Consider the following 71,084-nt stretch of genomic DNA (forward strand, 5'->3'; position numbering starts at 1 on the left):
AGCACCAAGAGCTGGAGGCGAGGGCTCGCAAACTCAAGCCTGGTGGTTATGAGATCACAGAATCACTACTCTGATCAGTCCGAGGTGTTTTGAGCCTTGTCCTCAATTTGCCTAGGTGTCTTGCAGTGCGGCAGGAACATTATGGTGTCCCCCCTCCCCTGGGGCTCATGAAAGTGAGATCTGGATTAAGCAAACAGACAGACAAGTCGCCCAGAGCGTGAAACCAGAGCCTGGAAGGGCAAGGTTCTGAGCTGTGCCTTCCGCCGGCCTGACACCAGGCTATGCAGAAGGGGACATGGATTAATCCGGGTCCTCAATTATCTCAATTGCCTCTCTGACGTCTCCGCTTGGCACTCCCTCTCCCTCGGCTCCCTGCCAGGAGGATATTATGTTCCAAGAGAAAATGCTTTTCATTTTTTCTACAATTTCCGTTTAAAAAGTTCCAAATGTTCAGCCGCATGATGTGAAACCAAACTTCAAGAAACTCCTATGGGGATTTTGCCGGTGGAGAAAACGTGGGGTCTGACCCACATTGACCCCCGAGGCGGTGAGGATCCAGCTTCAAGTCAAGTCTTTCTTCTCCGTGTCCTCCCTAGCCACTCCCAAGGAGGCAGCACCAGGCCTCCTTCTCCAGGATGGGAAGCTGTCAGTGGGGCAGAGCCTGCCTGGGCTCCCTCCTCAGGGAACTGTCCTGTGCAGATTGACCAGGGACATGCATGGAAGCGAGAGCCAGGTGACATGGGTTTTGGTTCAATTCCGTCAGCTCTGCGGACCTGGTATATGTGAGACCCGATAACTGGGCAGTGTCAGTTCTCTCAGCTTCATGATTGACTTAGCCAGATTCCTAAGATTCCTAGCAGAAAGCTGCTCCTTCCAGTTTGCATATGGTTAAACTACGGCCCAGAGAGTTGAGCATGAGCTGCCCTGGCCACAGAAAGGCAGGTGTATAGCTGGACCCCTCAGTGTAAGGGATCCTGACCCCTCTATACATCCAGCTGAGAAACACCAACTTTCTGCAGATAAATGCTCCTTCTGAGCTAGCAGGAAGGAGGCAGAGGGTCAGACTGGGTCCTCCTGCCAACTGCCTCCATCCTCAGGATGAGGGCTCCCTGCCCCCTGCCTGGTGCAGCCTACAGGTCTAGCCCCTGGCACGGGAATGGGCTCAAAGCACAGCCACATGCCTACCTCAAATTGCTTGTGTGGGAATTGCTAGTGGTCTAAGATGTTCAAAGCAAGGGCTGGAGAGATGGCTCAGGGGCTAAGACGGCTCTGCTGGAGCATCCAGGTTCAATTGCAAGCACCAACATGGTGGCCTACAACCATCTAAAAACTTGAGACCCAGGTGACCCAGCACCTTCTTCTGGTCTTCTTGGATCTCTTGAGGCAGGAGGATTTCAAATTTAAGGGCAGTCTGGGCTATATATCAAGATCCTGTCACAAAAGAAAAAAAAAATTGAGGGCTTCAGAGCAGCTGTGAATCTTGTGAGCTACTGTAATCACCTGCTAGGCAAGATGTGCATGACTGTTGGGGGGATAGCCAGCCCCTTTCTGATTGGGCTTGATGCTCCACAGGAGAGAATTCAGGGCTGGTCATATAAACCTGGTCAGAGTTCCATGACTAGGGATGTCATAGGCCCCCTGATGTCAAGCTGCCCATAGATCAGCACTGTGCTCTGCCTTCACCAGAAGCATCTTTCTGCAGTGAGCAGTGCTTAGCGCAGAAACCCACTACTAGCCAAAATGCTGGGGAGAAATGGTGGTGGGCTTGGCTCTAAACAGGACCAGCTCTGAGAACCTTGTGGACGAGGGAGTAGAAAGAGCCAGCGTGGGAGCCAGAGGATGGGTGACGAGCAGCAAAAGATGCCTTCTGGACCCTGGGTACCACAGTACTCGCTGCGTTGAAGTGCAGCAGTTCCTGCACAGACCTGTTGGTCTTGGGTGGACCTCTCCTCATTCCATCACCAGTAAGGAAGGGTCCTGTGGAAGCCATTGCTGCCTGAGAGACTATTGGCAACTTATGGCTGTCAGAGACGGCATCACTCTCCTCATTGGTGGAGCTACTTGTACGTCACACTTGTCCCAGTCAACAGTGTCTCACCTATGCCAGGCAAGTGACTCTAATTAAACCCAGAGGATCATAGTGGTGATTTGTATAGGCTTGGCCCAGGGAGTGGCACCTCGTGGAGGTGCGGCCTTGTTGGAGTAGGTGTGGCCTTGTTGGAGGAAGTGTGTTACTGTGGGAGTGGGCTTTAATGCCCTCTCGTCTTCTAGCTGCCTTCAGAACAAGATGTGGAACTCTCAGCTCCTCCAGCCTCAGGACTGCCTGGATGCTGCTGTGCTCCCGCCTTGACGATAATGGACTGAACCCCTGAAACTGTAAGCCAGTCCCAATTAAATGTTGTTCTTATAAGAGTTGCCTTGATTATAATGTCTGCTCACAGAAGTAAAACCCTAACTAAGACAGTCACATACAAGAAGGTGACATGGCAGTGGGGGAGGGGGACTCTCTTGGGAAAAGGATTCCACTTAGAGAAGAAGCTGTGAAAATTCATTATATAAATGTATCAAATAATTGCAAAGGTATTTGATTGGGGGGTTCTGGGAGAGCTCTGTGGTGAGGTACTAGCCTAACACAAAAGGCCTTGGCTTTCACCTCAAGCACTACCAACAGAAAGGAGAAAGAAAAACAAGCAGGACCAAGCATCCTGTGGTGGTGTAGGTTAGACCAGGCTCAAAGCCCACAGAGAACAGCTTGTCTTCCAGCAAAGAGGCTGGTCAGGATCACCACCCTGCTAGAGCCCCACCCAGGGGAGGTGCTGGCTGCTGCTCAGTCTGAGGAGTGAATGATGTCATCAGGTTACATCACCTACTACAACCAGGTGGGACTGGGATGGGGATGTAGCTCAGTCAGTCAGGTGTTTGCCCAGCAGCTCCATCTGCAGCAGAAAAGCAGGGGTAGGACTGTATGTGCTGGAATGTGATGGATCCAGGCATGTAGCTTGAATGGCCGCGGCACAGATTACTAGCTGGACTTGTGCACATCTTTGCCTGAAATTATGCTGCAGTATTTGTTCCCAGGGCCCCTATGAGACTTGTCTGGATTCTCTGGGGCCCCCAGAGCAGGTGTGCCACCCCACTGCCTCTCATCAGGCTGAAGTCTGGGCTCCAGTGACTCTGTTCATCAAGGGTCAGGTTCCTGTTCAGCAGAGCATGTGGGCTAGAGTCAGGTTTGCCCCAAATGCGGCTATAATTCAGAGCAGGCCTGAGGGCTGGACTCACTGCAGAGCCCCAAGCAGTCTTGAGGCCTGCATCAAATACGCATGCCCCCGGCACTGGGCCCTGGCAGACAAAAGAAATTCCAGACTCTGGGTGGGTTTCAAAGCTTCTAACCACCCATCCCACCCACTGCTACCATATGAACAGGAGCTGCCACCCCACGGAGAAGCACGCCTTCCTGAGCACTCCTTCCTGAACAGAGCTCGCTGCCTCACAGAACTATCATGTCGGCTGTCACCTCCAAACCTCCTAAAATTCAGGTAAAAAATGACTCTCCCGAGCAGTGCCCAGCACCTGCTCAGGAACACATCCACCAGGACATTTGTTAATGGCCCCAAGGTGTGATATCCCTGTCCCTTAGAGAACCACAGCCTGGCTTCTGCCATTGTCTCATTCTGTGTGGGGATGAACCCAGGTAACACCGAATCAGTCTCAACTCCTGAGTAACTTCCTAGCATTCAGAGAGGTTGATGAACTGTCCCCTCTAGGGGGTGATAGGTCAGATCCAACTCTGACCTCATTCTCATCCCCTACCCCCAAGCCGTTGTCACCCCACAGGACCTTTGAGCTGGAGAGCCACCTCAGAAGGTGAACAGGTGTTCCTACTATACCTGTGAGGAGACAGCTCAGAAAGGGCCAGTGGCTGGCCCAGGTGCTTGGAACAGGTGGGTAGCTAGCTGCTCTCAGCAGGCTGAAGCCTTGGGACTACCTGCTCTGTTCAGAAAGTGTCAGATCTCTGTTCAGCAGAGCGTGCTGGCTGGAGCCAGGCCTATGTCATATGTGACTGAAATTCAGAGCAGGCCTGAGTGCTGGACTCTTGCTAGAGAGTTCCAGGCTGAAGTTCCTGTTTGGAACTGAAGAATAAATGGACTCACATTCTGTAAAGGCAGACAGGATGCTCCTGCTATAGCAGATGTCTAATCACCCCAACTGCCAACAGCCAGGAACCTCTGCCCTCGAACTTGTTATTTCTGGTATCCAGCTTCATGTGCATTCAAGGTGGGGCAGCCACAAGCAATAGGAATTTCAGGGCTCTTCTACCTGGAGGCAACCTTTGACCTGGGATGGACAGGCCTAGCTGTGAAGCCAGGAAAGAACAGTTCCCAGAGCTCTAAGAGACAAAGCCGAGTGACCCACAGCCACTGACGGCCGCTCACTGACCCTTCTGCCTACAACACTCCTTACCTCCCTCTGCTTCCTGTGTGGACTTCCTGAGAAGGCTGCCCCTTCATCTCAGCATCAGCGGCTGAGACCTGAAGCCACGAGAGGACCTACCCAACTCCCCCCTGCATCCGGAAGCCCTTACGTCTGTCTGCCTTATGCACGCTAGAAAACACTCTGAGCTCTTCTTCATTTATTCAAGGTGAAAAGAACTTTACCCAAAACAGTTTGAATATGCTGGGATTGTTCAGTGGACTATAGCTGGTTCTGGGTCATCTCTTGAAGGTGGCATTTAAAAAGACAAAACCACAGCAATAGTCCTTGGCGTGAGTGTCTGTGACCCCTAAAGTTAATCCCAGGGCACACTCGAATCTGGCTTCCAACTCTTTTGATCCCTGGAAGCGGAGAGAGAGGTGACCTGGAATGGTGTCTTCTGGACTACGTGGCAGCAACGACCAAAAGTATTGGGGATCAGGCCACACCCAGGGTCAGAGACAGACCCAAGGTCCAGGGACCTGAGGCTTTCACACCTGAGACGTGGTTTTCACAGGCCTCAGTTTCCTTCTAGGCATATGGCAACAGCTATAGCACAAGGTCAGTCACGAGGTCTGCCACCTCAAATGTGCTCAGCAGACAGAAGGTATGGACCCACCAGCTCCGCTGCCACAGCAAATGAGGTCTGAGAGAAGATCGGCAATAAGCCAGAACAAGTCATTTGCTGCCACCTGACCGAGGACCACAGCACAAACTGTCCACAGCACACAGTAAACGTGGACATCTGTTAGTCACAAACTCCATTTTAATAAGCACCTACTATGTGCAGGGCACTGTGCCCACTAGGGGTCCCACATCACCCAGCTGCCTGTTCTCAGCTGACACCTCCCCTGGAGCACCTGCCAGAAAGGATTAAGAAGTTGCCTCAGGAAGCCCCAGCTTAGTTCTGGAATGTTCCCCCAGCCGAGAAGGAGAGGCCAAAGAAGGAGAGAAGGACCAATTATGTGCTGCTGCTGTGCCAAGATGAAAGGCGCTTTCTGGGGCTGCCCTCTGTCCTGTTTGGGCTGTCAACAGCAATTTGACGAGGAAAGCTGCTGCCCTGACCTGCTTTTTAGGACTTCAGGATGTCCTCAGCCAGGAGGTGACCAACCAGCATCTTCTTCAGGATAGTCCCCAGTTGAACCTCACCCCTAAAACTAGGAGTGCTGATTGGAACAAAATTCAGGGCCGTCTCCCACTAATGGCGTCTGAGCTCGGATTGATGGCGAGTTAGCGTGGCTCTAATCTGCTGCTGGCCGTGGCCATCCTCGCTGAATGGTTGATTGTTACTAAATTCTAATTGGTTCTGGGTCACTCCCTTCCAAACAGCCGCTGCGTCCTGTTCATTTTTTCAATTAAATCTTAACAATTCACATCTGACAAAACTCAAAAATCTTGTCAAAAATGGTTCTGATTTGTGTGGTAAAAAGCACACAGGCAAGCTGTGCCGGAGCGCAGCAGGCCAGCAAAGAGGGCTGTAGCCGGCCGGCTACGGGAACCCAGAGTCGTTCCTTAGCTGGTTAAGGCACCTTGACTGTGAGTTTGCACACAAGTGCTTTTTCCTGAGCTGTGACTGTTCAAACCTTTTCACCTTTCATCTCTGATTGAAAGTTGCATTTTACCATATATAGGTATACATACATACATACATACATACATACATACATACATACACACACACACACAAATATATGTGAGCTAATATGGAAACAAAAACAAACAAAAGCAAAGGCAAAGGCCTGGGGAGTGGCTCAGGGGTGTGGGTACCCGAGCCTGAGGTTGTGGTCATGAGAATAAAGCTACAAAGACTTCTTCCTCTCTGCCTTCCTCAAGTCTTGCAGTTCAGTGTTCATTGCCCACCCCCATCCCAGCCAGGGATTCCCTCTGTCCCCACAGCCCCGCCCCTTAGTCAGAGCCACCCTTGGACGTCCCCATGCTAACAAGCAGGGGTCATCCCACAGACCATGGTGCATGCTTGTTAGGGTACCCATGGCATCCCGGTCAGCACTACTGTGGCTGCATGAATGGCTGAGCCACGAGACTGTGGGTCAGGTTGTGTGTGCACTAAGTGCCTGGCCAAGGTTTGGAGATGGAGGTTTGGACCAACTCTGCTCGCCGTGTCCTGGGGGCTCTCCCAGAAGCTTTGGGCATGAGTTGCCTCCTCCTTCTCTGTCTCTACATCTATGGCTTGCACCTTGCACCCAATACAGCCCCCCCCCCGTGATTGCCTTTGTGTGTACAAAGCCCTTCCCCAGCCCTCACCCTGCCTCTCGGGGGACAGGGAAACTGTGGGCAGGCATCCCCTGACAGGAAGCCACTACCCCCCACCCCACCTCCTACCTCCACCCCCACCCTGCACAGCACACGGTTCCCTTCCCTACACAGCAGCATGCTACTCCGCTGTTTTCATCAGTGGTCACTGCCAGGTGCCTGCAAACACTGTGGTGCCAGCCTTGTGCCCAGCATGTGCAAAGGTAGTAGAGGGGCCCAAGGATCCAGAGACAATTGGGTTCTTATCTCAAATATGCTGGCAGTTCACGGGCACAGTGAGACTCCCCAAAGCATCTGAGTCACATCAAGGCTCGGAGAAGTCCTGCAATTAAAAAGGACAGAAAGCACCCTCGTGTCCTGAGAAGCTCTGACCAGTGTCTCTGGTCACATCAGGAGGAGCAAGTCCTTCTGGATCTGAGGCTTGGGAAACCCTCTAAGGCAGTAGACATCTGTGAACAGTTTCTGCATCCAGCCCACTCCTTGGGACCCACTGAGCCCTGTGCCTTCCGCTCTACTGTCCAGGGAGACCTACAGGAGCTAGCCACAGAGCCAGCCAGCTGCACAGTCCCCTTGTTCTCAGTAGGCCTCACTGATCAGGGACAAGGCAAGGGACACAAGTGGCAATCAGAATCCTGAGGTGTGATAACCTCTGAACTTCCATCCTTGCCTGGATCTTTCTAGAATATGCTACACCCTGTACACAGCTGGTAATCCATAAATGCTTTCTGAACCCAAGAAGAAAGAACAAGTATTTTGAAGACAGAGGCACCAGAGGAATAGCCTCAAGTGGGGCTCCCAGAGGACCTGAGGTGACTTATAAAGTAACCCCTGGGATTCAGCCTGAACTGTGGTTGGAGGAGCCCATGGTGTGGATGGGCCCCTCACAATCATCATTCAGAAGCAGCCTCGCCAGTGGGAACCAGCTCTGACTCACCCCATGTGGATGCACAGAGAGAGCCCCCAGCAGTTCCAAAGCCACGCCAATGCCTGGGCTCTCTGCTGAAGCTCACCGACACAGGCCCAGGCCCAACTCAACCCAGCAAGGAAGCTCAGCATTGCCATCTGTGAGATGCAGTGTGACCCCAAGGTGCACTTCCTCAAACGAGATGGAGAGTCAGGAGCACTGAAAGGTTTAACAGTGGTGGCTGTCAGGGGCTATGTCCCCAGATCAGCATAAAGTCACAACCCTTAGCATCTCAGCTTGTTTTGAAACAGTCTTTACAGAGGTGGCCAAGAGCCAGGTGGTGGTGGTGGCGCATGCCTGTAATCCCAGCACTCTGGGAGGCAGAGGCAGGCAGATTTCTGTGTTCGAGGCCAGCCTGGTCTACAGAGTGAGTTCCAGGACAGCCAGGACTATACAGAGAAACTCTGTCTCAAAAATACCAAATCCAAAAAACCAAAAAAAATCTTGGAATCTTAGCACGAGGGAAGCAGAGGCAGGGGGAATGCTGTGAGTGTGAGATCAGCCTAGGCTACACTGTACTACCTTATCTCAACAAAACAAAACAAAAACTACAATAACCCAGAAGTGACTAAGGGACAAGGGAGCCCACGCTGGGCAGGCCCTCTGACAGACCCGGACTCTTCAGGAAGGGGACAGGAAGACAGAACACCTGAGGAAGCAAGGGAAACAGGGCCAGCTTCATTCCAAAAATCTGTCTGCAACTGTTTCAATCCCAGTCACTCCAAGACACTTAGCAGATGTCACCTTGTCCCCTGGGACTCCCACTCCAGGAAGCTACTCATTGTACATTGCTGACCTGCCCCTAGGAGATTTTCTTGGAGTCCCCAACTTCTAACTTCTGTGGGGCTCTGGCTTTCCTGGGCTAGGACAGGAAGATGTGGGAGACCCCGACAAGGGGACCCTGGGCATGACAGTTCCTTTTTGTGAGCTGCAGGGTGTGGCATGCAGCTGCTCATCACAGCCTGGCTCTCAGCTGCTTGTCATCAGATGAGGCACCCTGCCCCTGTTTCCTCCCCCTACGGGCCAATGGGAGAGATAGATGGGAGGCCACTTTGTGTTCCCCAACTCTTGTAGAGCCCTGGTCTTGCTGGGCCTCCTTAATCCAGAGTCCACCCTCCCTCCTTCTGAAGTCCCACATCAGGTCTGGACACAGTGAGGGTCTGCTCAATGACCACATAGATACAGAGTTGCTTGCTCGAGGATAGAAGCCCCACTATGAGAGACAGGGCTCCTTGGGGCTCTGTTTGCTAGTTCTGGCTTCACTGGGAGCCACACTCAACAATGCACCCCAAGACCTCACATCTCAGCCCACAAGAAGGTCACTCGGCTTGCCGGCACCTGTGTGGAGCCTCCATGCACCTTTTCCTGGGCACACCTGCTCTGCCGTATCCCTCTTATGAATCACATAAGCTTCTGGTCAGGGTTTTCTTAGACCTTGGCCTAATCTTCAGGGCCCTACTGAGCCCACCACTTTTGGGCAGAGGACCAACACTGCTCTTTCTCTATCTGAAGCCCTAGGATGAATCCACACTCCTGAAAAGTTGACCCAAGCTGCCCTCCCTCAGGCTGGTGGCTGTGCTCTACAGCCAGCCCAGCCTTCAAACTCTAAGGCCCCGCCCATGATCACCTCTACCAGGCTCACATTCCCTGAACCTGAGCTTGGTGCTCTCCCTGGCCGGGACCTTCCTAAGATCCCATCTAGGTGATCCCACCGTCTTCCGTCCACTGTTGGCACACTCCTGTCACTCACTGGATGCCTGTCTCCGTCCTCATGCAGACTTACTTGGGCTCCTGGATCTCCATCTCTCCTGCCAGGCTGGGCTCTGAGCCAGCGGCTGAAGTGGAAAGTGCCCACAGGTCACAGGCACCTCAGAAGGCTGGCCACACCAGAAGTCCAGGTTCCAGGGCCTCTTTGGTAGGAAGAACTCTCCTAACTCCCAATTCGGAGCCCAGTGCAAGCCCCAAGGTCTCAGATGAACAAACTGAGGCTTTTATCAGCTGGTCCAGCAATGAAGGAGGCAGTATTACCATTACGGAGCAGAATGCAGCTCTGGAGTCTGTCCCCAGCTCACCCCTGCCTGTGAGAAGGACAGGGCTGGATCTGAAGGGGCATAGGCCCTAGTAGAGAAACACCGAGAACTCTGAAGGCTGGGCTCCTTCCCTGCCCAGGCTCCTCCCCCAGCCCTATTCCCTGAGAGGGGGAGACTGGCTCCAGCGGGTCACACCACACCCATTATCTATGGTCCACTGGGCTTGGGGTCCTGTAGCATCAGCCTTGCTCTTTTGGTTACAGCTGTCTACACAGCAGCCAGCTGCCCTGGATCCCTAGACTTCACCCACAGACCCTGCAGACCCTGCAGACCAAGGCCTGCAGCATCAGTGTGGCTTTGATGGGTCCTTTCTGTAGCTGTGGAACAGGGCTCAGCACTGGGACTCTGGTTCCTGGTTGGAGAGGATCTGGTGCCCTCTGGGAACCAGTCCCAGGATGCACAAATCACAGGCAGAGTGACCCAGGTCTTCCGAAGCTCTTTGAAGGTTGCCTGGATCTCTGGTGAGGACTCAGGAGAGAAAGGGAGCCCTAGGGCCCTGGCTCGTTGTGGGGACTGCAGTGGCCTGGGCTATCTCAGAGTCCCTAAGTCTGAAGTGAGCTAAGAGGGCTGAGTGTCATCCTCTAGGCTGGGACCCTGCAGCTGCTTAGCAACGGGCATCTCTCAGATGCTGGGCAGAACACCTGTGTGTGTTGTAGAGCTACGCATGTGCAGGCACATGGTCTTTTGTGAGCACACACATGTACATGCACATGATCTTCTGCTGGTCTTCTGGATGTGCATGTGCATGTGCACACAGCCCTTTGTGGGCACACACATATAGATCCACGCAGTCCCCAGTGGATATATGTGTGCTCACACAGAGAGGGTTTTTGCTTACTCCCTGAGGTTGGGCAGTAGTAAGGTATCTGGGAGCTGGGGGAGGGGTGATCCTCAAAAATGCACCACAGGGAGCCTATGGGGACAGAGGGGGCCCATGGTAGCTCCTCCCTGGCACTCCAGTGAAGGCTCATCACAGTCAGGGAGCCCCCCTGAGCTCATCTGCCTGGTTCCTTCTTCAAGCTCTGGAGGAGCTGTGGACAGATACAGCGGGGCAGCACAGTGTGTGTCAGGCAGCTGTGAGTTAACTGATGGAGTGAGGAGCTCTAAAGGAAGTTAGCAGATGGACTACCCAGCAGTGTGTGTGTGTGTGTGTGTGTGTGTGTGTGTGTGTGTGTGTAGGGACTTCAGGGAAGTCTGCCCTCCTGACCAAGTGCCACAGAGCAACTGTGATGACAGGCTGGGTCCTTCCAGTGTCTGCTCTGTTCTGTGGTGAAGAGACACTTGCTGGGCTACCCACTTTCAATGCCTCCGCTATATCAGTCACATGACATGGGAGAAGCCACCCATCCACCCACACTCAAGGAGCCTTGAGTGACCAACACGCTTGCTCACGCACATGCACACATACCCTTCAGAAGCTCTTAAGTCTGGGTACAGCAGTGACCTGGGATCTTTGTGGAGGGTGACAAGCTTGGGTCCCACAGAACACTGGAATGGATGCACACTGGCTGCAGGAGGTAGCCAGCATGTGTCTGTGTCTGTATGTGGGGGGGTGGGGTGGTTGAGGGCAGGGCCTGAATACCTGCAGTGGTTGGTGCTGTACACGGATGTAGGTGGGCTATGGCCCTCAAGTGTCTAGATGTTGCTGGGAAGAGGTTTTTTTGAAATGTGGCAAACGTTTAAATGAGACACTGGGTAAAACCAAATGGCTCCCACAGTATAGTGGGCTTCTTACCAGTTCTCCCAAGCCAAAATGGAGATTATCTGAGGGGAAGGGATTCTCCTAGTGATTGCAGAATGGCACTTCTGTCTAGGTTTCTAGTCCAATCATGAGATTTATACATTCAGGACAGCATCAACCCTTGTTTGAATTTCTAGCATGTCTATCTGCCCATGAAGTTTCTCACTTGCCCATTTGTCTGTCCAGTGCATCCCAGAGTTCTACTTTCCTCAGAGAATCCTGACTGGCACTTAGCGGCAGACACAGAGCGTTTGGTAATCAGAGTTCCCCCACCAAGCACTTTCATCCACACCCGTCAGCAGGACGTGTGCATTCTACACTTTATGTCCTGAGGAAAAACAAGCTCAGTAACCACTGCCACCCCTACCTCCTCCCCTGCCCCGGGCTTGGACACCTCCTCCTGTGGAGACACCAGGTGAAGGATTCCTAGGGCTCACAGGCTGGGTACAGTCTCGGATCACAAGTCAAGATCTTTGCTTATCCCTTAAGGCTGTGAGCTAAGAGTGCAGTGTTTTAGCCACTGACAGGCCATCCCTGCTGCCCTAGTTTGGGGGGGGGGGAGGGTGGACATGAGAACTGGGAAAGAAGCTTCCAAGAGACAGCTTGCCTGTAGTTTGAGGGTTTCTGGAGTGGGGATGCAATTGGGGTTGGAGGTTTTCTGGAGCAGGATGCAGTTGGGACCCGAAACAGCCCCAGTATGTTCCAACTTCACTAGTCCACCTGGATGGAGGGAACCTCTGGCTGCTGACACTCTGTGTGAGAGCTTAGGGAGAGATAAATAAGGAACCCAGAAAAGTAACCCTTCAGGATCACAGCCAGCCATGAAGTACAAGCATTGTGTGTGTGTGTGGGGGGGGGGATTATATGGCTGGGTTCCAAGTAAAAATGATGGACTGGTGACAGATTTCTTAAAAACCATAAAAACAAACAAACAAACACCCTGAAATGACAAAAGAGCATTGAGGGGGAGGGAGGCTCGGGTGAGCGGAGGTAGAACCTGCTTGCCTGGTATGCAGGGACCCTGGGATTACTGCCCAGCCAGCCCGGTAAGAAAGCAGAAGAGAAGAGGCAGATGGGAAGCAGCGAGGGCCCAGGTACCTTAGGGTTGTAGGAGGAAGCCAAGATGCAAGTTAAGTTCCCGGAAGTACTGGATCTTGACGGTAGTCTTTTTCTGCTCTTTGTGCAAGTGGAGAACATTTAACATCCTATGCATTACAATTCTACATGGAGGACACATTAGTAGCTTTGATAAAACTGAATGGGCCGGGTGGAGCAATGGGGAGCGGTGGGGACATGCTGGGTTTTTATTTGTGTCCCGCCTGGAAAGTTCAAATCCCCAGCCTGGGCGGCTCTCAGTTTAAACCTTCACCGAATAGCAGTGAAAACGATTTTTTTTTTCTTCAAGGATTTGGCAAGAGGTTCCACAACCTGCAAGTGGATTCCATGGCCCAGAGAACTTCTGGGCTTGTAAGGCTCTGGCGGGGTCTATAAGGGCAGCGTTTAGGAGGCATTTAGGAGTCGAGTGAGGCTAGGAGAGCCAGGAGCTGGAAAGCAGCTTGAGCTACAAGGGAGATCTTATCTCAAAAATAATAATAACAATGGGCCGTAATGAGGAGACTCAACTGTCTGGGGCGAGTCGTCTTGAAGGCCTGAAGAGAGCTTTTCGTGGGCATGCTTGGTCACACCTTTAATTTTTCTACTCTGACAATACATTTCCCATTTGCAAGCAAACGAACGAACGGCTCAGTGAAAGCTCAGGCTTGAAGCCTTGGATTCCATCGCCAGTTCAGCAAAAACTAAAAATATATTAAAAACAAAACAAAACTCAGCCAGGGTTGGTGGTGGGAAACCTTCGATCTCAACAGTAGGAGATGGATCTCTCAGTTCGAAGTCAGACTGTCTACACAGAGAAAACAACAACAACAACCAACAACAACAAATTTAAAGAAAGAAAAAACTCGGTTATCAGTGGGTAGCTGGATTTGGAAAGCCCCTGTGTGTGTGTGTGTGTGTGTGTGTGTGTGTGTGTGTCTTTAATTTTCTATAACGAACACGGCTTCTCTGCGCAGCTAGAGAAGACTGGTTCCTGCTCGCCCAGCCCCAGCAGAAGGCCAGAAGCATGGGTTCCGGGTCCCACCACAGGGCCCCAGCGGTCTCTGTGCTTCGGAGCTGCCTCCCTCGCTCGGCTCCGGTTTGAGGGTCTGACTCCTGACATCTCTGAAGCCCTAGTCTAAGGTGAGCGCCAGGTTCCCCGTGGACCACCGGCTACGTCCCGCCGCCCTGCAGGCCTCGCCGGCTCCGGAGCGCGTCGCCTCCCGCGGACTGCGGGTCCCAGGGGCGAGGTCCTCGGCGCGGCGGAGGGTGGAGGGCCGAGGGGCGGCTCTTAAGGAAAAGAAGTTGAATCATCAGAGAAACCATTAGGCTAATGTGATGTGCTGTAAGGCGCGGGATCAATGCGGCCAGGCCGCTGTGGGGGGCACAGGCGGCCGAGCTTGCGAGGCTTCTGCCCATTTGGGGAAAATGGATTTTAGAAATTTCAGAAAGAAAACTCAATCCCAATCTAGAGAAACCTTGATGTAAAGGTGCTGTGGTTGCCAAGCTTCCAGAGCGACTCAGAGAGAACTCCATGTTGTAGAGACAGTGACCTCGGTGGGGTGAAGCCAAGACTGAGGTTCTAAAGAAACAGATGAAAGAGAGCTCAGACACTGGATAAGGGATGGGAGAGCTACTGGGGAAGTGCCGGTGGCTCCTCAGCTGGGGATTTTGGAGCCTTAAATTCCCGGAGCCCTCAGACACTGGCTTCTAAAGAGTCCATGTTAGGGCAGAGAGAATTGGATGCAGAGACACCCAAAACTGTGCAGAGCCCACTCTGAGCACAAGACCCGAGGCTTAGGGGCACGATGCTCTCCCAACTAATCCTATGTTGCTGTGAGGGGCACCGAGCTCCCCGGTAACAGCAGAGCTTGGCCCTGGATCAGAGCGTGGGGACTCGGCTCCACCAGGTCCCATGATATTAAGGTGGGTGACTAGAGTCCCCAGAAGAGAATGAGCTTCTTCAAGACTTGAACAGCTTCCCCATTCTGTCCTCTCTGTCCCCCAAAGCCCTTCCCTCTTACTGGCCCAAAGTATTTATTCCCTTCTAGAGAAATGAGGGGGCGTGGCCTGTGACCCGTCTTGGGGCCACAATGGACTTATACATACAATGATCAGGTAAGATTGGGCCTGAAGGTGGCTGGGGAGGCGGGATGCTCAGAGGCAAGCTCCCCCCCTCCCCGCCTAGGGGCGTTCTACCCCGCCGCCCCTAGGAGGTAAAGGGGATAGGGAAAATGTTTAAGGTCTTTTCTCCACAACCAATTTCGGTCAGCCCCAAGGGCACGTAGCACCATTCCGCCTGCTTGCTTCTCATTGTTTGCCGGCCTGCACAGCCTGGAGGTCTGAGGGAGCCCTGCTAAGCTCCGGGTGAGTCCTAGCCACTGTCTCCAAGCCTTTAAAAAGAAAACGGAATGAATTCCAGCGTAGGTCCTCAGACCTACTCCCTGGTGTGGAAAATTCTCTAGAAGGAGTTGGGGGATCTTGAGAGGCACTGGGCTCTCCCACTTCTGGCCGCCTCATATGCCCAGTTGAAAAGAAATCCTAACATTGCCCAGTCTCCCCAGATCACCGGATGCATGAGCCTTGGAGTCAGGCTGGAACAGATTAGTTTTCCTGCACACACTAAGATAGCGCCCGTCTGTTGTGGGGACTCGGTGCGACTGTGAGGCTCAGCTCGCAGTCCTAAGAAGGGAGCATCTCCACCAGTAAGAAGCCCGTGTCCCATCCCAGCCACCGAGATCCAGGAAAGATCCAGAGTGTAGTGAGCTTTCCCCTGTGCCCTGTGTGCTGGGGGTGGTCTGTGTCCAGGGGCCAAGCTGGGCTCGTCCCACCAGGTGGGTCCACCCTCTGTCCTAGGCCATTGCAGGGCCTCGACTCCACCCGTACCCGCGTTCATTTAGCGCCCCCACCTCCCGATGCCTTCCGGACCCTGGCGTCCCCACCTCCATCCCTTGCCCTCAGCTGGGAAAGGGACCTTCACTAAGTGAGGCCGGGCACCTAGCCCGCGGGACACGCAGGGTGAGGGGGGTGGGAGACGAGAGGTGAGGGCGCGTAGACCGCAGCAGACTGCGAGACGCCAGGTGAGCGGCCTAGGCGGGATCGGAGGGGCGCCGCTGGCCGGGCGGGGCTGGACCCGGCGCTAGGGTGGGGCGGGGCCGGGAGCCACTGTGTCCCTTGAGACTGCCTGGAGCGCCTAAACCTAGCAGGGCCCGGGGGTGGGGGCGACGTCTCTTCCCCGGCTCCGCCGTACACTCCTCCTCCCCCCCCCCACACACACACACTCCATGTCTCTCACTCCTACCTGATGGCCTGGTGGCACCAGGAAAGGTGCTGACGCGGTCGGCTGGGTCGAAGCGCGCGGGAGTCCGGGACCTGTAAGGGGAGGCACGACCAAGAAAGCCAAGCAGTCCGTTCGCAGGAAAGGAGTCACGTCCCGCACGGCTGGATGCGTGCGAAGGATCGCAGCTACTGGGGAGAGTCGAGCAGAGAAAAACCTCGCCATGTCCCCCGGCGAGCCAAGAGAACGAGCAGGCGGAGGACGGGGAAGGGATACCTTCCCGGGCGAGCGCAGAACCGTGGCTAGCAGGCTCCCGGGCCCGCAGAGGTGGTGCCCCTGCAATTCCGGATTGTGCAGAGCCCGCGGGTGCTTGGTCTGTTTAGCCATCTAGGCCCCCGGGCTTCGCAGCGGTCCGGATGCGCGTGTGTCGACTGTGGGCCCCTAGCCTCCTTCCCGCACTGCGCCGCCGATCCACAGCCTCCTTCGCACACACTGCGCCACAAATCCACGGTGAGCCAGAAACAGAAGACCTAGATCCCAGACCAGAGAGGCGGCGCCGGACACTACCCCACACTGCGTCGTAAGGTCGCGACCTTTAAGCCCTTTTGCCCCCTCCCAGGCGCCCGTACCCTGGGTGAGGAGTCCGGAGTGGTCACCGTGACCAGAGTGAGAGGGATGAAACCCCAGAAAGCAGCATGGGGGAGGGGGGAGGAGTTCGTTTGAGACCAAAATAGCTGTAAAGCTAAATATGTGAGCCTTGACGGTCAGATTCTGGCTAAGCCTCGAGGAAGCACATCTTTTAAAAAGCTGAGTTTTAAGTAAACCCAGGTGAGACTCGGATTGAGTGAAAATAAAGTTGAAAACTTACAGCAGCTTCTCTGGTGGAGAGCAACCCTTCCCCGCCCCCACAGGCATATATCCTCAAGTTTCCACGGATATTCCACAGATTTACTTAGGTTTATTTTCAAGTCTGCCCCTGGACCTTCCACAAGTATGAACTCCTAATCAAGCGCCTCTCTTCCATTCTCCTTTTAATTTTGTTGCATATTTTTGGTAAACCACATCACATCTTTTCATTGATAAACTTAGAAATTTATGAATTTATACAATTTATTTTAAAATTAAATGCACTTTGTTTTTTGTTGTTTTTGTTTTTAAGGTAACCGTCTGGCTAAAAAGCATAGTCCCAATAAATTCTTAGTCTGGCTTTGATGGATGGATGGATGGTGGCAGGACATACAATTTTGTTGTTTTTCGTTTGTTTGTTTGTTTGTTTGTTTTTCTGTTCTGGTTTTTACTTAACTGACCAGGTAAGAATACCTACAAACACCTTTATGATAATAAAAACACCACACAACAAAACAAACCCAGCTGCTGCAGGAGCCTGCCCTTCCCTGCTTCCCCTCATAACCCACAGGAAGCCCTAGCCTGTCTCCATTTCTCTTCAGTCCTGGAGCCTGTGGGTGAACACACACTATGAGGACAGATGTGCCAATGGGAAAGCCACCTCTCCATTTTCCTTCCAGGGCAACCAGACACCCAGAAAGCAGCTCCAGGCTAGCTGACCATTGGGGTTCCCTGGGACCCCATTCCCCCAAGTGCTTTCCCCACAGTGCTTTTGGTGAATGCCTTGCTCTGATAACTGAGCAAGTTCATCAAGCAAAGGGACCTCCCTCAGCTCATCAGCACCCGGACTGCCCAGTCCTAGAGATCTGCCCGGGCTGGTGGGGCTTACAGAGAGAGGCCTCAGCCCTGCTAGTCTCTGGCCTCCCAGTGGCTTTCCTGGCCCAGAGTCCAGGCTACAGCGAAGCACTGCTTTCATTTTCCACCGTGTTGCTTAGCAGGGAGTGGAGTGGTGCCTAAGGACGGGCAGTAGAGAGAAAGAAAAAGTAAGGCTCCTGGCTTAGCTTACCTGACCAGTGCCCAGTCCCTTGGTCTCACCCCAGCTGGGCTGTTTTCTGGGTGAGGGCAGAGCCAGGGCTCTGGGGAGCTTCCTCCCTGCACAGTCAGATGTGTGATTGTGTGTGAGAGAGTTGTCGGCAGGCCGTACTGCAGCTTTTCTGCAGCTGTTAGGAAGGGGTGCAGTTCCTCGGGAAGACTTCATTGTTCCAGTGCCTACTGTTGTTTGCTCTGATTTGGTCTCTGAGCCACTACCCCACCCCACCCAGTACAAATGAGCTAGCCTAGGGTTGCCTCCGTACTCCTGACAGAGACTCAGTTGGACTAGGAATATTCCTGCCTGGCTGGTAACCTCACATGCCCTGCTCCAGCAGGAACACTGTTGGTTTCACATAGAGAATGAAGAGTTACATGCCAAATGGCTTGTGATGGGGAAACCAGGGGCTCGAAAACAGGACTTGGCCGCGGGACCCGTTGGGCAGGGTCCACTATTTGCATCTCAGAGCAGGAGCCTTGGCAGTGCAGAGTGATGGTAGCTGGACCTCACTTAGCTGTGGGCGAGGCTGGACCGGGAACCAGTGAGAGGGAAGTTCACCTGGCAGAGACAGATCGAAACCATTCATCTTCTGCCAGCAACCGTCAATGCAACAAGGTGTGCCTGCAATCGATGCCAGGATCCCGGACTCACTAAGGCCCCCGGCCAGGCCTGGCACCCTCTAGGACTTGCGTGTTGAGGGCTTGGATATTGCCTGTTGAATTGGAATCAGGTCTTTCTAAGTAGGGCTGCTTTCCCACACTGCACCCCAGAACCTGGTGGATCCGAATGGGGCATGGTGAGCTACCTGAGTCTGGCGAGCTGAACCCCTCTGTCACTGTCACCAGGTCCAGTTCCTAGCCCCAGGAAACACCTCACACCTGCTGAGTGATTAAAGACCTCCATGGGAGGCTAGAGGGTGATTAGGGAGGTGGGAAGCTCTCCTACCCAGTGACGACGCTGACTCTAATATATATAGATATACATATGTGTGTACATGTATATATGTATATATCTAATATTCTACTTCCCAAATTGATGGAGTAAGGCTCCATTGCAGGTACCCATAGGATTCTGTCCCCTGTGGCTCTTTGTGGCAAGTGACTCCCCTAGGGTATTTCACTATTTAAGACATTCTGATGAGGACACATTTGCTGGGCTGAAGACACCTTGCGGTCAGTGTGTGATCTCAGCCCAAGACATTGGAGAGAAACTGGAATAAAATGGTGGTCTCACAATGATTTCCTCATCCTGGGTTTAACTGTGCATTTTGAAAGGACTGAGAAGTGAGTGTGGCCAGTGACCAGAGCCCCCTGAGACCCTGACGGGGGGGGGGGAGGTGAGGGGAGAGGCAGCATTTCCACCTGGACCACTGGGGTGTGGGATGTTCAGCGATGGAGGGTTACCATGGGAAGCACCCATTATGTATACAGGAGAGAGTCGAAGAGGCCTTCACTGCTTGGAACCTGTGTTGGGCTAGGGCCTGAGAATTGCCCCTGGCTGCACCCGATCCTTTCCAGGATGGGCAGACATTTATCCTGAGAATAGTACAACAGCCACAAAGCCATGGGCACCAAAGTCTAGCAATGGCACAATGGAGAGGTAAGGAGGAGAGGGAGAGGTAGGCCTGCCCATTCTGTCTGGGGACAGCCTGTAGCCTGTGTGGCTGCTGACTGGAGCCCAAGGCTTTTGAAAACTCCATTGGAGAAAAACAAAAACAAAAAACCTCATCGAAGTGTATTGTAGTCTCTCCCAGATAAAGCCTGGTAAAAGCTGGTTTACTTGTAGCAAGGCAGTTTAGTGTCCCAAGGCAGGAAGAATGCCCAGGCTCCAAACTCTGATTGGCTGACTGATACAGAAGGCTGACCCAGAGATGGAACTGCTGGTCAAGGACTAATGTCCCTTCCACATGAATCTCAAAAAACAGCATTCTCAGGGCACATGGATAGGAGCAGCAGCAGATAGAGGAGGTGCTCCATGGAGCACCACCACCTAGGTCTCCAGCCTGGAAACTCACTCTTTGTAATTGGGTGGAGTCGGGAAAACACCCCCCCACACACCACACACACACACACACACACACACACACTTCTAAGGCAGACTGACTCCCCCAGGCCCCTGGCGCCTTCTCCTAGGCTGTCTGGCGCCACCTTGGGCGCCCCTAGCCCCGTGTGGCCTTATGACTGCACATTTCCTCTGTGGGGTGTCTGCTTCCAGGTAGAGCAAAGAGGAAGTCAGGTCTTCCGAGGTCCTCTGTTAAGACTGGGAGTGACCTTGGGAGTGATCCCTTCCAATTTGGAATGCCCTCCACCAATTAGGCTCCAAAGCACCCTAAATAAAATACCACTCCACACCTGTAGGTAGGAGTCAATTTGGGGACAATGGAGATGTGTGTGACCCAGGTGGTCCACATTGTTCAAGCAACTTCCCCTGAGAGTACACAGAGGGAACCAAGGACCAGGAAGGCAGGAGCAAGCACTCCAGTGCCCTGCTGAAGAGCCAGAGCTTTGTTTTAGGTCAGAGAATTTCTACCCACGTCCTGCTGCGTGCCCCAAGCGCAGGTAAGGGCAGTGGCCACACAGTCTCATGAACCCCCATGACCAACTTGGCTGCTAGAGAGCCAGCCCTACCATGCCTTTGGTTTCAGTCCCCAAATCTCTAGAACAGTCATCTTTACATCTCTACTCCTGGACCCCTAAGCCTTCCATGGAAGTGTAGCTGGGCTTCTCTGTTACAAGAAGAGTAAAATTTAGGACCATAGACTAGGAGAGTGGCTCCAGCCTGACTCGCCCACCTACCCCAGGGCAGCCTTCCCAAAGTCTCTGGCCAGCTTTGGGATAGAAATATCCACTCACTCAGGCCTGCTACAAGAAGCGGCTCTGCCCTAGCGACCACACAGCTGCGAGTCCATCCAGAAAACGTCCCTTTTTATTCCATATGCAAAGAAGTAGATTTATCACAGAAAAAAAAAGTCTTCATCAAGCCAAGAGAACCAAGGCCCCCCAAAAGAGAAGCCCTCTTCGGAAGAGAGGCCCAAGATGAGTTGTCACAAGGCCCGCGGCTCTCTGAACTGTCCCTTGGAAGGGGCCCCTGATGTCTGGATTCCTGCGCGGTCCCTCCCGAGAAAAGGGCATTCTGAGTTAGGGCAGGATTGCCTTGCGGTTCCTTGGCTAGCCCATTCCAAGTGTCCGTTTGCTGCCGCGGGGCCGGCATCTGCTCAGCACTTGGTGCCGGTGAGAGCTAGCGCATCGCCGCCGCTTTCCACCCGAACGGGTCTCCAGTCCTGCAGTTGGCTACGAGTCCCCGCTGCCGCCGTCCGGGTACACTCTGGAGCAGCTGCCCACGGAGACGGTGCGCCCGAGAGGCGCACGGCGCCTTGCCCCCACCGCCTCCTCCCGGCGCCCCTACACCGAGGGCGCCGGCTCACACTAGCCCAGGCATCTGCGCGCGAAGGAAGGGCACCGAGGCGGCGGCGGGGAAGGCGGCCAGCGGGTAGGCAAGAGCGCCCGAGAAACCGAGCAGCGGCGGCGGCGGCGCGGGTGCGGGCGGCGCCAGCGGGAAAGGCAGCGCGGGCCCTGCGGCGGCCGGGGGATTCTCGTGGTAGAGCACCGGCACGCGGACCAGGCGCTGCGCGCCGGGCGGGGACAGGCTGGCCGCCTCCAGCTCCGCCGCCAGCTGCCGCTTCCACTTGTTGCGGCGATTCTGAAACCAGATCTTGACCTGCGTCTCCGTGAGCTGCAGCGAGGCGGCCAGGCCTGCGCGCTCGGCACTGCTCAGGTAGCGCTTCAGATCGAAAGTGGACTCGAGCTGGAAGACCTGGCTGCGCGAGAAGACCGTGCGCGTCTTCTTCCTGCGGCCGCCGCGCGCCTCCCCTGCCGCCGCCGTCGCCACCGCCGGAGCCTCGGCCAACTCCGCCGCCTCCTCCCCGCCGGTCGCCGGGCCCTGCGTCGTCGCCTCTCGCGGAACGGTTCCCGGCCCGGGGCACCGCGGCCAGGCGCTCTCGGCGCGGCCCATCTCCTCGCCGGTCTCCGGAGAGTCCCGGTCGCTTGCTGCAGGGGAGAAACGATCATAGCGGTAGGTTCTAAGGGTCTGCCCTAGAAAGTCACCGAGACTGGCTTCCTCCCACCTTCTAATGCTCCTCACTCACAATGCTACAAGCTGGGAAATATTCCTCGCCTAGGGGTTAGGGGAAAATCCGCCATTGCGGGGGTGGGGGTTGGGGGGTAGTGGTTGGGGCAGGAAAGTAGCAGAGGCCGAAGGTGAAAGCTCGGTACCTGGGCAGCAGCAAACATGTGCCAGAGAAAGAATTCTCGAAAGAAAATAGACAAGCTGACGTCTGACTCAGCTGCACCTCAGTCCCCCTCCCGCCCCCGCCCAACTCACAAAAGGCTGGCAGAGGCCTGGGACAAAAGAAACCATGTCCTTCAAAGTTCTGTACACACAGAGACTGACATACAACCTAGCAGCCAGGGACCAAGATCTCTCCATCACACGTGGGACAAACATGGAGGAAACAACTCTTAGGAGACACAAACTCACATTCCCCAGAGAAATCCCACCAGGTGACAGTGGTACAACCCTGACTCAGACACCCTCTGAGACAGGCCCTCCGCAGCAGCTCCAAGAGACTTCAGAGTAAGGCTGTTCCACAGACCACAGCATCCTTACCCTGCCCCAAGCATCCCTACACTTGCTTGGGTCTTGCCCACCTCTGGGTTTGAGCTCCAGGTCCCAAACTCAGGGCTGACAAGGGATGTCACCAGGTGAAATAACTTCCCGTGGGCTCCGGGCTCTCCTCTAGACATCTGGGCCCATGAAACCAATTCGGGCGGCCTGTCCCGGTGCCTGACTAATAATGATCAGAGGTCAAGGTGGGGTTTGGCCCGGGTTATATGCCTCGGCATCGCTTGTGTGTGCAGCGAAACTGCCAGGTTTCCTTGAAAGCCCCCCAGTGGTGTCCCTGCCCAGGCTCCACGTTCTGTGCTCTCAGTGCCCACGCAGTCACCTAGCAGGATGGGATGGACGCAGCCAGACCGTTGGGGAGGTCCCACAAAGACACCCGAAGCCCCTAAACTCACAGAGGTCCAGTGTTGCTTTGAAGTAATTTGACTCACCTGCTGGCTCGCTCGCTCACTCACTCGCTAGACTCACCGGGAACAGAGAACTCTAACCCGGATGGCACGAAATAAGGAGAAGCCACCTCCGTAGGGGGTGGTGACCACTGGGACTACAGGTGAGGATGGCCCAACTAGGAGGGAGAATAGAATGCGCCCTGCAAGAGCCTTGTCACTGGACTTCAGGATACTACTGCGCCCCCTCCCCCGTTTAAGTTTACTTTAAAAAGGTAGGCATCCCAAACCTGAGCTGGGTGACCTGTTCTACTCCATCCCAGGAAGGGGATGGGTACCTCACAAAAAAGAACGGCCCCAGGTCACCTTCTACCCCAAAGCTTACACACAGATGGCTCCCAGAGCCTCGGTGGGCACTTGTCAGTTTATAGTCTTTATAAGGCTGTGTGTTTAGGGGCAGGCTGGCAAAAGGGGGTGGGGTGAGGAAGGTTGAAATACCCTTCTAGTCTCAAGGGTTGCTCTCTAAAGAGCAGCTCCTAAGAGAGGTGAGGTCCCGAGTCCTCTGGAGATGGGCAGTCAGAGTCAGGATATCCAGGCCAGAGGGGTAAGTGGTTTCTGGGACTGAGAAGCCCCCACCCCCATTCTCTGAGCCCTCTGCAGGAAAAACAAAGGCCAATGAGGGGGAGGGGCAAGAAACGAAGAGAGGGGTGGGATAGACCCTGCAGAGTGGGCTCCTTTCTACCAGACCCAGCCTCAGCCTCTAGGCCTGAGAAGACCCAAAAGAAGGCCCAGCCCTAGCCCAGGCTTTTACTGCTGCAGGGACAGCAAAGCATACTTTGAGGCTACAAATGTTATAGAAGAAAGCCTCCCATCCAGGCCCCACAGCTGTGGTCTCTCAGTTCAGCCCCCTTTTGTTTTAGTGCTTGACCCCACGATCTCCCCCTCCTCTGCTACCCTTCCTCTTCATTTCTCTTTCCCCTTCGCTGTTTCTCTCAACAGCTCCCTTTCCCTCTCTCACCTTTCCGAGGCCTATTTCACTTTCCTCTCTCCTGTCTGAAATTTTGTGTTCTCCGGCCTAATCCGCGCCTTAGCTTCCCGCATGCAGTGCCATCCCCGGTCTCCAACAATTGTCCATGCTTATACCACCCAGGCCCCGGTAGAGAGGAAGACTAGGGGCTCACTAAGCTCGAAGTCACCAAAAGAATGCGCAGGGAGGGAGCAGAGCCCTGACCATTGCCCACCCCTTCCCGCAACCTCACTCACTGTCAGGACTCAGACCACCTCCGTAGCCGCCGTGCACCCGTGGGTACCACCGCGTCGCGCTTCCGCAGCCGAGCGCGAAGGGCGGCCCGGGCCCGGGAGGCGGCCGGGGCCCTAGGCCCAGAGCACGGGCCCTCGCCTCCCCGCCCGGCCCGCTGCCCGCGCGCTGCTGTCGCCGCCGCTGTAGTCGTCGTCGGCGCGCTTGCTCCGGATCCTCGTCCTCGGGGTCGTCGTCGTCATCCTCCTCTTCCTCGCGGATGCCATCGCCTTGAGCTGCGCGCCCCGCGCCCTTGGCCTCGGCTGCCAGCAGGTTCTCGATGAGGAAGGAGGAGGCACGAGCCGGCGTGGCGCGCCCGGGCTCGGTCAGCTCATCCGGCATCGCGGCCGCGGGCCCGTCGGGCAAGGCTGGGATCCTGGGGGTCCCTGGTTGCCCGGGGCGCAGCCGATCTTCCCGGCCCCGCTGGGATTGTGGCGAGCGGCCGCCTAGCGCACGCGCGGCCCAACCCTGGAGAGCCGATGCCCGGAGCGAGGGCGTCGGGCTCCACGAGGCGGGCGTCGGCTTCTATGCCTTGCTGGGCTGGGTGGGAGCGGGTGCGCGCGGACGGCGGTTCCAGCAGCAGCCTCGCTCGCCTTTCTCGGAGCGGTTCAGGTCGCCGCCCCGGCCGGCCTCGCGGGGGAGGGGGAGGAGGCGTGGCCGGGGGCGGGGCGGCGCGGGCTCCGTAGGCTCAGCCCCAAGGACCCGCTGCAGCCCGGAGAGAAGTCATTGCCGGAGACTTCTCCGGCCGGACTCCGCGCAGGCGGTGGCGCAACCCAGGGAAGGCGGCCCGGTGGTCGAGCGGGGACAACCCCGCCAGATGCGTCCCGACGCCCCCGGCCCCCCGCCCCCGCGCTGGGGAGTGGGAGAGGGCGGGGCCTTGGCTGGGAGGTCGACTATTGGCTACAGGGTCGCTGTGAGGCCTAGGCTGGCCAATTGCGTCGGAGGAGAGCCTTGCTCACACGCCGGGAGCGTGTCGGAACCCGCAGATCGCGCGGTTTGTGCGTGAGTCCGTGTGACTGTGTATTTGCGCGCGTGTAAGAACAACTGCCGACTGGGCCGCAGTCTTTTTTTTTAAGACCTCGTGTGTAATTTAAAAGGGGGATTCTGCCAAAACAAGTTTGTAGAAATGCAGCATGTTTTAACACTTAACGCGTAACGAAATACACTCTTGGTGCCATCGCGCTGCGATGGAATGCTCTCAATTCCCGGGCTCAGTTTCGGTGTGTAAAGAGAGTCAAGTCCGAAGGTGCCCCATGGTGTCGCGCTGAGTAGGAACAGACTGTGCGGTACTGCAGGCCTTGAGGGACAATTCCTCTTTCTGCCTCTCTCTCTTACCCTGCACCAAGTGAATTCTCCCCTGCGTGCTTCAGGAACAAGGCCGCAGAGGATAACCCCGACTTCGCGGAGGCCCACGGAGCTGTGACCCACTTCCGACAAGAATAGGGGGACAACCTGGAGTCACTGAGGGGAGCGCTTCACTTGATGCGGTTTATTACAGAAAAGCCCATCAGTACGGGTCACAGACAGTGCCCAACAAAGTGTGTCCCACTTTCTGGAGAAGACAATTGCGCTTTGCTTAATCTCCCCAACAGGAGAAATAGAGGGAGCATCACCCTATACTTCAAAGGGGAAAACTAATGTGAACCAAGAGCCCTTTCCCCTCCCTCCCACGGTAAGTGGCTCTCAATACTTGTAGCCCAAGGCTTGCCCTGAATAGAACGGATAAGCAGCCAGGCTATGGAACCTTTGGGGTCTGCACCCTGGCTGGAAACCTGGATGGGAAGTGGGCTTTGTGCACTGCACGCTAGGACTTGATTTTGGAACCATATTGGGCAAGGCAAGAAGAACCCCTGGCAAGCAGATTTCACAGATGAGGGCTCTGAGTCAAAGTTGGCTGTCTCCAGGAAACATTTTACTCTCCCAAGTGCTACTTCCTTGGTGTCCCAGCTCAGACTTACTGGGGACCTGGGTGGGAGGTGGAGAGGGAGAAATTAGCACTGAAATTCGTTTGTAGGAATCAGGCACAACCCCTGGGCAGGCCAATCGAGGTTGATTTTGTTGTTTGTTTGTTTGTTTTTGTTTTGATATGGTTTTTTGGCTTTTCAAGTCAGGGTTTCTATGTTAGCCCTAGCTGTCCTAGAACTCATCCTGTAGACCAGGCCGACCTTGAATTTCAGAGATCCTCTTGCCCCTGCCTCCTGAGTGCTGAGATTAAAGGCACGGTGCCATCACTGCAGGGCTCCAGGTTATTTTTTTTAAGGGATGAAAAAACTGAAATCAGAAGAGAGCCCCTAATCAAAATGGTGGTGGGGAGAACGGTCCAACTTCTGCAAGTTCCAGGCTCCCCTGTGAGCAGTACCTTCCTGCTGGTAAAACCGCAAGCCTGTTGCTTGGATGCTGTGGTTTCCGTTTTATTTCTCTGCTGTCTGGGTGGGGGAGCCAGGCCAGGCTTCTCAGGCACCAGATTGTAATGCCCTCCGCCCTAGGGATCTGGCCCCTCGCTAGTACACTGTGGCTAAGTGCTGCTGCCACACTCCATTGAGCAGAGTCCTGCCAGGCCTGGTGCCTGCATCTTACCCAGCACTCCCTCTGGTGCCGCACATCAGAGTGGCGCCTCAACACTAGACCAGCAAGGGATGGTGGTCAGGAGTGGGGAAAGGGCGCTCACCTCTCCTGGCACTGGCTTGGGAATACTAGAGAGACGGTGACATCCATGCTACCTGACCCCCGGATCCTACCCACTGTAAGTGGGCTGGTGGTGCCACTCAGGAACAGGATGCATATGTCAGGAACTCCTATGTTAGCCCAGTGGGTGCTCACCCAGAGGCTTGTGCGCTGGGACCCACAAGCTCAGCCTACACAGTGGAGAGCAGAGAGGTACTTCTTGAATCCTTGCTGCCAGAAGTTTAGCTCTGATGCTGCGCAGTGTATAGGCCAGAAAGGCAAGTTTGTCCCAATTCAAGGCCAATTTGACTGAGGAAGTAAGGCTGCCCAGCACTAACCTGAGCAGCAACTTCTGGTGCTGCCTTGCCAGAGCCCTGTATATCCCTCACAGAGTTCTAGCGCTGGAGGACTGTCCCCTCCCAAGCCACACCCACCATGTCCACACACAGTGGCTGTGCAGGCTGTGGCCATCTCTCCCCCACTATGTCCTGGTGCCTCCTTTCTGTCTCACCTCTCCTGTGTACTGAGATCTGTCAGGAAACCTGCCAGGTCTTAGCAGAGTCTGCCTGGCCCAGAGGCTGTTCATCACAGATGTCCCCTAAGTCTGAGCGACTGGATCTATAGTGCAATTCTCAGAGTGGCCAGCTGCAGGGCCACCTCAGACCTTCTCACCAAACCTTTTCATTTGGAAAAACTTGACAAAATGTCCATTTTAATTTTTTTTAAATAACAATTGCCATATTTTTGCTTCCTTTCTCCCTCACCACACCCTATCCCCCCCCCCCCCCCCACACACACACACACACAACCCAGGTGCCTTCCTATTCTTGGGTTTTGACCGACAAAACCCAACACTCCAAGTACACTTTCTCAGCTTATTTTCAAAGGTAATCACCGCTATGTGTGTGTGTGGGGGACTGAATCTAGAACCCCCTCAGATGTCAAATCTGCAGGTGTCCAGATAGCTCAGGCTAGCCCTGTGTTCTAGATAATGCTCCTGCGCCTCCTTCTCAGTGCTGGCTGGCACCACACCCAGTTGCTTCCACACACAGCAGCGTTTGCACCCACATTCTACTCTGTGCTTTAACTGTCTCTAGATGGCCAATAGACCTACTAAGATGTGGATGCTGTGGGGTGGCGGCCTTGCAGCATTTAGGGGGTCATGACCAAAGGATCTGTGCCCAACATGGGATAGATGCAAATTTTCCTTCCAATTTTTTTTTCTGATGCTAAGAATAAAATCCATTTAAAAGTAGCTTGGGCCTTTGGCTGGTTGAATCTGAGGATGGGGAATCTGTATGTAAAGAGAGCCTCTATACTATCACATCTCCTCATACTGAGGTCCATAAACAATGCGGTGTTCCACTTTGTGTGCCAGTCCTGCTTTTCAGGATGTTGTGTGTGCCCGGCACACCTCTACCTCCAGCCACAAACACAGCCTTTTTATTTTTATTTCTTTGTGGGGTGGAGGGTTACTAGGGTGCTGGCGAGTCACAGCAGAACCTAAGGAGCTGTGCCTTGTCCTGCTGCGCCATCTGTATCCACTATGAACTAGGCCATTAGTATCCACTCTGTCATTTGTAGCCGGCCACTCCCATACCCAAAGTTCTGTCACATGTCATTCTCCCCAAGCCCTGAACCAAATAACAGGCAGTTCTCCAGAGCACTCGGGACCCAACAACTCACGTGTGTTGAGTTGAGTTCCTGAGCTGTGGTCTGCTGTTGGACAACCAAGTACAAGTGAGAGCCTGCCTGCAGGGCGGGGAGGGATCCTCCAGAGGACCTCCGGCTGCCAGGCAGAATCTAGCCTGGGAGCCACATCCATTGTGGAGGAGGGGGAGCTGTCACAGTTCTAAGAGAAATCAGTGGGAGGGAATCTACCTTACCCTTCTGCAGAGGCAGCTGGAGAGAGCCTCCCCCTCCCCTTTTTTTTCCACAGTAAGGTGAGAGCCAGGAAAAGACACGTGCTGAAGGACTCTTCCCTTCCCTACAGTGGATGCGCCTCCTGGGAGACTGGGGTGCCTCCCTTTCTGTGATTATACAGATACTGCGTGAGCAGGCAGCACAGGCACTTCCAAGCTACTGCAGACCCCTCTGTGTTTCCTCACCTCCTCCCAGCACAAGCTTCATCTTCCCTGTCTAGCTGTCTGAAGTAATTGTTCTCTGACCGAGGGCTGAATGAGTTCAGGAGCTAGAGTCAGGTCCTGGAAAGACAGCTGCCAAGAAAGAAAGAGGCCAGTAGGTCCTCTGCAGGGCCATAGGACTCTTAATTTGAAAAGCAATAGGGGAGCCAGTGAAAGTGGTTTAACTAGAAACTGTTCAGATTAGGAGAATGCTGGGCTGACACACCTTTGATTGCAGCACTGGGGAAGGCAAAGGAAAGCGGATCTCTGAGTTGGAGGCCAGCCTGGTCTACAGAGTGATAGCCAGCGCTAAGCAGAGAAATCCTATCTGGAAAAACTAACTAACCAACCAAACTAACAATCTGGAAGAGTAATCTGAAGCCCTTCAGCACCAAAAGAGGTTCTGCCCACTGTCCCTAGGACTTGCAGTGAAGGGCTGTGGCAGTTCCTTGGCTGCGGGCACTCAGCAGGCCTAGCTGGCTTTGGCTGTGGATACACCTGCAGCAGTAGTCTGGCTGTGTCTCCTTGACTCAGTGTCAGCAGTCAGTCTCCAGGATCTTGGTGACAGCCTCATAACCTCTCCCACATCACAGCCAGCAGGGAACAGTCTCATCCTCAGAGTTGGCAGATTTGAACCAGGGCCCTGTGCTCTGTGTCTTCACCAGTCACCTCAGCGTCTTCAGTTGCAAAAGGGACTTAAGATACCCACCACCCAGAGTCACATACACTTTGTTGTATATTAAAAAATCATTCTCTCTTTTTTTTAAAGATCCAATGTTGGGGTAAAGGATTTGTTTGCTTGTTTGTTGTTTTTGAGACTGAGTCTCACATCATCTAGGCTGGTCCCAAACTCACTATGTAGCTGAGGATGACCCCAGCACAGAGGTAAGGATGTTCAGCAGTTCAAGGCCATCCTCAGCCACCACTATCTATGGTGGCTTCTGGTGCGATAGGCAGGTCCTCTCTCTACCAATGGAGCCCTTGGCTGCATTTAAGAGTCTAGTTATTTCTGACCCCATGAAAGTCTCCCTTTAAAATGGAAAAGAGGAAAGATGGGTTCTCTCTCTGCACTTAGGGACTAGGAAGCTGGAAGAAAAAGGAAGGGGAGGGAATAAGGAGGGGAAGGAGGAGGGGGAGGGAGGAGGGCGAGGGAGGAGGGGGAGGGAGGATAACGGAGCTGCAGAGAAGGTAGAGTGGGGTCTGGAAGCTGAGGTAGGACAGAACCAAGAGCCAGGAACCAGCTGGGGAGGGACAAACACCGCCCCAGCGTCCTCCCCTCTGCAGTGCACAGCTGGCTGGGTTTTGTCCTGTACAGGACTCTAAGGCCCTAAAGCTGAGTTATAGCTGCGGCAACCTGCCAGCTCCGTGGCTCTGCTCCACTTCTCTAACTCCTCCATGTTTGTGTATGCACAAGTGTAGCTTGAACCTTTCCCAAGCCTGCAGAAAAGCCGTTCTGCCCTGCTCAGTCTCCAGGAACAGAGTTGCCCTACCTGATCCAGGGAAGGCAGCACAGAGGACAGCATCTGCCCTCTGAGTGGGGACTCTGGAGAGGACAAAGTCATGGCCGAAAGAAACAAAGCAGCACCTTAGTCCAGGAAGCTTCAGGGCCTTGTGCCAGAGGAGCAGATAGACCCTGATGGTCTCACCTTGTGTTTACCCTGTGTAGCCTGTGATCGCCCCTTAGGGCAGGGCACCTGAGTGTTGAAAACCTATAGAAGTGGGCTGAATACCATCTTCCTCAGCACTGGCTCTCCTGGCTATTCCACTGGCCCATCCATTCCACCCTCCAGTCAAATGCTCCTCTTGTGACCCCACCCTAGGTCCCACCATGGCAATCTTCTGTTAGAGTCTGGGGCGGGGAGCATTGCTTTGATGGTGTTCTTGGAGACGGGATGCTATATCATGAAGAGCTGGAAATGCACGAATCTGGGTTCCAGCTCTGCCCGCTGACCAGCAGAGACCCCAGACATGTCTTCCACTCTGCGCAGGTGGTCATTAGGCTCCCAGTGCTTGTGGCTGAGGTGGCTTCAGGAGAGTAGGGGGCAGGGAGCAAAAAGAGAAAGGCGGTAAGAAGAAATCATCTGAGATGGATGACGGACAGCCAGATGGGCGGATGCTTGGCAGGGGGCTGCCTTCCTCCTGGAACCCGCCTGGCGCTGCCTGCCTGGTCCAGCTCTCTGGATCCCCATCTCCCCCAGCTGTGGCCACTTTAACACTGGCGGGATGTCTGGTTTTAATGTGAGGAGCACCTCGAAATAGGAGCAGGTTTGGTTTCCACAATGGAGCACAGATTTCTGCTGGAGTTATCCAAGACCCAGGGGATCATTAGACAGCTCTGGCTGCCCATGACCTTGATTGGAAGTGACTTGAGGTTGGGGATGGAGGTTGGAACAAAAGGTCATAATGCATGGAAACTTTTCCTAAGGACTCAGAGAGACAGAGTCTTCTGGAAAGCTAAACCTGAGACTGAGCAGCCGGGGAGCCTGAAGGTGATGAGGACTTCCTCTCCACCCAGGAAAGGATGCCTGTGGCAGCTGAGCAGAGTAAGTTTGGCAAGGAGTTGTGCCATCTTGGGAAAACCTGAAGACTTAGTTATCATCCCTCTTGATGGCCAGGGTGGTGAGGGATTGGTCTGGAACAAGCACATCCCCTCAATTTCTAGGAGTTCAACAGCTTCTGGCGAATGCTCAGATCCCACAAAGCCACAGGAAAGATCTGATGATGTCTCAGTCATGTACTGTCCATGTACCATGCATTCATCCATGCATGTATTCATGTATCAACCATCCGTCCATCCATGCAGCCATCCATCCACCCATCCATCTATCCATGCATGCATGCATCCATCCATCTCTCCTTGCATCCATCTGCTCTCAGGCATGGGGTTAGCACCTCATAAAGTTGTTTGAAAGAGTGGGTTCACAACCCTTTTTCCACCAAGAGAGGTCACTGACAGGTACCATCTTAGAGGCAGAGGGCCACCATTCTCAGCCTCTGAACCTGCTGGCACCTCAGTCTTCAGCCCCAGGATTGCAGAGCTGTAGGAGTAAATCTTGATTCCTTAGGAAGCACCCAGCCTGAAGTGCCTTTCTTTTAAAATGCAGCCACTGAGGGGGGATATGGTGGCATGTTCATTACTCTTCTAGTGTTGTGACACAATACCCGAGGGAAGCAAGGGAGGGAAGCAGTTCACTTTGGCTTTGGGCTTCACAGGTTTCAGCTCATGATCGGCTGTCCCCGTTGATTTAAGCTGTGGTAAGAGTTTTCCACAGAAGGACATTGGTGTAGCAGGTGGAGCACAGAGCTCCCTCACTTCATGGCAACCAATCAGGACACAAAGACAGAGTCAGAAAGTGACTGAGGCAAGACAACACTTAGTTCCCCCTTCCTCCACGAGGGCCCCACTGTTGAGCTCCCCCCCCCCATAGCATCATTCATGACTAATGCATAGTTCAGAGGCCCCACAATCCAGCTACTCTACCATGTCTGGGACTCAGGAACACCAGGCAGATCCACAGTATCTGAATCTACCAGCTGGGGCCCAAGAGTCCAATAAAACCATAGCACAGCCCCCGAAGCTGAGGTGAGCGTGACTGTACCATGCCTCATTTGGAAGCTGACCAGAGCCCCCTGAGAAGGATTTCAGGACCTGGCAAGGTCCAGAAAGTAGCATTCCCTTAGTGGGGAGGTGAGTGCCAATCATCAAGAGTGCACCACGAAGTCCGGGGCCAGCCCTTCTGAACACCTGAGGCACAATGGACTGTGGGGAGTTGTGCTCCCAGAATTCACAGCAACTTTAGTGACATGCTCTGGTAAGAAGATCACCACTGCACAGAGTCACAACTCTCCTCCACAAACAGCCCAGACCTGCACTTGCCACCAGGTTAGAGTTCTTCAGGGAAAGAGTATGACAAATGGTGTGTCTCTACCCAGGGTGGGTCATTAGATTTACTATGTGTGGTGACTGATGGAGTTTTATTTTGCACCCTAACTTATTCTCAGCAACTCACAAAGCATAAGTAAGCCTGGTTGGCGGAAGGGATGGTCTCTCTTGCTTGCCAAAGAAGGGAAATAACACGGGGGACAGTTTGTGAGATGGAACCTTGCTCTCAGCACCGAGATAGAGATTAGAAAGATAGCAGAGTTAATAACTTTTGAGTAAACGTGTCCACAAAGAGCCTCCAGATCACCCAGCATTGCCCTCTTGGGACCAGGGGAGGATGCACTAAGTCCAGAAACAGCTTCTTGGATCAGACCCTCTCAAACGCAAACCACTGATAGATGTCTATTCATGAATCAGTCTTCGCTGGAACCCGCCCCCCTAACAACACGCATTTCTACATAGTAGAGAGGAGCCATCTTTGAAATCTGATCCCCACCCCCCAAACTTTTGAGAAGCAAAAGCAGGAACCAGAGCCCGCGGGTGCCACCTGCAGGAGATTTGTGGAACTGACCCCAGAACTGCTTAGGACTCTGGTAATAAACACTTCCTTGTATCCCGCATTCCTTCCCAGACATGTGGCACCATACTCAAGACATCTTAAAGAGTCTCTAAGGTTGGTTTGGCATCTTCCTTGGTGTGGAGCCAAAGTGAGAGATCCAGAAACTCCCCATTCCCACAGCGCTTATTGGACTAGGGGTATTACAGCACAGCCTGAGGTGCTGGAAAGTGGAACCTAAGGTGCATCAGCAGACCAGGTGGACAGAAGGACTGGGCAGCGGAGAGAGGCTGAGAGCCTTCCTGACTGTACCTCTCACCACACACCAGGCAGAGCCTTCATCTTCCTCCTGAATTCAGGCCACATCACTTCTGCAGTATCACTTGCTATTTATTGCTACGGCTCTGGGTTTGACCAGAACCCAGGGGTCTGCATGTTAGGCTAACCACCCATCATGTCTAAGTACAGAGAAATGGTTGCCCTATGTAGAAATGTTGGGGGGGTGGAAAGACCCCTGTCTTGCACATCTCCTTGCAGCTCATGCGTGATAGTCCTGTTCAGCAAGAAGATCCCCAGTCCCCTTTACAATCCAACAAAACGTTCTGATCACCACTTAGGTCTATTTTTAAATACAGCACCGAGGTCTGCTTCAGGAAATTTGACTCACCCACTTTCTTGATCTATGATTAAGGAAAGATGGCAGCAGGGGCAGTCTCTGTGCCCTAGCTCAGTGGTTCTCAACTTTCCTAATGCTGTGACCCTTTAATACAGTTCCTCATGATCCCCAACCATAAAATTATTTCATTGCTACTTTTTGTTTTAAGAAATTGGGTTTCTCTGTGTAATAGATCCATCTGTCCTGGAACTTGCTTTTTAGACCAGGTTAGCCTCCAACTCACCTGCATCTGCCTCCCGAGTGCTGGGATTAAAGGTGTGCACCACTACTACTAGGCTAGTCTAATGTTCTTAAAACAGGAAACCAACATCGAAACTGGAGGACTAACTGTCGGTGGTCCTGCCAGGAGCAGCTTAATGAACCCCACAGTGCCATCTCAGGGCCCTCACACTATGCACAGTGACAGCTGATTAGGAGCGGTCGATGGCTGTTTGAACACTTAGACATTGCCCTCCCTGGTCCTGGTGCAGAAAGGGCATGATGGGTCACCAGAGAGGTGGTCGGTAGCACCCTTGGAGGGACACAGGGACAGACAGGAAGAACTAGTCCTAAACTAAAATGGTTCACATAAAGGTTTTAACATCAGGTGCTTTGACTGGATTAAACTTTGTGTACAATTCCAGGTTAGAAGATTTGATCAGGATTCCGAGCCTTGGGCATTATCTTTGGTCAAGTCTGAGTCACTGGGCAGAGGAGATCTCTGTGTCTATGTGGGGTAGAGAGGGCTCATTTTGCCTCCTTTGAATGAGAGGGAAGATGTTCCTTCAGGAAGCCTTTGGGCATGGCTCTGTTCATTGTCATATCTCAGAGAAGAGAGGGGATATGAACGCCTTGCCTAAGCTCTGGCCTCTGTCCAAACTACAGTTTTCTTAACAAATACAAGGGAGCCAAGCTTATGAGGGTAACAGCCAGCAGCCAGGCCCTGACAGGGTCGCAGATGGTCCATGTTCACAGGCGCACTTCTGCTCTGGCAGTTCTGGTCCCTGTTACCAGAGGATACACTGCCGTGGTGGACTCCATGGAGATGTTTCTTGATGGGAGAGCCCCTCCCCCCTCGAATCCTAGAGGGAGCAAGCCGAAGCAGCTGGACGCCCCTGAGTGTTACCCGGGCGTGCAACAAGAAGCTAAGGCACCAGGACCGATCCTGTGATGCAGGAGAAACGTTCCCCTGCTCCACTGATGCCTGATAATGAGGAATCCTTGCTGGGTTCAGTTGAGGAAAAGAGGTGAGCTCAGGCCGGCGGCAAGGATGGACCCCTCTCAGAAAACAAACACCCAGCATTCTGCCCCTGTCCCTGCACTTCCTACAGATTTGCAGTGTTACTTGGCCAGGCCGATTGGGTCCCTGGAGCTGCTTCCGCATCAGAACTGTTTCAGAGCGCCAGCCCGGCTGTGGGAGGGAGCCGGGACCCCTGCAGACAACAGACACAAAGGTCTCAAAAATGAGAGCCTCGGTCATTCTCCTGAGGCTGCAAGCGGGCATATCCAGGGTCCCTGCACCCGAGAGAGCTATTAACACCATTTTTACTAAGAAATGGAGGCTACTGGCCTTTGGGGATGTCAAAGTTGTGGGACACACAGAACTCTGGGGCTGAGAATAGGCGCGGGGCAGCGAGGGCAGAATGCATTATAGCAACTTTTCTACTAGGCTTCTCTAGGACAATAAACACTCCACAGAAGCGCCTCAACCGGATGGCTGGTGGAGAGCTCCTGGGCCGGCAGAAGGGAGAAAGGGGCCTGTCTTCTGCGTGGGGCGGAGGGGGCTTCTATTTAGGGGCCACCACAGGCAGCTCTGCAACAGACCTAGCGGGTCCTCGGGTCTTCGGACATCTGAGTTTCTTTTGCAGGTTTCTCTGAGATTTTGGTGGAGGACACCTAGGTTACTCCTCAACCCATCCCAGTCCATCTGCCCTTGTCCTTCCCCTCCCCTCTCCTGCCCTCCCCTCTCATCCCCTCCCCCCTCCACTCCTCTCCCCTTCCCTCCCAGAAAGAGACTTTGGAAGTGCCTCTTTCTCTTCCTGCTTTGCCCCCATTGCCCGCTACTGTTGCCAGTGGCGCCTGGGCCGTTAGTGATTGGGCTCCACCCACCTTTGGAAGTCCTAAGAGTCCTATTGGCAAATCCCTGAAGATTTCTGTCAAGCCGGCTGGCCGGGACAGAAATTAGAGTTTGTTAGTTAGAAACTTCCCACCTTGCCCTGTAGGGCAGTCTCCAGGGAGTAGACTTTACTACCCCTTTCCGTGTGGGGCATTAATTGCCAGGTGCTTCGAAAGAAGCCATCCTGTGGGGTACTATTTCAGACAGTTGCCCCAAACTCCTTCTGTAACTGTATCAGGTACTGCCCATGCTGGGCCTCAAGAATCCAGGCAAACTTGGCTAGAGATTCTTTTTGAGTTTAATACCTCCTAACTGCCCATCCCCCACATCCCAGTGGATGTCAAAGATGGCCCAGACCCAGAGGGAGTCCAGGTAGCAGGATGGCTCCCTCCTGCAACCTGCAGAGGGTGCCCAGCCCTCCAGCCTGGGGCCTAGAGCCAGCATACAGTCAAGGTATGTGTTTGGTGGTGGGGTGGGGGTGGGTGGACCACATAGAGGAGCCTCTCTGCCCTGGGAGAACCTGGGCTAACCTTTGACTATCTCAAGTCAGCACTTGCTGTGGAATCCTGTGTTCCCATTCTTGGTAATAAGCCCTTTTCAGAGCTGGAAAACCAGGTACACCTCCTCCCCGCCACACACACACACACACACACACACACACACACACACACACACACACGCATGGACCCACAGACACATGCACACATGCACACATGCACTGATGCACACACAACTCACACAAAGAGAACTTTGTCTGCCTTATCCATTTCTGCATTTACCAGGGGATCACTTTACCAGAAGGAACCCACAGTTTGTAACGAGGCTGTACCTCAAGTGGCCCCGAGCCTCAGTTTCCATAACTGGATGAGAAAGAACGTGACTTTCTTCTAGCTTTGGTTGGCCAGGCACAAGACAAATCAGTCCTGAAAGACAATGTCCTGAGCCCTCTGAGGAAAAGTGTGTAGGTGTGTTTCTCTGGGTCCCCACCCCATACCTGGCTAGATGCATCTTTAAGACAGCTTGGGTTACGCAGCTGCTGAGAGGGCCTATGGGTTCCCGTAGTCACGCAGGCAGATCTTCTAACACGTGGTTAGTTCTAGAGATCACTTAGCTCAGGCTCCTGGCCTGTCCTGGCTCCTCGGGCTCCCTGCTAGTTAGGCTGCTGCGGCCCAGAGTCACCTCAGTCCTGTCTGTAGAGTGTGAGACAGGAGCCTTGACCCGGATCCTAGAGCAGCTGGGGCCACATGATTCTCTACCTCACAAACCATGTGTCTGGTCCAAGGGATGGAGGATCCTGGCCACCTGTGTCTGTGTGTCTCTTCCCACTCTGCATCTGGAGGTGTGAAGTGGAGCTATGGGGAATTTTTTCTGTAGCCCGCTGAGTTCTCCCAGTATCTGGTGTGGTAGCAGACCAGCCTCCCTTGGTTGAAGAGGAAACAGAGAGGTTAGGGAACCCATTTAAAGCAAGACAGCCACGAGAAGCAGTGACATTTGAATTCAGATCACTGGGCACCCTGGGTCACCCCACCCAGCACTCACAGATGTGTGTGTATGCGCTCACAGGCATGTGACCAGTGATTAAAATGCAGAGGGTTTTAGAGAAATGCCCGCCTCTGAAGATGAGAACACAAATCCATTTTCTTCATACTTTGATTGATTTCTCTTCAAGAGCTCTTGCATTATGGAAGGCTTGGCTCTGAAGGTCAGCTGGTTTAAATAGAAATAAGTCCGGGAAAAACACGTCAACACCACCCCAAGTTCAATGCCCCGGAAAAGCGAATCTCAGGCTGCCAGTCACTTGAGGAACGATGAGGACAGTGTTCTAGCAGCTTGGCAAAGCTGCAGACCATCTCCCAGAGCCCATCCCCCAGAGCCCATCCCCCAGAGACCATCCCCCAGAGACCATCCCCCAGAGACCATCTCCCAGAGACATCCCCCAGAGACCATCCCCCAGAGATATCCCCAGAGACCATCCCCAGAGACCATCCCCCAGAGACATCCCCAGAGACCATCCCCCAGAGACATCCCCAGAGACCATCCCCCAGAGACATCCCCCAGAGACCATCTCCCAGAGACCATCCCCCAGAGACATCCCCAGAGACCATCCCCCAGAGACCATCCCCCAGAGACATCCCCAGAGACCATCCCCCAGAGACCATCCCCCAGAGATATCCCCAGAGACATCCCCCAGAGACCATCCCCCAGAGACATCCCCAGAGAAATCCCCAGAGACCATCCCCCAGAGACATCCCCAGAGACCATTCCCCAGAGACATCCCCAGAGACATCCCCAGAGACCATCCCCCAGAGACATCCCCAGAGACCATCCCCCAGAGACATCCCCAGAGACATCCCCAGAGACCATCCCCCAGAGACATCCCCAGAGACCATCCCCCAGAGACATCCCCAGAGACCATCCCCCCAGACCATCCCCCAGAGACATCCCCAGAGACCATCCCCCAGAGACATCCCCAGAGACCATCCCCCCAGACCATCCCCAGAGACATCCCCAGAGACCATCCCCCAGAGACATCCCCAGAGACATCCCCAGAGACCATCCCCCAGAGACATCCCCCAGAGACCATCCCCCAGAGACATCCCCAGAGACCATCCCCCCAGACCATCCCCCAGAGACATCCCCAGAGACCATCCCCCAGAGACCATCCCCCAGAGACCATCCCCAGAGACATCCCCCAGAGACCATCCCCCAGAGACATCCCCAGAGACATCCCCAGAGACCATCCCCCAGAGACCATTCCCCAGAGACATCCCCAGAGCCCATCCCCCAGAGCCCATCCCCTGGGCTGTTCCTCTGAACAATCTCTAATAGACAATTCCCTGAGCTGTTTTCTCTGGATAATCTCCCATGGACTGTCCCCTGGGTCTCAGCTCTGGGAAAGGCTGGTCCCTAGGCACTGGCTCTCCATTCTGAAGGGAATTTAAGAGTCACAGGGGAGTTCCTAAGGGTACCACTTCCCAGAACTCTGGTTTTTCAGGTGCTCACCTTTGAGGATGGTCCCTCCAGAAGCTGAGGCTTTGGACGCTCAGGTGGTATCTGAGACAGCTGTGCTGCCTGTGCCTGAGCAGGCATTACACTTCCTCCCTTCGTGTATTCTTCCTCCTTCCTTCCTTCCCTCCTTCTTCCCTCCTCCTCCTTCCCTCCCTCCCTCCCTCCCTTTCTTCTTCTTCTTCTTCTTCTTCTTCTTCTTCTTCTTCTTCTTCTTCTTCTTCTTCTTCTTCTTCTTCTTCATTTTTCTTCTTCATTTTTCTTCTTCATTTTTCTTCTTCTTTCTTCTTCTTCTTTCTTCTTCTTCTTCATTTTTCTTCTTCTTTCTTCTTCTTCTCCTTCATTTTTCTTCTTCATTTTTCTTCTTCTTCATTTTTCTTCTTCTTCATTTTTCTTCTTCTTTCTTCTTCTTCTTCCTCCTCCTCCTCCCTCCTCCTCCTCTTCCTCTTTCTCCTCCTTCTCCTCCTCCTCTTCTTCCTCCTCCTCCTTTATCTCCCTCCTCCTTTTCCCTTTTTTTTTATCCCTTCCCCCCCAAATCTTGACTGAGTTCCTCGACTAGTTTCTGGAAACAACAGTGAACCAGAGGCCAGATCCTTTACCTGCCGGCTCTCTGGGTGTCGTGTCATTTCTCACCCAGATGGCATATGAGGCCACAACTCCATCTTCACTTGAGAAATATAGAAGCTGAGTCCCAGAGAGGTGTAGTAACTTGCCCGAGGATGTCCAGCAAACAGGTGGTTGATCAGTCTGTCACTGGCATCTCCCACCAGGCCTTTCCTTCTGTGGTGGTTGGTTTTTGTTACCTTGACACAAACCTGGACGTATAGGGGACGAGTGAATCTTAACTGAGACAATTCCTCCATAAGGCTAGCCTGTAGGCAAGTCTGTGGGCTATTGGCTTGATTAGTGATTGGTGTAGAAGGGCCCAGCTCATTGCTGGTGGTGCAACCCCTGAACCAGGGGTTTTGGGTGGTAAAAAAAAAATTAAGCTGAGCAAGTCATAGAGGAACAAGTCAGTACGCAGCACTCCCCCACGGCCTCTGTTTCAGTTTCTGCCTCCAAGGCTCCTACCTTGAGTGTTCTTGCTTCCTATGATGATAGCCTGTGACATAAGAGTTGTAAGCAAGAACAAACCCTCTCTTCCCCAAGTTGCTTTTGGTAATGGTGTTTACCCCAGCACTAGTGACCCTCACTAAGATGTTCCCCACACCCCATACATTTTCAGATCCAGAGCTGGGCAGAGCTGGATCATACCCTGCTGCTTTCACACCTACAATTTTGTCCTTTGCCAACAAGCCTTCCCCCAAGTCCAGGAAAACCACCCATGGTCAGGCCACCCCTTCGATCGTCACAAAGAATTGACCATCCTGTGTGGAGAGTCTCTGACTTCCTTGGGAAAAATTCACCTTGGATAACAGGTCCCTCACTCCTACCCACTGCACCCAGTGTTGACCTGATGTGACATTGGGCCCCACCCACAGCATGGAGCGAGGCTTCCATGTCCTTCAGACTTCCCCTTGCCTGGAAAGTATGTGAGCTGGGTGGTATGGAGGAGTGGGAGGGGGAGAGAGGAGACATGTTTGTCATGTTGTAGACCTGGGATGACAGGGGCAGAAGGACAGACAGGGCTGCCAGGAGCAGGGAACCCTTCGTTGGAAGAGGGCAGCTATACTGCCTGGCTAGCATCACGAACATCAGCTCCAGTGTGTTAGGTTGCGCTTTCAGAGACATGACCCAGAGGCAGGCTACTGGGTAGCGAAGCTAACAGGACCCCAGCAGCAGGGATTTCAGACCAAGGCTTGAGTCAAGAGAATGGACTCCAGTCTACATTTCCTCCACCCCTCGGTGACTCCATCAATGCAGGTTGTCAGAGCACCTTCCTAGACAAGAATTCCACAACGGCGCAGTTGGGTAAAGGGAATCTGAATGGCAAGGTCCTGTGCCATTTAGGACACAAGCTTCAGTAGAAGAACAAGAGGAAGACAGGGTATGATGTCATCACACACAGGGTGCAACATACCCACACCCAAATCTCATTTACCTGTTCCACAGCCCTACGGGCAGATGGCTTGGCAGGCAGAACACCCCGCTGCAGGCTCCTGGTGTCAGTGAATTACACTTGGCAGGCTTTAAGAAAAATAATCCAGTCTGTGTGCACAGGCACATGTGTGCACACCCGTGGAGGTCAGAGATAACTTTTGGGAGTTGGTTCTCTCCTTCTGCTATGAGTCCTAGGGATGAAACTCGGGTTATCAGGCTTGGGTGCAGGTGCCTCTACCAGCTGAGCCATCCTGCCAGGCCTCGGCTTTAAAACACATTACTGATTCCTGTCAGCATCGTGGACACGTCCCTCTCTTTGCCTTGTTGAATCCACCATAAAGACACCCAGGCAAAGACACATGAGGCAGGCAAGGCTGGTGGCTATCACAGTTCATCCTGCATGTGCTGGCACTGGGATTGCTGTAAGTCATATGTGGATACTGCATTGCATCTGACCATCAGGACCAGGACTGGGAAGTGTCCACCACTGGTGAGAGTGGCCATACAGTTTCCTTCCCTTCCCTTCCCTTCCCTTCCCTTCCCTTCCCTTCCCTTCCCTTCCCTTCCCTTCCCTTCCCTTCCCTTCCCTTCCCTTCCCTTCCCTTGCCTTCCCCTCCCCTCCCCTCCCCTCCCCTCCCCTCCCCTCCCCTCCCCTCCCCTCTCTGGGTGTCCCTTCCCTTCCCTTCCCTTCCCTTCCCTTCCCTTCCCTTCCCTTCCCTTCCCTTCCCATCCTTTTTTTTTTTTCCAAGACAGGATCTCATTACTTAGCTCTGGCTGTTCTGGAACTCACTAAGTAGATCAGACTGGCCTTGAATTCACAGAGATCCATTGTTTCTGTCTCCTAAGTGCTTGGATTAAAGGTGTGTGTCACCACACCCAGCTTCAGATTTCTTTCTCATTTGTGTAATTAATAAGGATTTCTCAGAAAGGTGCTTTGGAGTACCATAAATACCCCATTGGGGGTCCCATGAATAAATACCCCGTTAGGTCCCATGAATAAATACCCCGTTAATCATCATCCTTCTGATGAACTGTTTACTGATTTACAAAGTGAGTTTCCCATGCTACTCAATAGGTTAATCCATGACTACCATTGTTTACCATCATCAAATTCAGACTATACCCTCTTCCCTCATGGTTGCTTCTGTGTCCTTGGGTCAAGTCCCTCTCATTCCTGGACCACATCCCGACTCTCTGGGTGTCTAGCTACAGGCCCCATGGCTGTTTCCCATGGTTTTGTTAGGATCAGAAAGTTCTCCACATATGGAGAAGAGTCATCAGAAGTCAAAACCAAGGGAGGGACTGAGTGTGCTGGTTTTGTTGCTTTAGATGTCTGCCTGGCAGAGCTGGGGCCAGCCAGCAGTGTCTACTCTTAGAAATGCAGACACACACACACACACACACACACACACACACACACACATACACACTGCACCAAGGAAGCAAGTCATCTGTGGCCCGGGAGGAGTTTATATCAGTTAACCATCACAGCAACTTTTTTCATTATTTTGACCAAATCACACAGGAACAACTTGGAGGGGGACGCAGTTTTATTTTGGCTCCTGGATCTGGAAGGTTCCATGTGTGGTTGCCTGTCCCTCTGTACTTGGGTAATGGTGGCAGAAGTATGTGGCAGAGAGGCATCTCATATAGTGGAGGGCAGGAAGCAGGAAGAGAAATAGGAAAGGTCCAGGACGAGGCACTTCTGAGGACCAATGATTGACTTCCTCCAGTCAGGTGTTATTTCCTGGAACTCCCAGAACCATCAGAATTAACAGTATAGGCTCAGGACACTTTTCCAAGCAACTTACAATCTACAGTTACAACTGCCACTTTGTCCCTGGAGAGCTTCCTTGTCAGGACCGCTAAGACTGGCATGTCATTTTTGGACAAATAGAGAAAGTATGGTGGTATGAATGAGATTGTCCCCCACAGGCTCTTATATTTGAATTACTAGTCATCAAAGAGTGGCACTGTTTGAGAAAGATTAGGAGGCGCAGCCTTGTTGAGGGAGTATGTCACTTAGGGGGGGGCTTGGAGCTTTCAAAAGCCCCTGCCAGGCCCAGACGCTTTTTCTTCTGCTGCCTGCAGATCAGGATGTAACTTCTCAGCTCCTTCTCAGCACCATGTCTGCCTGCACGCTGCCATGCTTCCCACCGTGATGGTGTTGGACTAAACCTCTGGAACTATAAGCCAACCCCAGTGAAATGCTTTGTTTTGTAGGAGTGCTTTGGTGCTGGTGTCTCTTCACAGCACAGTCACACAACAGTGTCTAAAGCAGAGATTTGATATTGGTCAGGCTGAGGTTCTGAAATCCAGAGACCACAGGGGCCTAGGAGGCCGGTAGCCATTTTTCCTTTCAGGCCCCCACCTTAGCCAGCCAGAGGGCAGAGATGCTTTTGTAGGAAGCAGAACCCACGGATGGTGAGGATGGACACGCTCCACTCTCCCCAGTCCTGTAGCACAGGTGGGCCATCTTGCACCCACATGTGCCGGGCTGGCCTGCAGGCACTTCCTTGTGTTTGAAGGCCTCTATCTTCAGTGAGGTCAAGGCCTAGGCCGACATGCTCTGAAGCACCTGGTGTCTGCAGTCTGTCTCTGATGAGCTGTGTTTGTTCTTCCTCTGATACTGAAAGAGGCTAGGGGTGAGGCTTTGGGGCCCCTGCCTTGTGCTACACACCTGAGGGGCTGCTGGCTAATTGTTCCCACATCTCGTGATCTGTGCCAGAAAAAATAACAGCGGCTTGAAAGGAGGCTGCTGGGACTGGGCAGGTGGGTCTACACTGGGCAGTACTGCCCCCTCCTGGAGCAGCACTGCTGGGTGTCCAAATGTGCTGGTCCCAGGAACAGTCGGTTTTCCTCTGGGAATCCTTCCCAGCGTGCATCAATTCCTGCTCCCACCTCCTTCCTGCTATGGTTTGTTTGAATGTCTCTGGCCTGTCACAGGGTTATATATAAGCTGTTCAATCTCCACACTGGAGGTTCATAAGAAAAGCAGGTCACAAGCACCGTCTGTCACTGCCAGATTCCGACTGTACAAGCATGCTAAGGCTGTGTTGCTTCTGCCCTAGCCTCCCTGTGAACAGTGCTTTCTGCCCCCCACCCCGTAACACCTCAGGACTATCGGCCCCCACCCGAGGACAGTATCACTTCAGAGTCTAAACTTCATTCCCACAAAGCCCCCTTTGCTGCGGCAGAGGATGCTTACACAGTTGCAGGCGAGGTGTATTTCAGCTGCCACAGGTAAACACAAAGGTGGTTGAGTGGATGGGGCTGTGGGGGGAGGGGTCTGTTCCCTCTTTGCCATGCTGGGAGCCTGGCTGTGAACCAGGATTCAGGTGACCATGTCTCGCCAGGCTGCTGGACACCTTCTTGTCTGGTAGACTGCCCGGCCCCTCTCTGATGTGCAAGACAGTCCTGGCTGGAAAGGGTGCGAGCCTGAGCCTTGGCCAGGGCCTTACAGCTCACTGAGAAACTGAGCAGATGATTGCAGCATCTTCAAGCGATTATCTTATCGCTGGGGAATGGCGTGCAGCTGGTGCTGGCCCACTAGTCACCAGGAGGGGGCATCTGCCTGTGCCTCTGAGTTGGCACTCTGTTCTCCTTGCAAGGACTTTAGGACTCCTATCAACAGCCTCCAGTTTACAGCCAATGTTTCCTGACCTTCCTTTGACCCAACATCCCGCCATGATTTATTCAGTGATGCCAGAGGCTCTGGGCTTCTGCCTTGCCAAGTGCAGCTCTTTGCCTCACCGAAGAGAGCAGAGATGTTGAGTAACATGCTTTGGGTTGCTCAGCAGGATGCCACTACATTGTGCTTAAAGCTTCTACCCTCCTGATGAGAGAAGTCTAGTTCCTCCTGCAAGGGGTTTCGCCAGGACACAGGACCCTGCTCCTGTCCCTTCCCCCATCGACACATACAGACCACCTGGCCCATCCATATCCCAGGGTGGGAAAGAAGGCTTGAGGGGTTGAGGGTGGGGCTAATACTGGCACCAGGTATCCCGGGTTGGCCCAGTGCAGATAGAATAATGACAGTGACTCCCAACATACAGAAAGTAGCCAAGGATCATCTATGCTTTGCCAATGAAAGAAACTGCCTGTTTTCCTTAGCAAATTGGCACTGCTGTGGGTCACCTGGTTGGTGAGGGACCAGTAGTCCCAAGGAATCAGGGACAAAAATGGAAACCTTAGAAAGATTAGTATGTGGATGAGGGGCTGGAGAAGGTGCTGGGCCTGGGTGTTGAACAGAAGTGAGCGACCCTGTGCTATTGGGATACAGAGGCCCTCCAGGCCCTTCCTCATGTCAAGGGTGTGGAGCCCCGGTCCCAGGATTGTTCAGGCTGCAGGGATGAGTGTGAATGCAGAGGCCTGGAAGAGCTAGATGCTCTTCAGAGAGTTGACAAGGCTCCAAGGTGCCGTGAGAACTGTAATTTGCTAAGACAGTTCAGAGTGCTTCAATAAAGCAAGTGAGAAAGCACAGACTCCTGGCTTGGCTCACATCAAAGATACCACACTGTCAACTTTAAATTTATCTCTTAAAGAGCTGAGAGGAAAAAAAATTAGGCAAAATGGCCAGAATGTGCAAGAAAGCCAGTCACTGAACAATGAAGCCAAGAACAGCCGTCCCAAGGAGCGAGGAAAATAGGTCTCAGATCTACGCCAGCCTTGTTTCAGAGAAGAGGTGTCATGCAAACGCTGTGAAGGGTGGCTCTTGGATTGATAGCCCCGTTAATAGTGGGTCCAGAGAGCATGATGGGTAGACAGGAGCTTTATACCCCCGCCTTTGGCATTGTCATGAGCTCTGAAGCTAAAAGCAAAAACAAAACAAAACAAATTGTTTTTCTTTTCCTTTGACAAAGAAAAAAGAAACCCCAACAATAATCAAAACCAAATTTACATCAGGCTCCCGAGGGAAGGGAGGCAATCTTGCTTGTCTCTGTACAGAAAATGATATCGCAGGCTCGTCACGGGAAAAGGCGGCTCAGGATCAGACAGACAGAAAGGCAGCAAAGAAAACACAAGTCCCATTTTTATTACCTGCCAGACTGCTAATAAAAATCACATGTTATTTTTTCCGGGTTTTCTCCCTCCAATATCCGTACTATTTGTCAACTGTAAGGAATGTGTCAATTCTGTGATTCTCCCCGCTTGTAAGCAAATATGCACCTTTGTTCTCCGGTTTCAATCACACTGCCCTGGTTAGCCCTTAAAGGGACCCCATGTGCCTCTGAGTGAGGCCCAGGCATCGGGTGTCTGCAGACTGACTTGGGACATCTCTGAGCATCAGGTAGCCACAGGGCTAAGCACCCTTCAGTGCACCTAGCATCCTCAGCCCCCAACAGTGATCCTCACAGCATTCCCAGTGGACATTGGATGGGATCTTGCTTGGAGGTCTCTGAGGGTTGTGAGCTCACTACCTCCTGAAGATGCTCCTTCAACAGGTGGATGGACACATCTGCCTTACCTAGGATGCCCACACCAGCCTGTGCCCCTGGGCTTTGGTCCTTTAAGGTTTGAAGGCACCATGGCTTTTAGTGTTTGTTGTTTTTTGAGACAGGGTTTCTCTGTATAGCCCTGGCTGTCCTGGAACTCACTCTGTAGACCAGACTCAGAAATCCGCCTGCCTCTGCCTCCCGAGTGCTGCCGGGAGCACCATGGCTTTTGTTTAGCCTTTCTTTCTCACTATGCTCTGGTTCCATTCATGTTGTTAGAGAAGCAAATAAATGCTGGCCCTCTGGGTGGAGGGTCGGGGTCAGGCAAGAGAGCTCTGTCCCTTCCAGTGCTGCTCTCCAGGGTCTGAAGAAACTCCACCTCCGGGAGTAAAGGATGCTGACAGATAGTCCCCCAGGGCCCGAGCAGGGCTACACAGTCATGAACACAATCCTCATATCACCTGCCCAGAGTCCTGCTGTGTGACATAATTCAGACGTGACAGGGCACCCCGAGAATCAAAACCGGTTCCTTGCGGGGTCTTGTTTACTCAGCCGAGTGGATAAGTCTGAGCAGTAAATGCCGTAAAAGAATCACTTTTCTATTTCTGAGCATGGCTGTCAGAGTGATGGGGTTTTAAGTGGTTTGCTGGACCTGCCCCGTGCACAGGAGAGAAAGCCACATGCTTGTGGGGCATCGATTCCCTTTCTCCTTCCCTCCCGTCTCCCCAGAAGAAACCTCGCCCACTGCACGGAATCGGCAGCTTTTCCTGCCAAGACCTTCTCTCCTGACCATTAGTAAGCCACCTCCCATCACTGGCAGAAGCCACCAAAAAGATCCCTGCCCTTCCCCGCCCTGCCCATACCAGGTCCCAAGAAAGGAGTCTCCTCGGCACGCTAATGCTCAACACCCCAACCCCCCAGCACACAAAATGTCTGGAAAACAGGATTCCTAGGGCAGGTGTTGTTGTATCTCAGATGCAGTCACACTGGAGCAGGGTAGCCAAAACCCAAAACACGCACGCACGCACGCACGCACGCACGCACGCATGCATGCGCACCTGAAGCAAGGCTAAGGGGAAAGCTAGTCTAGCCAGGGAGCCAGGCTCTACCCATAGCATGAGCCTGGACACCAGGTCACCTGTTCCAGTTGCTCCAGGAATCTGACACACATTGCTTTTGCACAGGACTGAGTGACAAGCGTTAACAGCCCAGGCAGACATAAACAGAGGCCACCTTCCATAGAGCTCTTAAAGCGGCAGCACTTCAAGCTGGCAGAGACATGGGCAGCCTGGCGCTCAGTGCCTGAGGCCCCTTTTGAGCAGCATTTGGACCCAGGTATCAAGTGCCTGGAAGTGTTTTCCCCGTGGCTGTTGCTGAATGCTGAGAATTCCCCCTGTGGCAAGGTGCAGGCAGCCAGGCCCTTGGAGGTCACCTGTGTTGGGATAATACATGCATGACAACGTGTCTGACAAACGAGGACCTTCGAGCTGTTGGATGATGCATCCCCTGGGACCCTCTTTCTCGGTAGCCACCCATAACAGCAGCATTGCTCCAGTCACATCAGCGGCAATGTTGGCCCCAGGACAGGGCCATGCTGGAGCGTGTTTTGTCTGGAGACACTCAATTGCCCCTCTGTGCCACAGTGTGACAACTGTTCCCTTCATCGAGAGCATGAGGCAGTCCCCATAGTTGGTCCAGGGTGTCTCATGGCTGGGGGCTTTATGAATTCCTCCTGTGGCACTGGTGACCATAGCCGTGAGTCCTCAAGACAGCTGGCCCCTTCTCTCGGCTCAGTTCCAATCGGTACCTTGACTTTTCAAGGACAGAGTCCCCATCCCTCTCTGGGGCTCTGTGGGATACCCCTGCCCTCCTGTTCTGTGCCTTCTACAGACATGTCCTTCCTGTGTGTGCTTGTGTCCTGACTCTTCCAAGGGCTCCAGCAAGGTTTGATCTCCTTCCTGGCTTCAAATCCCACTGGTTCCGAGAACCCCAGATTTCTCCAGGCTGTGGATCCGGGGCTGGCGCCTCCCCACCCTCAGCTGTCACATTGTTTGTTACAAAACAGCCTTTGACTTTATATCCTGTGATGATTCATGGTTTTCACCAGTTAATGGAAACCAGGCCTCACCTCATTTGACATCTTTCGATGGTGGGTGGAGTGGGGGGTGGGGGGGAGGGATTGGAAGGAGGGGCTTGGAGGGTCCCAAAGAACCAAAGAACCAAAGGACTAGGGTGCTGTGGTCAACAGCAGACGACACTCAGGATCAGACCAACGGTCAAAATTCAGGTCTGCCACTTGCCAGTCTGGGACCTCCAAAAAACCACCTGACACACTGGCCAACTCAGCTGTAAAGGGAGGACACTGGATTCATCTCAGATCCTAGACAGGACCAAAGAGGTGGCACTCAGAAGATTCCAGACAGGTCAAAGGACCAAACAGAGAGTTTACAGGTGGGGTATGACAGATTGCAGACAGGTCCAAAGGCAGAGTGTAGACAGATAGAGAACAGCGGATTCCAGACAAGTTCAGGGAAGCCATGTGCCAGCTGAGGCAGGGTAGAGAGGGACAGACTTTGTATAGTATCTCTTTGCAGTCCCTCAGGGTGGGAAAGAAGACTCTGGAAAACATGGGCAGAGCATCCTAAGGTGTTCCATCTGGTCCTCACAGGCAGGAGTTTCCCAAGGAGGCAGATGGAAGTCTCACGTAGAATGAGCTCTGAGGAGGAAGCTAGAGGTTTGCTGAACCTTCATGGCTATGGCCGGAAGTGGGATTTAGATGTGCAGACAGGAAGAGCTCTGGGGGACACAGGGAAGGTAGACATGGAAGAGCTGGGCTGAGGCAGTGTACAGAATGATGAATGCCCAGGACGCAGAGGTGACTCCATCTTGGTAAGCCCCCAGGTACCATTTGGGGACCACACTAAATACATACCTGGGGGCTGCCTCTGGAAACCTTATATCCATCAAGTCCTGTGCCCAAGACCTTCAGCTCAGGATGAGGCTGGGGGATGCTTCCAGTATTTTAGGATGGAGAGTCAACCTGTCTCACCTCAGACACTTACCTTGAGGTCCTGCTGCTGTCTTAGTCTCTCCTTGCTGCAAAATGACTTCCGCCAGGCTGGGACCTGGCGGGGTAGAGCAGCAGCAGCACGGCTGTTAGCCTGGGAGAACATCTTCCAGGGGACCCAGAGCGTGGCTGCATGGGAAGGGACAAGGCCTGCATGTCCTGGTACAGGAGTCAGGAGCCACAACCTTTAGTCTCCATCTGCATGGTGTCTTCTGGGGGCTGTGGGGAACGTGACAGCCATGCTGTGCTGTGGTATAAGAACCAAGCGTCTTGACCTTGGATTGCCTCTGCTCTGAGTTCCTGACCACCCCCTCTGCCCTACTTAGAACATGAATGAAAACAAGGCCTCCCTCCTGTTTGCCCTCTCTGCGTTATTCATGGCAACTCCAGAACTCACAGATCCAGCTCACCTTTAAGAAAATGGGTAGAACCAGGTATGGTGGCACACCTTTAATCCCACCCAGCACTAGGGAAGCAGAGGCATCTCTGAGTTTGAGGCCAGCCTGGTTGACAGAGCTAATTCCAGGACATCTAAGGTCACACAGGGAAACCCTGTCTCAAACAAACAAACAAACAACAAAACGAAACCAAAAATCCACAAAGAAATAAAATAAAACAAGTAGTTAACACAGGCAATTAAGGCCGCCATAGCTTGGACCAGCTGGAAGATGACAGGCACTTTGGGGTGACTCAGGACAGGAGAGGTGGGAATTAGGACCTCCTGGCTGGGCAGGCCAAGGAGCTTGGCAGGAACTCCTGCCTGCTGACTCCATGCACAGCGCTTCACAGTAGGTGGAAGGCCAGATGCTTAGCTCTCTGCACCTGGCCCGAGGAGGGCCAGACTGGTGACGGACTGAGGAAATCTTGAATGGTCATATCCCAGGACTTCCTGTGCATGACAGGAGCTATGCCCCCGTTTGGAATTCTGTCTGCCCACACTAAGATGGCAGACAGAACCCATTCACTTACTGACTTGTAAGCCTCTCTGTGAGACCCCCAAGTTCCTGGTCCTCTGTGCCAAGCCCAATCTCCCACAAATGCTGTGGGCTGTTTGTCTTGTTTTAGCTCTGGCTCAGGGCTGGGCTTGAATCCACTCAGCAGGTTCCACAGAGGTAAGAGCCACAGACACCAGAGAATGAAGCTGAGCCAGCGACCAAGACCCCCAGGCTATAGACAGGGCGATACATCAGGGAGCAAGATGGGCAAAGGATGTCTCTTCTCATCTTAGCTTCTTGGGTCCCCAACCTGCTCCAGGAGGGCTCCAGCATCCTGGGTATCCCTGCCTAGGAAGCTCAGGTCTGGCCCTGGTCGTTCAGGATATCTGCACTCACATGTGGCGTTTCCCACAGTGGACTAAGTCCAGGTGAGGGCCTTGGTTTCCAGACTTGTCCCCTTTCCATCAGTCAACAGGATTCTCAGTAGACATATGTGACATAATGGTGCCACCCAGTGGCCACCTCCAAATTGCATCCATGGGCCAAAGGCAGGAAACCGGTCAGAAGCAGGCATGCGCCCCCTGCTGGTCAGCAGACTCATCAACCAGCTTTCTCTGTGCTTTTGCAGGGAATGAGGTGGGTGAAGGGCTGGCACCTGTGACCTGCACCTCCCAGAACAAACAGATTTAGTAACTAAAACCATAGGCCCTGACTTAGTTTCTTTTCCTGTTTTGTAATGAAATACCAGACAAAAGCAATTTATGGGAGGGTTGGTTTTGGCTCCATCATGCTGTGCAATTCTTGGTGGCAGCTGGTTACTTCACATTCAGTCAAGGGACAGAGGGATCCGTGCTGTTCCTCAGTGACCTTCCTTGTTTTGATGCCACCAAGGACTCAAGCTCAGAGGATGGAGCCACCCATATTAGGGTGGGTCTTCCCACCTCAATCTAATCAAGGTTATCCCACAAGCGTGCTAGGATGCTAACCCATCCCTGGCAGGCATGACTGAAGAAGGTCTGTCTCCTAGGTGGTATCAGACCTTGTCAAGTTGACACTTGACATTAACCGTCACACAGAGTCACCTCAGATGGAGAGGCGTGAGGTCCCATTCAGCAGGGCCTGAAACCACACCCTGGCTCAGTATCCAGAGCCCATCATGGGAAGACAGAGGAAGTGGCCATGTTTCAGAAGGAGAAATCCTGTGTGTGTAGGCTACAAAGTGGGGACTCTCCCCAGGAATTCTCTGGAAAGAATGCATGCAGACCGGCCAAGGAAGCTGGCCATCTGGCTGTGCGCTGAGAGCCCATGGCTGGGGATGGACGGGGGAGAGAGAAGTCGGAAGGCCCATGATGTCTCCAGCGGGACCACGGGGAGCATGGTCAAGGGCCGGGTGACAGTGCAGGTATCTGGAACAGAAACAGTGGGAACCAGAGGGGAGACTTCAGGGAAAGGCGGGGGTGCTATAGATGGGGCCCAGGCAGGTAGAGAAGAGGAGAATGGAACAGGTGGGGCTGTGTCAGTCTGGTGCTGTCAGGTGGTGGAAGGAACGGGAGCCCCAGAGGATGCCTGGGCGAGTCTCACAGAGTGCAGAAGGGGGTGCCTTGGACAGGTGAAGTGAGGGGAGCTCTCAGGCACACCACACAGGAGGTTGGCAAATAAGCCATGCTATTTGAAGCTGCCTATGGGGAAGAGCTGGGCTTGGAGAGGTAAGCTTGGACTGTGTGGTGCCAGTAAGGGAAGTCTGCTAGCGGCTGAGATCCCCAACATTCCAGTCCCACTGGGTCCCACTGGGCTAAAGCCAGTGTGGCCAGGCTGGTACCTTTTCCAGTGCAGAGGCTGCTGTGTCCCACGGCTCACAGCTATCTTCCTTATGCCCCTGACATCAGGCCCACCCCCTAAGACAGGGCACTGTCCCTGGTTGGGGACAGCTGGCCAGCACCCAAGAGTCCCCTTTGCTGAGGTCAAGACATCCACAGGTTCATAGGCTCTGGGAGGGATTAGGACTCTGTTGAGAAGAGGCTGGGCCCTGCTCTGAATTATTCCTATTGAATACCAGTGTGGTATTGAGGGGGGGGGTTGTGCCCTACTCAGTGAGAGTCTATTTTACAAGCAACTTTTGATTCTGCTGTGAGAATGGAGGATGATGGTGTGTCTGGGTGGGCATGTTGACCAGTGCCCCATGTATCAGCACAGACAGATGAATGACTTAGGCCCGAGTGGTAATGCACTGGGATGAAGTGTGGGCCCACAAGGGTGTAAAACATCACATAGAGGAATGAGGGCCAAGAGCATATTGGATACACAAGACCAAGACCCTGGACCCCAGCATAGCTATGACAGTGCCCCCATCAGCCTGGCCTTCCAGATGGACTCTTCAGCTTGGTTTGGTTGTGCGTACTGATGTAGCCCACATATGGGCTGTCAGCCCACCCTCCTGATCACCTGTTTGACCCATGGTTCATGTGTTCTCTCCATCTAGACCCTGGTTCTGTCCCTTTGGCCCTGCAGTTCCCTCAAGTCCATCCATGTTGTCACCCCCCCATGCCCACCCGCCCCCATTTCCTCTCCCCCTCCCCCATCCCCATGTTCAGTCCATGCCCCACCGCATTCATAGCAGCAGCTTCTATGCAGATGGTTTCGTTCCTTATCTCAACCATACCTACTCCATTTACATTTCTACCAGCTCACTTCTGAAATCTCAAGCCCTGTATCATTTCATAACTCACATATATACATACATATGCTTACCGTGTGCTGTGTGATGCAAGCGATAATATTAGTAATTCAGATGTGAACAAAAGAAGCTGGGTTGGCCTCGACTAGATTCTCAAGGAAATTGGGGTTATTTGCTGCTTTGCTGCTGTGCCTCAGAACTTACTGTGGAAAGACTCCAGCTTGTTGTTGGTGTCTCGGACGTAGTGACCCAAGGGCTCTGCCCCTAGCTCTGCTACTGCCTCGGGGCCTTTGCACCTACTGTGCCTTTTGCTAGACTGTTTCTCCCACTTCCCCAGTTTCTGTGATCCTGTAAACTTCACTGTGCACTCGTCATTCCCTCCAAAAGGCTTTCACCACAGCTGCTTCCTCTCCTGTTTCCCGGTGGGTGGCACCAGTCCCTGCATTGTGCTGCGGACAGAGTGTGGGCTCCATAGAGACAGTGCTGTGTGCTGCAGCCTGGAGATAGATAGATAGGTAGATAGGTAGATAGGTAGATAGGTAGATAGGTAGATAGATAGATAGATAGATAGATAGATAGATAGATAGATAGGAAAGAAGGAAAGGACATGGCTGCTTCTAGGCACAGTGGAGGAGAGAGCTTATTGTAGATAAAAGGGAAAGCATAGCCAGAGGCAGGGATCTGGGAGAGCCAGAGTGGGCGTGACCAGACTGAGTTGGGCCATGTAGGGAGATGGGGAGAGGGAAGAGAGGGGAACCAGGTACAGAATCTGGGAGTTCAAAGTTACAAACAGGGCAGACAACCTAAATATCTGGATTATATAGGGAAGAGCCTCTGGGGGAAAGGGCAACTTAGTCCCTGGGCTGAAGAGCTCAGAGTAAAGGTCAGGGTACGCCAGCCATACTCTGTGACATGTGGGGTGTGCCTAAATGCACAAGCCTACCACAGACTGAGAAGCAGAAAGAACTTCAAGAAGCTCCTTTGAGTACCTGAGGCATAAGAGAAAAACTAGTCCCACAGAAGGAGGGGGTGCTATACTCCATCAGCCATGTCTACCTGGTCCCACTGGACCTGGGGGTGCCAATGAACCCCTGCTCTGCAGGCTCTCCTGCTCAGTGACCTGGCTTCATTCCTGTCACTGTGATAAAATGCCCTGACAACAAGCAACTCTGGGAAGGAAGGCTTTATTTTAGCTCACGAGTCTCAGTTATGGCCCATCACCTTGGAGAAATCAGAGTGACAGGAGCATAGAGCAGCTGGTCACACATCTGGTCACACAGCTGTCACACTATGTTCACAGTGAAGAGCAGAGAGAAATGGATGCATACGTGTGCACTTGCTGGCTTGCACTTAGCTCCGTTTCTGCTGATAAAGTCCAGGAACTCCTCTGCCTACGGGACAGTGCCGCCCACAGCGGACTGCGTGTTCCATTTCTGCTGATACAGTCCAGGAACCCCTCTGCCTCGGGGACAGTGCCGCCCACAGTGAACTGCATGTTCCATTTCTGCTGATACAGTCCAGGAACCCCTCTGCCTAGGGGACAGCACCGCTCACAGTGGACTGCGTGTTCCATTTCTGCTGATACAGTCCAGGAACCCCTCTGCCTGGGGGACAGTGCCACCCACAGTGGACTGCATGTTCCATTTCTGCTGATACAGTCCAGGAACCCCTCTGCCTAGGGAATAGTGCCACCCACAGTGGACAGCGCGTTCCCACATCAGTTAACAATCAAGATGAACAACCCAATGTAGACGATCCCTCATTGAGACTCTCTTCTCAGGTGAGTCTAGGTCATGTCACATTGACAAAGGAAGCTGACCACCGCAGTGAACAATCATAAAGTGTTTTTCATCTTTCAGTCTCAGTTTGATGATATGTTTCCAAACTCGGTCACAAAAAGGATCATTCCTGATGTCCACCCATTTAACCTTAGCTTTGTAATATATAACTTTTTATTTATTTATTTTGGGTGTATTTGTACACGTATGTGTGCACATATGTATGAAAGTCAGAGGACAACATGCAGGAGTTGGTTCTCACCTTCCACTATGTGGACTCCAGGGAACCAATCAGATCTTCAGCCTTGGTGATAGGTATCTTTATCCACTGAGTCATCTCACCAGCCCACCACTGGTTTTTGAAACTGCGATTGTAGATTAAGTGCCACACGACCGGGTCCTGAGCACCTGAGGGACAGAACATGGCTGCTATCCCAGGTCCCTGGGCATAGGAATAGGTGAACATGACACAGACAGAGGCAGCGCTGCAGCAAGGGTGTATCACCACCAGCGCCCAGCTACCCTACCGCAGCAAGTCCTGAACATTCCAACACAGCTGAAGCACACAAAAAAGACCTTAAAACCAACTTTGTAGAGATGATAGAGGTCCTTAGAGAGGAAAAGAATAAACCCCTTAAAGAAGCCCAGGAAAACACAAACAAACAATTGGAGGAACTGAATAAATCCCTCAAGGAAAGCCAAGAAAAGCAAATAAACAGGTGAAAGAGATGAATAAAACTGTTTAAAATCTGGAAATGGAAATTAAAGAAAAAAAACCCACAAACTAAGGGGATGGAAAATCTAGGTAAGTGAACAGGAGCTACATACACAAGCCTCACCAACAGAATATAAGAGATAGAAGAAGCAATCTCAGGTATAGAAGATACAATAGAAGAAACTGATATATCAGCCAAAGAAAACGTTAAATCTAAGAAATTTTTGGCCCAAAATATCCAAGAAATCTGGGATGCTATGAAAAAAGTATAAGAATAATAAGAATAGAAAAAAAGATAAGAATATTTTAACAAAATCAAAGAAGAAATATTTCCTAGCCTAAAAATGGACATGCCTATAAAGGTACAGAACACCAAATAGATTGGGCCAGGAAAGAAAGCCCCTTTATCACATAATAAACAAAACACTAAATATACAGAACAGAGAAAAATATTAAAAGCTGCAAGGGGGAAAGACCAAGTAACATACAAAGACACATCTCTCTCAATTACCGTAGATGGAGATATTACATGAAAAAGTCAAATTTAAACAACATCTAACCACAAATACAGCCCCATAGGAGACAGTCAAAGAAAAATCCCAACCCAAGTAGGTCAACTAGACCTATGAAAACACAGGAAATAGATAATCTCACACCAGCAAAACCAAAAGAAGGGACACACACACACACCACCACCACCACCACCACCAACAACAACAACAAAATAATAGGAATTTAGCAATTACTGGTCACTGATATTATTCAATATCAGTGGACTCAATTCTCCAATAAAATGTCACAAACATGGATGTGAAAAAGAAAACTGAATGGATGTGAAAATAGGATCCATTGTTCTGCTGCATACAAGAAACACACCTGGAGGCTACAGAGATGGCTCAGCGGTTAAGAGTACTGGCTGCTCTTCCAGAGGTCCTGAGTTCAATTCCCAGCAACCACATGGTGGCTCACAATCATCTCTAATGGGATCTGGAGCCCTCTTTCTGGCATGCAGGCATATATGCTGGCAGGATACTGCATAATAAATAAATCCTTTTAACAAAAGAAAAAAACACTTCAACATCTGATTACTTCAGAGTAAAGGGTTAGAGAAAGATTTTCCAAAAAATAATCTCAAGAAACTAGCTATTGCAGCCATTCTAACAAAATTGACTTCAAACCAAAATTAATCAAAAGAGACAGGGAAGGATACTTTGTACTCATCAAAGGAAAGATCTACCAAGATGATCTTGCTCTAAATGCAAGGGCTCCCACCTTTTTAAAGGAAACACTACTAAAGCTTAAATAACACACCAGCTCTCACACATTGATAGTGGGAGACTTCAATACCATCCCCTCACCAGTGGACAGGTCATTCAAACAAAAACTAAACAGAGAAACAATGGGTCTAACAGATGGACCTAGCAGATGTCTACAGAACATTTCACCCTAACACAAAAGAATATACCTTCTTCTCAGCACTTCATTGAACTGTCTCCAAAACTGAGCACATACTTGGTCATTCAGCAAGTCTCAAGAGATCTGAGAAAAATTGGAACAACACTGTGTTTTATCAGAATACCACAGATTAAAATTGGATTTAAACAACAGAAACAACAGAAAGCCTACAAACTCATAGAAACCGAACAACTGTCTCCTGAATGATTACTGGGTCAAGTCAGAAATTAGAAAAGAAATTAAAGACTTCCTAGAATTCAATGAAAATGGACACACAGCATATTTAGACTTATTATACCCAATGGAAGTGGTACTTGGAGCAAAGTTCACAGCACTAAGTGTTTATGTAAAGAAATTGGAGTGATCTCATCCTAGCAACTTAACAGCACACCTAAAAGCCCCAGAACAAAAAGAAGTAAGCTCATCCAAGAGGAGCAGCTGGTAGGAAATAATCAACCTGAAGGTTGAAATTAATAAAATAAAATAGTAGAAATCAAAAACAGAGAACAATGCAAAAAATGTCAATGAAACAAAGAGTTGGTTCAACAAGATAGACAAATCAACAAGATAGTCAAATCCTTTTCCAAAATATCTAAAAGTCAGAGAAAGAATATCCAAATGAACAAAATCAGAAATAAAAGGAGGATATAATATAACAGACACCAAGGAAATCCAAAGATTCATTAGATCATACTGTAAAAACTTGTACCTCACAAAATTGTAAAATCTAAAAGAAATGGATAATTTTCTTGATATATACTATGTACCAAAATTCAATCAAGATCAGATAATATCTAAGGAAATAGAAGCAGTCATTAAAATTCTCTCAACCAAAACAAACACCCTAACAAAACAAACAAAAATACCCCACCAAGGGCCAGAAAGTTTTAGTGAAGAATTCTACCAGACTTTCAAAGAGAGCTAATGTCAATCCTTCTCAAATTATTACACAAAATAGAAACAGAAGGAAGGGTGCCGAATTCATTTTATGAGGCCACAGTCACCCTGATACCCAAACCACACAAATATTCAACAAAGAAAGAATTACACACCAATTTCTTTCATGAATATAGACCAAAATACTCAATAAAATACAAAGCAAATCCAAGAATACATCAAGAAGATTATCCACCTTGATCAAATAGGTTTCATCTCAGAGATGCAGAGATGGTTGACATAAAAAAAAAAAAACAACAATAAATATAATTCACCAAAAAAAAAACCTGAAAGAAAAAAAAACTATACAATCATTTCATTATATCCTGAAAAAGTCTTTGATAAAATCCAACATCCATTCATGATGAAAATTTTAGAGAGACCAGGAACATGGCTAAATGTAATAAAGGCAATTTACAGCAAACTAATAGACAACATCAAAGCAATTCCACTAAACAAGAGCAAGACAAGGTTTTCCTCTATCTGTCTGTCTATCTATCTATCTATCTATCTATCTATCTATCTATCTATCTATCTATCTATACATACACATACACACACACATATACATATATACACATATACATATATATACACATGTTTGTATGTATGTATATGTGCGTGCATATTTAATATAGTACTTGAAGTTCTGATAGAGCAATAAGACAACTAAAGGACATCAAAGGGATATAAATTGGAAAGGAAGAATCAAATTATCGCTGTTTGCAGATGACATGACAATATACACAAGTGACCCCAAAAATTCTACCTAGCAACTTCTACAGCTGTTAAGCACTTTTTAGTGAAGTGGCTGGATACAGGATTAACTAAAAAAAATCAGTAGCCCTCCTAGTCACAAATGACAAACAGACTGAGAAAGAAATCAGGGAAATAACACCCTTTACAGTAGCCACAAATAATATAAAAAATCTTGGGGCCACTCAAGGAAGAAAGTGAAAGTCTGACAGAAGTTTCATCTGACAAAAACTTTGAATCTTTGAAGGAGATGGAAAGATGTCCCATGCTCATGGATAGGTAGGATTAACATAGCAAAAATGGCTATCCTATGAAAGGCAACCTACAGATTCAACACAATTCCCATCAAAATTCCAACAAAATTCTTTGCAGACCTTGAAAGAATAACACTCAATTTCATATGGAAAAACAAAGATCTAGGATAGTTAAAACAATCCTGTACAAAAAAAAAAAAAAAAGAACATCTGGAGGTATCACCATCCATGATTTCAAGCTGTACAACAGCACTATAGTATTAAAATCTGCATGGTACTCGCATAAAAACAAACACACTGATCAGTGGAGTAGAATCCAAGGCCCAGACAGAAATCCACACACCTAAGGACACCTGATTTTTTATAAAGAAGCCACAAATATACAGTGTAAAAAAGAAAGCATCTTCAATAAATGGTGCTGGTCTAACTGGATGTTTGCATGTAGAAGGGTGTAAATAGATCCATATCTATTATCCTGCACAAAGCTCCAATCCAAATTGATCTCAACGTAAAACACTGGCCCTAATAGAAAAGAAAGTGGGGAATAGCCTTAAACTTACTGGCACAGGAGACAACTTCCTAAACAGAACACCAATAGCTCAGGCACTAAGGTCAATATTGATAAATAGGACTTATGAAACTGAAATGCTTTTGTAAAGGCAAAGGTCTCTCTCAATAGGACAAAATGGCAGCCTACAGAAGAGGAACCAACCCCACATCTGACTGGGGGCTAATAGCCAAAAATATACAAAGAACTCAAGAAACTAGACATCAACAAACCAAATTATCCAATAAAATGGGGCACGGATCTAAACAGAGAATTCTCAATGGAAGAATCTCACATGACTGAGAAACACTTAGAGAAATATTCGACCTCCCTAGTCATCAGGGAAATGCAAATCAAAAGGACTCTGAGGTTCCATCATACACCTGTCAGAATAGCTAAGATCAAAAACACAAGTGACAGCTCATGCTGTCCTCATGTTATGGGGAGCAAGAACACCCCTCCGCTGCTGGTGGGAGTACAAACTAGTACAGCCACCGTAGAAAGCAATATGTTGGTTCCTCAGAAAACTGGGAATTGATCTACCTCTAGAATCAGCTATACTACACCTGGGCATATCCCCAAATGATGCCCCACCATGCCACAAAGACACCTGCGCAACCATGCTCATTGCAACTTTATTTATAATAGCCAGAAACTGGAGGGGATGGGGAGAAGGAAGCCTAGATGTCCCCTAACTGAAAAAAATGGATAAAGAAAGGTAGGGTATTTATACAATGGAGCATAACTCAGCTGTCAAAAATAATGACATCATGAACTTTACAGGTAAATGGATGGAGCTAGAAAAGATCATCCTGAGTGATGTAACCTAGACCCAGAAAGATAAACATGGTATGTACTCATTTATAAGACCTTAGCTGTTAAGCAAAGGAAGCAATGATACACTCCACAGATCCAGAGAGGCTAAGGAACAAGGAGGGCACTAGGGTGTGACTCATGGACCTCTCTGGGAAGGGGAAATAGACTGGATTTTATGGGTAGCCTGGGAGCAGGTGGGGATGGAACAGGAGAGATCAGGTTGGGAGTGGGAGAGATGACTGAAATGGGCAGGGACTTGGGGGTGTGGTAGATACCCAGTGAAGGGGAAACTCCGAGTAATCTATGACAATGACCATGGAGAAATCTCCTAGTAATGGGGAATACAGAATCAGAATTGGTCATCTTCTACAACCAGACAAGGCTCCTAGAAGTGGGACTGGGACATCAACCCAGACGAAAGCTTCGTCCTACAATCTGTCCTGCCTGCAAGACTGTGCTGGGGCAAGGGTGGTGCAGAACTTGTGGGAGTGGCCAATCCCTGATCCAACTTGTGGCCCATGCCACTAAAAGGGATTCTACACCTGACACTGCTTGGAGAGGCATGACCCAAAGGCAGGACAGCCAAGAACCTAGGACAGAACCAAACTGGACTGTCGAAAAAAAATCAACGAAATGATCTCTAATAATTTTCTGCTATGCTCATAGATTAGTGCTTAGCCCTGTTGTCATCAGAGGGTTGTCACCCAGCAATGGACGGGAGCAGATGCGGAGTCCCACAGCCAAGCACTAGGTGGAGCCAGGGGAACTCTGCAGAAGTCGTGGAAGAAGGTTTGTAGGAGTCAGAGGGGTTGAGGACACAGAATCAACTGAGCAGGGCTCATGGGGACTCACAGAGACTGAAGAGACAAACACAGACCCTGTGTGGGCTGTGCTAGGTCCTCTGCATAGATGTTATGGTTGTGTAGCTTGGTGTTCTTGTGAGACCCCCAACAACGGGAGTGGGGCTGACTCTGCCTCTTGCCTGCACTTGGGACAACATCAAGCTGGGATAGAAGAGTTTGTGCCCAGTCTTCCTGTATCTTGTTAGGCTATGTTTGGTGGGTATCCTTGGGAAGGCTGTTCTTTTTAAAAGGGAAATGGAGGAAGATCTGAGGGAGATGGATGGTGGGGGGAGGGACTGGGAGAAGTAGAGGAAGGTGTAAACTGTGGTCAAGATGTATGAGAAAATAAAGGTTTAAAAGTTACCTTCACAGAGGCTGATTGGGTCTCCTGCCCTCAGGAGCATCCTAGGCTGTCCAGGGCCTGGACTCTGCTTTACTTCAACGTGTGGGCTGGGAACCTCATCTCCTGGGCTCTGAGCCACTGGAATGGAGCTGGTTTTTGGACAACCAGGCTACAATCCTGAGGCCTTCTTTTACATACCTTCAGGGCAAGATGGTGTCCACCTATGAGCCTCTTCCCTCACAGAGAGCCTAGTTCCTATCTGCCATCGACATCACAGAGGGTAGATAGACCACTCCATCCTCCCACCGAGGTCCCCCAGGCCCACTGTCCTGAACTCTCGCCAACCTCACTGTCCCTTTCCCACTAGTCCTCATCTTCTGTCCCTCTGTTCCACACAAGGCCCGCGGCTCTGGGCTTGAGGGAGTTCTGATCAGAACTATGCAAAAGGACCAGAAATAGTCCAAGGCAGGACAAAGCACCAGGATCACTGGAGAGGGAGGGTTTGGGATCGATTGCACTCTTCAGACCCTGCAGAGGACCCTTGCGGGGTTCTTGCATTCTGGGGTCAACCGGACCTACCTCCCCGTGGGTCTGTATCCAGGGCCTGGCGTCTTTCTACACTGCCTACAGGATACACACTGACTCAGAGCAGAAGATGGACAGCATCAGCCCTGGCCTTTTCCCTGAGGGCCTCTCAAGGTAATGACTGATCTGAACAGTCCAGGTCCCCCTCGAGCCCCCACACAGCCCCCTGTCCTATCTTGTTTTTCTCTCAGGCACACAGGGATTTTTTTTTTTGTTGTTGTTGTTAGTTTTGCTTTGTGGTATTGGATACAGGTGAGGCCAGCGTTTCACCTTCAAGCCCTGGCCCCACTGCTCAGGGTGTGGTTGGCAGTTGGAATGTGTTAGCTGGATCACCCTGTGTGGACTTGGCAGACCCGTGTTTTAGAGCTGGTGGCTTCCTGCCCTGTGGCCCAGCTCCCTCAGAGTTTCTGTGTGGTCACTTGGAATTTTGCAGGCAGAGTGACCCAGTGTTCACTCATGTCCTTAGCACATGGCTCCTTCTACTGTGCTAAGGACAGCTGGCAAGGTGGGACCTCTATTTCAGGCCCTCTGCTTCAGGTCTTACCAAAGCAACAGGGCTCTTCTCCTCCCACTCCCCACCCCAGGGCCATCAGCAAACCCATCTCTGTAAACCCAAAGCGCCAGCCCTATCTGGACTTGAAGGGCTGTCACTGTTGTTGCCTGACCTGATGCAGCAGAAGGAGAATCCGCTGGCTTTATACCTCTAAGCAGACCCTCTGGATGCAGCGCAGGGACGTGGGTGGGGCTTCAGTGCACTTGCGTCTTCTCCCCTCCTCCTGGGCAGGGCTCCGCTCCCCTTCTGTTCAGTGATCTGGCCCAGTCTTTCCCTTCCCTCCTGTACGGGGCTCAGGATTGGATCTCCTCCTCACAGGGGCTCAGAGTCAGCTCCCCTCCTGCACAGGAGTCAGTCAGTTCCTCTGCTCTCTTCTATGCAGGGATCAGGGGTCAGCCTTCCTATGTAGGGGTCAGGGTTGTAACCCTTTCCTGTGCAGGGGCCAGGGTCAGCTTCCCTCTTGTACGGAGATCAGGATCAGCCCCCCTTCTCCCCAGGGAGGGATCAGGGTCAGTCCCTCTTCTTGTGAAGAGATTGGGGTCAGCTCCCCATCTGTCCAGGGTCAGGGTTCAGCCATCCCCTGCCTCAGTTTCTGCACAGGGATGGAGGTATTGTGCATATGTGCTCTTCCAAGGAGGGACTGCTCTGTCATCCCCTTGTGCCAGAGAAAGTGAAAGGCAAATATCCTCAGTTTACCTTCCAGGCTCACCCAGTCCAGGCCCTGTGGTCCCAGTGACTTCCAGGTTTCCCTTAAAAAACCCCTTCTTCTTCTCCACTCTCTTCCTCCTCACACTTGCAAGGGGACCATTTGAGTCTAGCTTCCCCTGAGACCAGTCAGCAGGGGGCAGCAAAGCTCTCCCTCGAACAAGGGACTGACTGCTTCAGCCAACCTGAACAGCTAGCAGAGGAAGTAGACTCTGGGTGGCATGAGTGTGCAGGTCTCAGAGAAACACCTGGGGGAGGGGAAGGACATGGGAGCACAGTAGGAGCTAAGCCAGGCAGCCAGAGGATACAGGTCCGCATTTACGGGAGTTTTATAGATACGCATGATATATAAAATAATATATTAGAATATAAGGGATATATAGAATATCAACTGTCTATCATCTATGTATCACCTATCTTTTATCTATCTATCTATATTTATCTATCTATCTATCTATCTATCTATCATCTATTTTCTATTTAAAACCTATCTCTCTTCTATCTTCCTATCACTTGTACTACTCTGGAGGACTCCACTTAATGCAGTTGGTGCCGCCATTCTGAGACCTGACTTCATTTACATTAAGCACCAGGGCAGGTGGACTGACACCCAGCACACTGCATACTGGTAGACATCAGGGTTGGGACTGAAGAGGTGGCACCGTGGTTAAGAGCGTGTACTGCTCTTACAGAGGACTGCACTTACAGATCTCAGCACCCTCACAACCGCCTGCAACTCCAGCTCCAGGGGGATCTGATCCTCTGTCCTCCACAGGTACCTGCACCCCCCAAACACATAATTGAACAAATCAGGATTAGGTCAGCCTTGGCAGGCAGGTGACCAAGGGTGGGGGCTAGAGAGCTGGCCTCTCTTCTTTTTCTCTTCTACCTTGGCCCTGACTGAGCCTTTTCAGCCACACACAAGAAGCAGCGAGAATGAGAAGCCATCCCCAGTGATGTACTTCTTCCAGGCAGGCTCCATCGTCTCAAGGTTCCATAGCCTCCCCAAACACTGCCACCAACCGGGGAACCACGTGTTCAAACACACGAGCCCACGGAAACATCCGTCATTCTAATGACAGCAGTTGCCCTGCCAGTCAAGGGCAGATCTGGCAATTCTTTTTTTAATTCATTTATTTTATACATGTGAGTACACTGTTGCTGTCTTCAGACACACCAGAAGAGGGCATCGGATCCCATTACAGATGGCTGTGAGCCACCATTTGGTTGCTGGAATTTGATCTCAGGACCTCTGGAAGAGCAGTCAATGCTCTTAACATGTGAGCCACCTCTCCAGCCTGATCTGACAATTCTTGGTAGTTGTTTCCTTTCAAGTCCTTGCCAGCTGTGGACACCTGCAGAGGGGCTGGCCTCAGGTCATGTCCTGTTTCTGGGGACTGTACCGGAAAAGGTTCCACTGCACAGGCCACCAGGCATGAGGAGGCTTGTGTCTCACTCTGACGGTGCATTGGGGCTTATGACCTTCATGCTATTCTTCCTCCCTTTCCTATACAAATGCGCAAGGCTCCGGATGGTTAGTTAAAGCTGGAGGGTGGCCCTGAAGTCCCTTCTGCTATGGCCAAACACAGGCCAAATGAAGCCGCTTCACACAGCGCCACCAGCAGGCGGGGATGCCTATGTGCCCAGCCTTGTGCCAAGTGACAGTGGTGGGTAATGCCTCCCCTCAAGGAAAGCCGAGGTTTCTAGGGGCAGTGGCTGACTCTGGGCTTGGGACAGGAGACACAAGGTGCAGGGCAAGAAAGAAGGACAAGGCCAATCAAGTCATGTCCCGGATCACTGAAGCAAGCTGAGAGTCCCCATGGCTAGAGTCAGAATGACCGAGAGTAAAGTGCCACAGGACTGCCACCCAGGGTGCCAGAGAACAGCCACACGCCCAGGCCACAGTAAGCGACTGAGTCAGTAAAAGGGATGACAAGATCACCTCCCACACAGAGGAATGCCACATAAATGTCACCATCACCAGTGCCCTGCCCTTCAGGAGGGGACTTGACCCCCACTCTTGGCCACGGGTTGTACATAACAACTATCTAGAGGAATTTTTTAAAAAGGTGGCAACACTGTACTTGTCTAGGTCATCCAAGTCCACAGCACCAGAGAGGAGTCAGGCTTTGAGGTGGCCTCGGTGGGAAGACAGTGGTGTGCTACCTCTGTTCCTCCTCTCAGGAGCCTATGACCCTGCCAGAAGGGACAGACTGGACAAGTTCCACTGAGGCATGAAATGGCTTTTTTGTTTGTTTGTTTTCAAGACAGGGTTTCTCTGTATAGCCCTGGCTGTCCTGGAACTCACTCTGTAGACCAGGCTGGCCTCGAACTCAGAAATCCACCTGCCTTCCTCTGCCTCCCAAGTGCTGGGATTAAAGGTGTGCGTCACCATCGCCCAGCAAGGGATGGAATTCCTATTCAGTTCTGTCCAGCACGCCTCAGGCTGTCAAGGACAATTTCTTCAGAGAGGCTGACACCTCCAAGAGCCCCAAGGAACCCAGTGCCTCAGTGCCAGGTGTGGTCCTGAGCCAGAAGGGCAGTAGGTAGAAATGGGTTCCCGGTGCAGTGTAGACTTACATTCATTGTCAGCATGGATGTTGGTCCCTGAGCTCTGGCAATATGTCTTCCTGTGAGCTACCATAGTAGGGGATGGGGCCAGAAGGGAACTTGAGACTATCTGCCTAATTTTGTTGCAGATACAGAAATGTCTAAAAAATAAAAAATAAAAAATGGCACTGACATGTTTTCTGCCAGCTGTGCTCTGAGGAAGGTTTTGGAAAGGCAGGAAGATTACAGGGGTGTAGGAAGGGAGTCTGCTTGAGGCCTTCTGTTGGCGAGTCAAGAATTCCAGAGTGGTTAACACCATTCTCAGGAGGGCCACGGGCAGGGTGATATTCTGTTCACAGAGAGATTTCGAATGACCACCATAGACAGCTGCAGGTGAGCCACACTTAGAGCCTGGGTGCATAGGAACGGGGATGGTGCTCCTTCTTTGCAGCTGGAAGCCTCACACTTTCTGGGTCTCCCATAAGCGTCTGGGCTCTCCATTTACAGTAAAGACACTTCTTAACTCTGGTGTGACACATGGCTCTGTGTTATCAGAGGATAAACTTATCCAAGATACCTCAGGAGCCACCCAATGACCTCATTCCCTAGAGAGAAGACGAAGAAAAGGTCCTGGAGAAGCCTTGAGACAGAGCAGCAGACGCCCCGAGGCTACACCCATGTCTATGACAAAGGTGTTTAGGTGTGGCTCTCTCTTGAGAAGCCCACATCCACATAGGGTGTGTGCTGGCCTTTCCCAGAGAGCCCCTCTCGCCTCTGTACTTGTGATTAAAATTATATCTTAAAGTCTCTTTTAATAAACCCCAGCCCTGCTTCACACTGGCTTGTCTTGAAATTCTTTTCTGGGGTAAAGTTAAGCATCCTGGCATTGTCTGAGTGGGGCTCTCTGTGAGGCTGCTGTGGGTGGAAGCAAGGAGCTAAGTCTGTACCTGCGCTCCACTGAGGCTGATCAGGCTGGTGCTGATGCCCAAAAGGTTGCTGCCACTCTGCAGGCAGAGGTGGGTGGTGCCTGCAGGCACAGGCTGAAAGGTACCCAGGTGGCCCCGGAGTCCCCTAACCACACATCTGGTATCACTCTGAGGCTCTGTTTCTGGTTCCTGTGTGCTGTCCCTGGGCACTCCAATCAGAGTGACTAGATCCATCTCCTGCCCTGTTCCATCCCCTGTCTGCGTCTCCACAATGCTCCTTTTGCCGCCTCTATTCCCAGCCCTCTCTTCTGCAATCAGCGCACGCACACCCAGTCTCTCTGGGTCACTTTCTTGTCCCCTCTGGTTTCCTAGATATGCTGGCTGTTTCCCCCGATGATTCTTGCCCAGGCTGAGGACCTCTCTGGTGAGGACTTCAGTGTACCCTTGGCAAGCTGCCCAAAAGCACCAGTCCAAGCAGCCTTCTCCCCTCCTGTTCACACACAAGCTGTTGATCCGACCTCTGCTAGAAGCTTTAAATCAGATGAATTGATTATATGTCAATGTTAGGGTGGATGTGGCTGGCTCTGCCTCAGCCTGGCCTGGCTCAGAAAACAGGGACCCGGGGCAGGGGTAGGAGAGGACTGCTGCGTGACTCACAGAAAAAGATTGTCCCCTGTTTATAAAAAAAGGGGGCATGGACAAACAGAAAGGAGCTTCCTGGTTGTCTCAGAGTTACTTACATTGGCCACCTTCCCTTGAACTGTCTCTTGGACTCTTCCACTGCAGCCAGCACTGGTCACGTGAAATGATACCCCCTCCCCTCAAGGTTCCCAGCAAGGTATCCTCCATGGTGACCCATCCAGGTACTTGCCAACTGAAGCCTCCACTCAAATCAGTCAGACTCTATTCGCCTGCCATCCAGTGGCCTGCCTCTACAGAACACACTACAGTCTCTAGAGCAGATCTCGTCACCCATGGCCAGGGTGGCCTAGAGACCAGAGCCCTCCGTGTATGGGGAACCAGGGGAGGCTTAGGGTCAGCCTGTGAGGACAGGGCTTATGTGCTCAGACTTGAAGGCACAACAAAACTCTAGGACTGGCATGGCAAACTCAGAGCCCTGTCTGCAGTGGGGACAACAGAGGAGACATGATGTCCTGCCTGGCTTAGAAAACAGGGATGCTTTAGGGGTGTGCACCACACTGAGATGGTGGTAAGGCATCTGGAGTTCAGAATCATGGGGCCTTGCTCTGTGGTGAGCCCAGGCTGGACCAGCTTACGAGTCTCTTCCAGTCCTTTGAGACTGAGAACACCAATCCTGCCTCACAAGGAAAAAAAAAAAAAAACAAACAGAGGCACTGAATGGTGCAGGAAAATACTGAGGGTCACAGGCAGCTCTCAGCGGACAGAGCCGTGCCAACAAACTGTAAATGTGTCCTGAATAATGGAGAGCCGCGGAGGACTCTTTAGTAAGGGACAAATCATGAGGCTAGCACCGAGTCACCACAGTTAAGGGCACAGAGAAGGCAGTTTTCAGCCCCTCACCCGGGAAGTCAGTGACCGGCTTCCTCAGGCAGGTTGGAGCGAGGAGGACAGAGACATCTCATGAGTGGTGTAGAAGGATGCCCATGTCTCTGGGAGGCAGAGCCCCTCCCCCATGGCGTCCATAGCACCCCTACCTTGCTGTGCTGAGCTATTCCCGGCACCTTGCTTCCACAGCCCCTTGGACCATCTCAGGAAACGCTCCATTCTGAGAACAGAAACTTCCACCTGCTCTGGCAGGAGTCTGGAGCAGTCAATGATAATTAAAAAGTTAATGTAATTAACATTGGCAGAGGAGCTGCTGATGAAGTCTTTAATATTTTCCTTCCATCGATGGCCTTGTGTTTTATGACCCTTCAAGGTACAGCTGAGTTGTCCACAGGCATTTCTGAAATCCAGAGGGCAGCTGGCCATTCCCGAGCCTGGCTTTTCTGAGGGCATGGTTCTTGGGAGCTGCAAGCACATCTTTGTGACTTGCCGGATTATCCACTGGGAGGGGTGTTCCTGGCTCCCTGCCTCAGCTCCCCACTTGGGAACCATCTCCCTCCTCCCTTACAGTGAGAGGCCCCTTCTGGGGGTTAACCCCTATATTGAGGCTGGTAGAGCAGGTGGGCTCCACTAGTCTAGGACATATGATGAAGACAGTCTTTGTCCCTGCGTTTCTACATTCCCTTCTGTTCACTGAGTGTGACAATGTTCATTTCTGTCTGTTATAGGAGACTCTGCTGTGCTGAGAGAAAGACCCCCAAATATGTAACATCTCAAGTGGGATGGGTATTTACTTCTCGTTAAGGAGCCTTGCTGGAACATTGTCCTGGCTGATGGCAGCGTGTCCCTGCTATGACTCTTAGGCCCTCACTGTCACCTGGTGGCTACCTTCCCCAAGAGCCCTGACACCATCTGACCTAGCTAGGTGGTGCTAGGAAGGTGCTAGCTAGGAAGAGCATGGGAGAGTGCAGAGCCAGTGCACCTACTTGAGAGTCCAGGCCCAGCATGGACACCCCTCTTTTCCCCATACCTCCTGCAGCTGGAAGTCAGCCTCGTGGCTGAAACTAACCACAAGGGAGATGAGGAAATGCCCTCCAGCTCGGTGTTCAGGCAGGTGAGAAAAATGTGGGCCTTGACAGGCAGCTCATGGTCTCTGCTGCATACCCATGGCTTATGCAAAAAGCCAAAAAAAGAAATGGAGTAATCGATGCACAAGCCCTTTGTACTGTGGTGCAGAAAAGAGGACGATGATAGGAAATACCCATTTGTGAGTCCTTAAAAATGAATAGGAAAGGGAAGGGAGACTTTTTATTTGGTGGTGATGTATATGGATGGGTGGGCAGAGAGATTGGATCAGGACTTAATTGGTGGGTGGGCACATGGATGGACCAGTGGATGGGCTAATGGAGGGATAAACGGATGGGTAGATTTGTAGATGTATGGGCTGTTAGGTAGATGGCAAATGGATGAATGTATGGATAACTGGATAGATGGTAGATGGTTTGATGGATGGATGTATATGTAGATTTATAGATAAATGGGTGAGAAGGTGGATGGATAGGTGAGGGCAAGTATGATTGGATGGTTGAGGGGGTGTGTGTGTAGGTGGGCAGGAGGGTGAATGGATGGGTGGGTGGATGTATAAGCCTTTGTGTCAGTTTTGTGTCAACTTGACACCAGGTAGGGTCCTTTGGGAAAAAGAAACCTCAACTAGAAAAATGATCCTACCAGTGTTGTCTATAGGCAAACCTGTGATATATTTTATTGATTGATTATTAATGTAGAGGACCCTGCTCACTGTAGACGATGTCATCCCTGGGCTGATGGGTATGGGTTCTATATGAATAAGAGACTAAACAAGCCACAGAGAGCAAGCCAGTAAGCAGCATGTCTCCATGGCCTCTGCATTAGTTCTTGCCTCTACATTTCTGACTCGTTTGAGTTCCTCTGCTGACCTCCTTCAATGATGCACTATGATATGGAAGTGTTAGTAAAATATCTCCTCTCTTCCCCAAGTTTCCTATGGTTGTGGTGTTTTGTCAGAGCAATAGACACCCTAAGACAGATACCCAATGGTTATGAGTTGATGGGTGGAAAATGTCTGTATGGATGGAGTAGTCTGGTGAGTGGGGAAGCCTGGAGGAGGATCCAGTGTCCAGACATAGCAGTCTGAGTTGACTCCTGAAGCAATGACTGACCCTAGGTAACTAGAGGGCCGCTGGGTCCCTGTGGCTGGACCTGAGAAGTTATGGTGTCTTAGGGTTTTACTGCTGTGAACAGACACCATGACCAAAGCAAGTCTTATAAATGACAACATTTAATTGGGTCTGGCTTACAGGTTCAGAGGTTCAGCCCATTATTATCAAGGTGGGAGCAGGCAGCATCCAGGCAGGCATGGTGCAGGAGGAGCTGAGAGTTCTACATCTTCATCTGAAGGC

At 51.8% G+C, this 71,084-nt stretch overlaps 1 protein-coding gene across 2 annotated transcripts; it reads right to left on the bottom strand.

Moving 5' to 3' along the window:
• Positions 1 to 13,766: 13,766 nt before the first annotated feature.
• Positions 13,767 to 24,546, bottom strand: Hmx1 (H6 family homeobox 1). 2 transcript variants are annotated; one of them, XM_052199222.1, is made up of 2 exons: positions 24,171 to 24,546; positions 13,767 to 13,918 (listed from the first exon to the last, which is right to left on the bottom strand). In XM_052199222.1, exons 1-2 carry the CDS (start codon positions 24,544 to 24,546, stop codon positions 13,767 to 13,769), a joined length of 528 nt encoding a protein of 175 aa, XP_052055182.1. The 2 variants fall into 2 exon arrangements, with proteins under 2 accessions (XP_052055182.1, XP_052055181.1); XM_052199221.1 differs by lacking the exon at positions 13,767 to 13,918 and adding an exon at positions 21,262 to 21,887.
• Positions 24,547 to 71,084: the final 46,538 nt, after the last annotated feature.

This window comes from Apodemus sylvaticus, chromosome 11 (assembly GCF_947179515.1).
Source record: "Apodemus sylvaticus chromosome 11, mApoSyl1.1, whole genome shotgun sequence".
In the NCBI taxonomy this organism is placed as follows: Eukaryota; Metazoa; Chordata; class Mammalia; order Rodentia; family Muridae; genus Apodemus; species Apodemus sylvaticus.

Coding starts and splice junctions, on each gene's coding strand:
- Hmx1 (XM_052199221.1), bottom strand. CDS start 24,546: ATGCCGGATGAGCTGACCGAGCCCGGGCGCGCCACGCCGGCTCGTGCC. Junction 21,888..24,170: donor AGGTGGTCTGAGTCCTGACA/GTGAGTGAGGTT, acceptor TCTCCCCTGCAG/CAAGCGACCGGGACTCTCCG.